The sequence below is a fragment of the Desarmillaria tabescens genome, assembly GCF_030435595.1.
Source record: "Desarmillaria tabescens strain CCBAS 213 chromosome Unknown EV420scaffold_68, whole genome shotgun sequence".
NCBI lineage: Eukaryota > Fungi > Basidiomycota > Agaricomycetes > Agaricales > Physalacriaceae > Desarmillaria > Desarmillaria tabescens.
This window is the reverse complement of record NW_026848367.1, coordinates 47,407-107,770: the sequence shown is the minus strand read 5'-3', so window position 1 is coordinate 107,770 and position 60,364 is coordinate 47,407. Positions and strand designations below refer to the sequence as shown.

The 60,364-nt window shown below is 48.7% G+C and overlaps 9 protein-coding genes, 4 non-coding genes and 1 pseudogene across 14 annotated transcripts; 8 read left to right on the top strand and 6 right to left on the bottom strand.

Annotated features, from left to right (window-relative positions):
- Window positions 1–5,779: 5,779 nt before the first annotated feature.
- EV420DRAFT_1485561 (uncharacterized protein) lies at window positions 5,780–6,641 on the top strand (the record flags this gene model as incomplete). The annotated part of the gene is made up of 4 exons (XM_060470241.1): window positions 5,780–5,993; window positions 6,071–6,333; window positions 6,363–6,509; window positions 6,546–6,641. 4 exons carry the CDS (start codon window positions 5,780–5,782, stop codon window positions 6,639–6,641), a joined length of 720 nt encoding a protein of 239 aa, XP_060324064.1.
- A 3,900-nt stretch (window positions 6,642–10,541) lies between these two features.
- Window positions 10,542–12,094, bottom strand: EV420DRAFT_1727926 (caspase domain-containing protein; the record flags this gene model as incomplete). Its single annotated transcript, XM_060479865.1, has 2 exons — window positions 11,546–12,094; window positions 10,542–11,492 (listed from the first exon to the last, which is right to left on the bottom strand). Exons 1-2 carry the CDS (start codon window positions 11,693–11,695, stop codon window positions 10,542–10,544), a joined length of 1,101 nt encoding a protein of 366 aa, XP_060324063.1. The 5' UTR covers window positions 11,696–12,094.
- A 2,435-nt stretch (window positions 12,095–14,529) lies between these two features.
- EV420DRAFT_1485558 (uncharacterized protein) lies at window positions 14,530–16,624 on the top strand (the record flags this gene model as incomplete). The annotated part of the gene is made up of 8 exons (XM_060470240.1): window positions 14,530–14,632; window positions 14,699–14,754; window positions 14,870–14,902; window positions 15,116–15,203; window positions 15,302–15,376; window positions 15,440–15,560; window positions 15,877–16,228; window positions 16,544–16,624. 8 exons carry the CDS (start codon window positions 14,530–14,532, stop codon window positions 16,622–16,624), a joined length of 909 nt encoding a protein of 302 aa, XP_060324062.1.
- Window positions 16,625–17,844: 1,220 nt separating this feature from the next.
- On the bottom strand, window positions 17,845–18,357 carry EV420DRAFT_1218182 (uncharacterized protein; the record flags this gene model as incomplete). Its single annotated transcript, XM_060466431.1, has 1 exon — window positions 17,845–18,357. A coding segment is annotated over one exon (513 nt), but the record flags the coding sequence as incomplete, so codon positions are not given.
- Window positions 18,358–25,447: 7,090 nt separating this feature from the next.
- On the bottom strand, window positions 25,448–26,911 carry EV420DRAFT_1579763 (uncharacterized protein). The gene is made up of 3 exons (XM_060474599.1): window positions 26,576–26,911; window positions 26,263–26,482; window positions 25,448–26,210 (listed from the first exon to the last, which is right to left on the bottom strand). The coding sequence occupies exons 2-3, from the start codon at window positions 26,451–26,453 to the stop codon at window positions 25,811–25,813; spliced, it is 591 nt and encodes a 196-aa protein (XP_060324060.1). The 5' UTR covers window positions 26,454–26,482; window positions 26,576–26,911; the 3' UTR covers window positions 25,448–25,810.
- On the top strand, window positions 26,808–26,907 carry EV420DRAFT_t264 (annotated as a pseudogene). The gene has a single exon. The product of its transcript is annotated as a tRNA-OTHER (tRNA).
- A 429-nt stretch (window positions 26,912–27,340) lies between the features above and the next one.
- Window positions 27,341–28,565, bottom strand: EV420DRAFT_1278611 (uncharacterized protein; the record flags this gene model as incomplete). Its single annotated transcript, XM_060468096.1, has 3 exons — window positions 27,341–27,859; window positions 27,912–28,046; window positions 28,104–28,565. 3 exons carry the CDS (start codon window positions 28,563–28,565, stop codon window positions 27,341–27,343), a joined length of 1,116 nt encoding a protein of 371 aa, XP_060324059.1.
- A 533-nt stretch (window positions 28,566–29,098) lies between these two features.
- Window positions 29,099–29,194, top strand: EV420DRAFT_t265. The gene has a single exon. It is a non-coding gene; the product is annotated as a tRNA-Gly (tRNA).
- A 1,452-nt stretch (window positions 29,195–30,646) lies between these two features.
- On the top strand, window positions 30,647–30,743 carry EV420DRAFT_t266. Its single transcript has one exon. It is a non-coding gene; the product is annotated as a tRNA-Gly (tRNA).
- A 2,565-nt stretch (window positions 30,744–33,308) lies between these two features.
- On the top strand, window positions 33,309–33,403 carry EV420DRAFT_t267. Its single transcript has one exon. It is a non-coding gene; the product is annotated as a tRNA-Gly (tRNA).
- A 110-nt stretch (window positions 33,404–33,513) lies between these two features.
- Window positions 33,514–34,838, bottom strand: EV420DRAFT_1579745 (uncharacterized protein). The gene has a single exon (XM_060474598.1). The coding sequence runs from the start codon at window positions 34,631–34,633 to the stop codon at window positions 33,680–33,682; it is 954 nt and encodes a 317-aa protein (XP_060324058.1). The 5' UTR covers window positions 34,634–34,838; the 3' UTR covers window positions 33,514–33,679.
- A 1,345-nt stretch (window positions 34,839–36,183) lies between these two features.
- Window positions 36,184–36,280, bottom strand: EV420DRAFT_t263. Its single transcript has one exon. It is a non-coding gene; the product is annotated as a tRNA-Gly (tRNA).
- Window positions 36,281–38,256: 1,976 nt separating this feature from the next.
- On the top strand, window positions 38,257–38,610 carry EV420DRAFT_1219265 (uncharacterized protein; the record flags this gene model as incomplete). Its single annotated transcript, XM_060466438.1, has 1 exon — window positions 38,257–38,610. A coding segment is annotated over one exon (354 nt), but the record flags the coding sequence as incomplete, so codon positions are not given.
- A 19,815-nt stretch (window positions 38,611–58,425) lies between these two features.
- On the top strand, window positions 58,426–59,205 carry EV420DRAFT_1622997 (uncharacterized protein; the record flags this gene model as incomplete). Its single annotated transcript, XM_060475885.1, has 3 exons — window positions 58,426–58,664; window positions 58,695–58,725; window positions 58,750–59,205. The coding sequence occupies 3 exons, from the start codon at window positions 58,426–58,428 to the stop codon at window positions 59,203–59,205; spliced, it is 726 nt and encodes a 241-aa protein (XP_060324056.1).
- Window positions 59,206–60,364: the final 1,159 nt, after the last annotated feature.

Genomic DNA, 60,364 nt, shown 5'->3' with positions numbered 1-60,364 from the left:
TGCATCCATCTCCCCCCTTGAGTTGCGCCGGTGAGTGCGACAGCAGCAAAAGGAGATTGCCATCATCTCTACAATCACAACTCTGCTGCTCGAGTATGGATCCTTGTATGGGCGGCTCAACAACACAAAATGACTATCTTCTTACCCAAGTATACCAGCCATTTATTAATAATCTGTAATGTCGACGACAAAAAGCGGAACTAATAAGAATAGATTGGCACAGATGCATAAGCGGTAAGCACCGTCCTACTTACATGCGGCAGTCATCCATGAGGCAGAAGTTCCGATTTGGTTCCTGCATGAATATCTTCCGTTGGAGAAGTGGCACATATCCCCGAAGAAGTGTAAGAAGAGCAAGTCAATGCGGTCCGGGGGGACGTTTCGCGGATCAGGAAAAGGGTGATTTACTGACTGCGTTTTATATACAGTAACGAGTTCCGCGAGTTTCTCATAAAGCCGGTTTACCAGGCTAAATTCCCAGGCACGAACTGCCAGGGTCAGGAGTTAACGGGCGCGTCTTTGCTGTTCGTCATAACATCAGTCGGCGTCTTGTTTTCTTGGTTCGTTATCGGGCTAGATTCAAGTGTTTCATACGAGTCTGTTTGGTAACCTGGGTCGTTGCCATTTGATACGAGTTAGGTTTGTTGATCTGCCGGGGGTTCGATTCCCCGCTGATGCAGCTATATATACATCGCGTGGATCGAGCATTTTTCATCGGACGATAACCAATTTTCTAACTTGTTAGATTAGGGGCTTTTAAGTGCTTCAGGGCTCCAGAGCATTCACACGAGAGGATTGCAATATAAAGCATCGTATTATTTATTCTTCCATCTCTAATATTAGTGACGGACAACGTCAGTAGAAAGGATAGCATCGTCTCGCACCGTCTTCATCAACACTGGTTGGATACATATGCAGTGTGCACCGCCGATAGGTCCCACATCAAGGCTCGCAAAGCGGGGAACGTGGCTTCAAGGAAGAAGCTGAAGCATGGTGTTCGAGATCCAGTCGGACGTGGGCGCTTGCTGGGTAGTGGTGCTGTAAAATGGAAACATCATGATCCAGCCAGGCGGAAAGGCGTATCAATGGGGCGGTGGTAGAACTTAACGGCATGGCAATTCTACAACTCCATCTTCAGTCCATACTCTTCCAAGTGCGCATACAATGATTAAAAACCTCACCTTGAATCCGCAAAATACGATTTGATCACAGGGACACTTGATTGTTGGGACTGAGGAGCTTTAGTGGGGTTAGTGGGGTCATAAGACTCGGAAGGAGTGCTGCGTTGCACCAGAATAACGTTCTCGTTCTTGCGCGCCTGCTTGTGACGATGAGAAAGCGAGTGTTGAGCGTAGAAGGCAGTGAGACTCTGAGGGTAGCGTAAGAGGGAAAAAATGCATTACCAGGATACGAAGAAGTGGTCGCCAAATAAGATCTATGTTAAGCCATGAATATAACGTCGTAAGTGCGCGCTTAAATACTCACGTACTAGTATGCTGGCCATCTCTTGGGTTCCAATCAACAAGAGAGGAGCGTGACACGAGCACCCTGCATCTGGCGCCGAGAGGAGTGGAAACAAAACAAGACTTTCCCTGGCGCAGACCACGGATCACTAAACAGAAGCGAGCTCTAAGATCGACGAGTGCGTTGGTGAGATTGGATGGTAAATTCTGCTTGTTCGACAGAAGCTTGGGTCGGAGTCGCCGATTGTGTACGAGGTTTGATGTGAACGTCTTCTACTGGTTCTTGATCAGACTGCACTGTGACCGAGATGATTCCCTGAGTAGAACGTCCAGGAGCATTTGCTTGCTTGCGTCAGATGTGAATGCAGATTCAGATGTAACGGGATCGAGTGCGCCGTGACAGATCGGATGGATGAGATTGATTCCGCGGAAGTAAAGAGTCCACTTGAAAATGGAGCTAGAGGTTAGAAAGTGGAAAGGAGGGTACAGTAGAGGACGTACGCACCTCATTCTACAGCGGAGTACGCGGCTGAACTTGGAGGACATTCTTGAGAGGCTAGCGTTCCTACGCCAGCAAGTAAGGTGGATGCCGCGTCGCTGTCCCTCTACGCGTAGATAAGAGCGCGAGTGTCACATCATTCTTGATATTATCCCCGGCCATAGATTTGGGAACGTTTGCTTATCGGGAGCTTGCGTCGGTGGGAAGAGTTCCGCAGAATCAGGGAGGGAAGCCCGAAAAGAGGAAGGTTTAAGAGTATTGGGAGCTTGCGTGAACTGAGCATGGGAGAGTTAAGCAGTCGATGATGTGAGAAAGATTCCGCGGAGACAAGGGAGGACAGAGATAGAGGTGTACGCACCTAATACCTGTCTCCTCCACGAGCATCTCTGGAATCCACGAAAAGGTTTTGGTGACGCTGCGTTCTACTCAATGGCAGACAAATCCGTCTCGAGTTGAGTCTTCAGGTGAGCGTTTAGTAATTTGGTTGGTACTTCAGGCGATGGTGCAGTGTAAAGTGCTGGACTCGGAGGTATGATACATGAGGCTACCAGCGTCGACTCGACAAATCGCGATAGGGGTTCGGGCGGGTGAGGTTCAGGATGGTGGGGAGAGGAGCCAAGGCGGAACCGCGATCCTAATGGAAAAAAAATGTGCGGTGGTTGTGCTCATGGAAAAGAGATTGGAGTGCGCAGATATTGGTTGCACGTGTGATGATATGGCCTCGAAAAGAAATATCGTCGTTTGACATAAGAAACCACGACGCCATTTGGTTGTCAGCGTAGGACCTCGAGTTCCCGAGGGAAGGGTCTTTGAATGTATCTTCATCGACAAAGAGTCAATCGAGGAAGTGCCGACTCATTGGTTGTGCAGAAAACGAAATAGCAGGCAGATGGTAGCGGCGGGTGATTCAACTAGGATTGCTTGTAGTCGCTGCAATGTACACCGTTACTTTCTCAGGCTAATCAGCGCGTCAGCTCTCACATATTAAGCAAGCAGTCCGATAGACTCACCAGCCGTAGTCCTATTTCATCTTTGTTCGAAAATTCGTGCGGAATCATAGACATGGGTTTGACGGGCGGTAACAATACGAGGAATTGATCTAAAGGTGCAGCAACGTCCTGATCGTCCTGCATAGATTGATTAATCCTAGTCTTTCAGGTGCCTTCTGTTCGCGTGTTCGAATACCGTATACGAGACACTAGAGGCGGATTCGAGCGAAGGGTCGCCGTGTGTAAAGGGCGCGTTAAGTTGAAGGGAGAGGACATGAAAAGAGATCTTCAATTAGAGGGCGTCGAGGGTGGTTGAGAACTGCAATTGGCTGACTAGCAATGTTGGGTGATGACGTAGATGAACATTACGTAGAAGTAAAAAAAGAGTTTCCAGCCGCTGGACCCTCCTTGGTTACTGACCCAAAAGGCAGCTGCTTGAAGGAGTCCTGATATGTCAAGCGTAATGACCATGTAAGCAAGGGTGAAGAACAGAATAAGGATGGTGGAAACCATGTCCCTTCAGCGCGAGGTTACTTCCGATGAATAAGGAATCACAAGCGATCAAGTGCGTGCATAATGACAGCAAATATGAGTTGAGTCGAAAAACGCAGATTCGTTGTCCTCTCCTTCCACCGAGGTGCAAGGTACAAACCCCCCGCTGAAAAAAAACTGTCACACCTCCACCTGGCTGCAAGCCTTCCGACATATAGCGACGCAAGGCGGGAATTGAGAGCGGAGAGAAATAGCGAGACATCCTCCAAATTGACGTCGTGAGCAAAGGAACCGGCAGAGTATGCAATGACTACTGCGAATGTCGCTGGCGAGCGCATACTATCCACCAGGTCACACGCAGTTCCGACTCCGAGGAGCAAAGAAATTGGGCTTGTCGTGGAGAGATGGCCGCATTGTGGAGTAAGCATTCCTCCAGGTAAGGTAACAAAAAGCCGGACCCAAACCTGAGAAACAGGTTGGTATAGGCTAACCCGTTCACGTCAGTCCAGGCTTGTTTCTAAACCAAAGAGTGAACGCACCAAGAGTCCAAACCTGCCAGACGCCACATCGTCCAGTTGGACGTCATCCCTTCTCCCCCGTCGATAGTCTATTCTTCGGCTCCCAGTCTCCGTGCCTCTATCTTGGATGAAGTGATACATCTTGCGCTCCCTCATCGCATGCAAGGGCCAGATCCAAAGCTAAGGAGTAAGTTGTTGTAGACTAATCCGTTCACATTAGCCCAGGTGTATCTCTAAATCAAAGTGTGAACGCACCAAGAATCAGAACCTGCCCGGCGCCACACTGTATAATTGGATCTTGTCCCTTCTCCACCAATAGTCGATTCTTCGCTTCTCAGTATTCGTGCATGGATAAAGTAGTATGTTCGGTGCTCTCTCATCTCGTACGGTTGGGAGAGTAGACAAAGTTAACCTGGTAAACAGGCGCGTGTCGCAGCAGCTGGTGCAGACATCCGAATTGTTAGAATTAGCGAGGTCCTTCAGTTGAACAGGTCGTAGTGTTGAAACTTGGTTCACGTCCTAGAGAACGACTGAAAATATAGGCGTAGAAAATTAGAGTTTAGAAAAATACAGGTATAAGGTCCCGATAAGGAACGCCGGGGTTCTGTGTCGCTGAAACGCAAGATTTTCCGAACAAGCAGTTGTGCCGCCATGTGGCAGCTTTCGGTCCTGGAACGGCAAAGTCCGGCCCATGGTTGTTTTGTCTTCTTCTTTTCGTGTCCTGCTGCACGTAGCTTGCGGTACACAGTACATTACTAGTGAGTACCTGTTACGTAACGAAGACGTGTGGGTACTGTGACATCACTGTACGGTACCGAAGCAAGGCCCGAGATGCCGTGTCGGCATCCTTGGCGTCGTAAGTAAATACTGGTAAATATTAACTGTCACGATTTTGCGCCCATCCCGCCTGAGCCCGCTTGGCGTGTTGCTATCTGACCAATAAACTTTGCAAGAACGCGATCGATCCCGCTTAAGAAGCCTTCCACCCGAAAAGTCCGAATACCGCTTCCTGGAATTTCTTTGCCCGTCGCTAGGTTTTTTTTTTGTTACATCGCCCGCTGCCATCGCACAAGTGTAAATTTTACTTTCTTTATCGTTTATTCCTTCAGTTTTGTAGCATCCATAAAGTGCCATGACGCCGCTAAATACCCTTTATCCCGCCCCTAAATCCGTTCGATGTTCTTCCCATAGGTATGGTATTCGGGGTGTGCATAAAACGGTGACAATTGAATTCGAACGATATTTACAAGCAAATAGAATTATTTGAAACAACGTTCGTGCCCTCAAACCTATGACAGAGAGTTAAATAATATCAGCAGAAGAAATTGTGCTCGGTCGCATTCGGTGCATGCCGAACAACGATCAAACGGTTCGTCACTGTTTGCGTCGTCTTCAACCACCACCTGGGTGCCCTCGAGCCCTGCCAAAATCGTGAGTTTCTTTATTTTCTATCCTTACATGTAATCTTATTGAATATTCAATAGCAGATGCAACCAGGACGATGGCGATCTCACCTCAGATGCCCCCACCGCTGCAATCCACACTCCACGCAATGACCACCTCATCCGTGCTCCCAACGTTACGGTTTTACTTTCCATTTCCCTCCCACGATGCCGCCGCCGCCATTGATGACGACCATAATCCCTGATCGAGATCCCTGGCATCCTCACGCCTTTGTCATCCCCACCCCCATCCAGTACCCCCACATCGACATCGACGCTAATCGCTGCCGTGCATCACTTCTGTACACCACGATGGTGTGGATAACGTCGGGGGATTTAACATCGGCTGCCATCTTGGGGCGGGAGATGCCCTGAAATGCCTGAGGAGGACGTCGTCGAGCAGGACAACGGCGACGATGACACCAGAGGCATGGGCAGTGCGAACGTGACGCAAGACTTCGGTAGAGGGCATGGCATGGCTGTGGGACACAGGAGGCGACAGGGATGCTGGGAAGGCATAGGAGAGAACGACGACGATGATGACGACCCACAGGATGACGACGACGATGACGACGGGGGTGTCAGGGGAGGTCAGATAATGAAGGAGGGGCATGTCATATGGTAAGGAAGGGTTGTGAGATAGAGGGGAGGAGGTTGGGACACACAGTGGGTAAGAAGGGTATGAGCAGGAGGGGCGGGATAATGATCGTGGTACCGACGTCCAACGACAGAAGCGATGGCAACGCCTCTTCGGGAGTCAACACTACTCCCATATGCACGACGGACGACGCCAAAACGACGATGATGCAAGCCCCGACGGACCCGCCGCTGCCACCCCAGCCCAAAACCAACATGGGCTCCTACCATCCGCTCCAGTCCTCCAATAACCCCCACCTTCATTCATCCCCCATTTTCGACATGGGGGAACACGTTCCTCAGATCCATTTTGCCTAACGAAGACGTCGTCGCCCCCCATGGCCCGCCCACCCCGCATCCTGCATCCTGCCCGTCCCATGCACCGTACGACCACTATTGGATCTCTACCCCCATTTTCGACACAGGGGAATCCAATGGTGGTCTCCGTTTCCCCCTACGATCCCGCAGTGGTGCGTAACAGCCCCACCGATGCATACCCCATCCAGCCTATCCTCCAGCCCGTCCCCAGCGCATGTCGACTCGTTGCCTGGGCTATCTGTGCCACAGGACAGCACAACGCTACACCCTACGGGCCTGCCTAATGTCGCCAACAATGCTAGCTGCTGCCGAAAGTGACCTCGCCCCAATCCCAATATTTCGTTTTTACCTGGCGTTGTGCGACCCTCTCGTACCGTCGTTCTGCTGCTATGTGCAGTGGAGCATCGCAATCGATATTCATTTATTTGTGTATTATATTTTTCTTTTGCGCCTCCAGCGCCGGTCATCTTCTGTATCTGCAGTTTCCCATGTATTTTGTAGCACTGAATCAACGAGCAATGTGTTTTTTCCCCACTTTTATTGTGATTTTTTTGGAGACAAAAAAGCAACCAATCGTCTCGAGCTTAGTGCGAGGGCACCCAAAGTTTAGCCAAGGTTAGGCTCCCCACGCGTTGGGGAGCCCGAATGCGATTGCGTCGTGTATGATCGCTAGGGAGGGTTACAAACCAAGTAGCTACGCATAATACTAGCTGATGTGTCCGCACAAGTATACAACAGAAAGAGATACAAACATACAAGGGTGGGTAGCGAGCAACTACGTCTATGAAACTGTAAGTATACGAGACAATACAAGGATAATGAGTGGCTTACCTGGTGAGACTGTGAGGATACGTGGCAGAGAGAGGATGGCCCCTCTTCTGCTCACAGTCCGCCAGGTAACAACCGATCTACGGGATCGGGTTGCGTTCCGTCTTCTTACGACCTAGGAGGTGAAGGCGGGTGAGTACGCAGTCGCCGCGGTGACTGGCGCAAGCTCACCTTACTCATACAGGATCTTCTTGCGACCTTAGGCCTTAGAGGTGAAGAGAGCACGGCTTCGCTTGCGACCTGTGTCAGGTGGAAGGTAAGGAGCAATGACGTGTGGTGCGGAAAGCAAGACTCACAAGAATTGTTCTCTCGCTTGCGACCTCGCTGACGTGAGGTGGAGAGAAGTGTATCCCACTTACGGCCTGTGAGGCGGAGATACGTGAGCTGCGGGATCTATCTCCGTAGTGCAGGGCACTCACTCGACGATTAACCTTGTATAAACCCCTTTAAACTCAAAAACAAAAACAAAAACAAAAAGCCTGTGCCTGCAGCGCGAGCCGGCCATTTTTCGAGGATGATGTAATTTATTTTTCGTAGTCCCGACAAATCTGAACAATTTTGGGATGGACAGGGCAAATATCCAAGCATGTAATCTAATACAGCCTGAATTGGGGGCCTTTGGCAGCAATTCATGCCAATTTTGAGCTGTGGATAATATCCACCAGACAGACCAAACCCCACAGCATAAGGTGGGATATTCAATGACTTCCATAGACCTGTGATGGTACACGGTTGACACCAAAGTTCTCTGGTTTATGCGGATATCGTGCTCTACTTTGAACGGCGTGACATCAGATGAAAATGAATCGGGTGCGTGGGACCCAGTACTTGAGCTTGGCGGTTTTGTGTCAACCGGATTGAGGAGCTCAGAGACGGATAGAACAGGCATGGTAGAGTGTGGAGATGATACTCAGACAGCACGATACTCAGGACAGAGTGATTACTATTATTGGGGCAAAAAACTGTAAAACAGTACAAAGTCAAGTTTGAAGCGACGAGAACAGCTCGAGATTCGTGCAGTATTTCTGGTTGTATGTAAGGAGTGATTGAGGTGGAAGGCGAAACATTTTGGGGAGAGTACAGGAGAATTCTCCAGCCTTCGACCATAAGTCGTCGAGCCTATTTAGTTTGTAGTCGGTGCTGGTAGTTAGGCCAGGAGTAACAACACGAGAAAGTACCGATGAAATGTCCAGCCTTTGCCAATAGCGAGTCGGTGAGCCAAACTGAAGAGCTTATTTCAGTTTTCACTCCAGGTGGCGTTATTAGGTCCCTGAGGAGTGACACGAACATGTAACCAAGGCTGACTCCGTGGAAAGCCAAATTAAAGTACCCTGATTAACCTATTTCACATCGGTGAACAAGTCGCTTGGCGAGATTGCTGCTAGCCGAATTTCGGATACCTGAATCTAAAAGACTGAAACATGGAAGCTTTGTATTATCCTATTCTGGTTGCATTGATATGTTCCCATATGATTACGACAATTCGAGAGAGAAGCATAGAGCAAAAAAAAACTGAAAAAAACTGATATTGCAGACTTCGACGGCGACATGTCGCAGCGAACAAACAATACACGAGTGAGGGAAAATGATCGAAGGAAAGATAAACAAAGAGAAACGACACAGCAATTTTGAAACGCAGTAGCCGTAAAGTGGCATTGTAACACCATAACACCAACGAGGATGCTTGGGCACAACTGTCTCATCATTGTCGCTGTCGGTCGTTGCTTGTGTCGAAGGGCTGAAGGATGGAAGGAATAGGGGATGGGGGACTGAGGATGGGGGCGACAGCAATGGCAATGGTGGTGGTCAAAATGAGAGAGACCGAGGGACTGACAAACCAGTGACGGCGAAATTCGCGACTTCCCTGTCCGATTTTGTAAAAGTGTAATCTTAAAAAGACAAATGCCAAAATCTAAAACATTTTGATTGCTATGCCGTACATACTTGGCAGTATACACATGTCCCGAATACGCCCTCCCGTCCCAAAATGGTACGCGCATGCCATCACCGACGCAGTCACGGCGAGGTCACGCTCACGTTGGTGTGAGCTCGTTGCCGAACCTTGCCGAGGTGAGTACGTGCCGTCCTCTGCCGAGGTCACGTAACGTACGGTACCGTACGTCTATTATTAGTACAGGCACTTACTAGTACTTTACCTACTACACCGTAGCTTGAAGACTCCAATATGCCTTCTACTGTGATGCTCTTGAAACGACACTACAATGGATTTTCGGTATATACGACGCAAATCAGGGATTGTACCAGATCAAAATGACCACCGAGACACCATCTACGTGAAAATGCAACATTGATTTCGACGCAAGTCGGCATCTGGTTTCCTGCTACCGGGTCGTACACCACCCGGTCGAGTGCTGTAGGTCCAGTCCAGGCCGCAGGATGAAGGAAGAAGGAAAAACATGGGCTTGGCACAAGCTATCCCTAACTTGTTCAATTGGTCGGACCACACGGTGGCTATCACGTCTTGTGGATTCTTATCATGAGCGCTTCACGTACTCTATGCTGCAGGAAATAGACTGTACATGTGCTATGCTCATTTATCTTGTTTTGACCAATTCATTAAGTCAAGGGCGAGGCAAACACCCTTTCAGGACGATCTAGTGCCTACTATATCTCTGCTTCCAGCTCGTTACTCAGTGAAAGACTAAACCTCGACTGAAGTATACAAATCCTTGATTTTATCCACTGAACAAGTTCATGATACATCTCTTCTTCCTTTCCTCCATACTTCTTTTATCTGATCTCCCTTATATTCAGCTATGGCCAGGCTACGAAATCCTTTCCTCGGAACTTGACAGTCGGGATTTGAACTTGTTTGAACTCTGCAACAGTCCGGGAACAAGGATCGTGTGACCAGGCCCCAAACGTGCCTTTTCTTATCACGACGGTGGATGTCTCGACGATCTGTTTTCTTATCAGTTCATGCCTATCTTTCGTATATAACCTTCATTGCCCACTCTCTTTCCATAGTTCAGCATCACGATGTGATTTATAACCCGGCGTCTTCAGCACTGTTCCATATTTGAAGTCTAGCCGTAAAGAAGTGAATGGAGTCTGACCTCACGGTATTCTCCATGTTCCATTCTTCTTCATTCCCGAAGCGCATCACGCTCTCCTCACCGCCATAGACTGGTTGTGTCTTGGACTACGGTAAATATACCACTAGTCATTTTGGTGGTTATGATCATTTTATTGACGCATGACATAGAAATTTTTTTTCCTGTGCACAGGCTTCTCAAGAGCTTGCACCGAATGCAAGGCTACACGATTGAAGGGATAGAACGATTTTATAGGTAACAATCAAAGCGAACCAGAAGCCAGTTTCCAAAAAACCTGCATCAATCTTGGTACCAAAGGTGCGTATTCTTCCGCCCTCCTGTGACAATTGGCGTCTGATGACGGAGCGGTGGAAGACTGTCGATGAGGTTCTGATACGTCGCATCTTCGCCCAATACATCGGACTTCAGAAGCTTTATGAGCGACTTCGTGAACACACCGCCCCACACCTCCGTGCCCTTCTTCTCTTTCCTTACCAGCTTCGATTTTGCAGTCTCGCCTCCCCTGCACGCCGCTAGAATCACATGGGAATCCATGTCTGGGCGCCAGCCTTCTCCCAAGATGGACCGATATCCAGAGAGGTCTCTGAGGTCTTCTTCGCCAGCAAGGAGCATGTCGATGACTGAGGCATGCTCCAACGGGGGAGCAGTCCGCACCTTTGAACTCAATGTTCGAGTGATGCTGCCTGCATGACAGCAGTCCAAAATGAACGTGATACGATGCCCTTTCGTACGAGAGATTTCGGAGAGAATAGTGTTGAGCTCTCGGTCGCTGATATCAGGAATGAGGGCTCCACTATCGTCGAGGGTGTTCCGGTCCACGGGACAAAGCACCTCAACGAATTTGCGAGTCTGTTCATCATCGTGCTCCTTGTCAGAATCAGGATCGTCGTCCCCGTCTTTGTCTGACAATGAATAGCGGGAGCCGTGTCCAGCAAAAAAGATGATGATAGGATCACCGTATTCGATGATTGAATTTGTGATGAGGCTGAGGAGAATGGATATAATGTTTGTACGGGAGGGGATAACAGATGAAACATCGGTGGGTGTGCCAACGCAGTTTGCTGGACCTAGAAGACTTTGGATGCGCTCCCTAGGCACGAGGAGGTCTTCCGCAAGGTACTGTTCTACTGCTAGGGCATCTGCTACGCAACCACGCAATGGGTAGGACGAATATCCATCGATTCCGATGAGGACAGCCCAAACCCGACTCGCGCCAAGGCGCAGCTTTGGCTACATTGTTCCTTATCAGTAATTAATGACAATGAAAGTAAGTGTATATCTACATCTGCTGTCCGCGGTGTTGTTTCCCGAGGCAAAGGATGCTGAGATCCTCTTTGTTTAGGTTCGAGGCGAATATCGTGCGATGTTGTAGCATCATCAACGCTGTTACATCGGGATTCTGCGTCTAGAAAGACTTCCACGAGATTGGCCATTTTGTACGCTTTTGTTAGATACGCTTCGAGCTCTTCAAGTTGGGAGGAACGAATGCCTTTGATGATTTGTGTCAGAGCTAGTGATATAGCGCAAGAATATTTTGTTTGTGCGCGTCTTTCTTTGTACTTTGTATTTACGAAAGTTGTCTAAACACTCAGTCTACAGCATTTAACCTACATACCGGCACCGTTTCCATGAATGGCAGCAACGCGCATCTATAACTACATCGGACTGAGTCAAGGACTCGACCCAAATAAACAAGGTTGCCTGATGCTCAGGCTGGGGGAAATGTGACCAAATTCGGAGGCGGCCATGTGGAAAGGTTGACGCTAGTATTCCTGCTGCGGTCGATACTATTCTCGCATGCGCAATGTACGTTTCACGCAGCTTTTCAACTGAACCGTTACTATGCCTCTACATGTATAATGCGGGCGGCAGAGCGACGCCCAGGAGGATCTGACATGTTCATTGGTAACATGAACCTGGGATTAGCATTCTCAGGCTATTTTTCTTGCTGGCTCAAGTCAACACCCTTTTCTTTGTTTTCTTTCCCGTTCACTTCTAATGCCCGAAGAGTTCCGCGGGGAGGAGGTTTTCCATTGTGGATCAATTGTGGATCACATTTCCGTGGCCTCTGGGAAGAGCCATGCTGAAGGGTAGGAAGTGCCGCTCTTAACATAGAATTCAGATATACCACTCTATTCTCTGGAAACTGGAACTTACTCAACCACCTTCCGCGAACTACTCAGCACCACACCTTCTTCGAAATTATGTGTGTTGGGACAAATGAGGAACATCAGCATTCGAAAATGGTACCTTTATTAGTCGAGCATTCAAGTTGATGAATTCAAATTATTTTTATTCTGTATGTATCATGAGATATACTGTAACGACGCCGGTGACAAGAAAGCCGGACTAACTGAAACAGATGGACAGCATAAATACACAAGTGCGCACTGCGAGCCTATCTATGTAGGGATACGCTGAAATGCAGGTACGGGAGCACGAGGTGAGAGCGATGAGACGGAGGTTCCAACTCGGAAGTAGCATGTATCAGGAAAGGTATACGTTGTTACAGGATAGAAATTATACAATGGATTCCAATAAGTGTTCACGAGACGTCTGGTTCGTGAAGGAAAGGGATTAGTAAGCGCCAAGCAGTCACTGAAAGAGGCAGTCAGAGGGCTTGTAAGTGCAAAAACCCATAGAAGGGAAAGCAAGCATTAGGCATAGCTATCAGGTTCGCATCAGAAAGCGTTTAGTATATCCAACAGTTGTTCAGTAAGCACAGACGCTGAGAGGTTCATCAGTGTGAGTATGTACTGATTCCTGAAGGTAGACCGCCAAAGATAGAGACAATCCGGGAAGACCGAAGCATGTGTTAGCTCGCCAGTGCAGATCGATATCAATAATGGCTGCCCCCGCGCGACGCTATAATCGAGATCGGATGAAAGAGGGAGAACCACGCTAGACATTAACGGATCTTCTCTAATATGTAGCGGTCAAACAACGCGGTTGTAGGGCCAGAGAAATCAACACCTCCATCGTTTCACCGCACAACCCCTCCTACAGAAACACAAGCAGACGGAAGCTTCAAGCGTGGCATCATCCATAGTCAACAAGTATCGCTAGCAGGAGAGATACGCCATAAGTGCGAGCCGGGACAAGCGGGGCATCAACTGCTGGCCCCGATTTTGCTATTGTGTGCTTCTACCAAACAAACCCTTGTGCCATCCCCGTCTAGCTGCAAACACCCTCGCAAACAATGGGGTGAGGACATTAGGAACGAGGAGATGCAAAGTTCCTCATCGATTGGGGTATATAAATCTGGGTCTCCTCTCAACCCAGTACAAGTTATGAAGAGGCCGAATGGTATCGCGGAAGGGAGGTGCCTCCGGCCGAGCGGTGGTGAGGACGAGCGGGTTCCAAAGCGTTGATCCTGATGTAATGCCACCATTTTTAACCGTGGATGGAGAGTGCACCCTGCTATAACAACAGTGCTGGATAAAACTATGAGTGAACTGTTCCTCAGCGGCGGGAAAAAATATCGTAAGGTGAATTCCACCGGTGTTACCCAAGAGGCGGATACGGCCTCGTCTAGGAATGGAAAGTCAAATTCTCCACTATGAAGTTTCAGCCTCCCCACAATGGACGTGGCAACCGCCTTTATAGTCGGGCCTCGGTTATTATGTCCGGGTCACACGAGAGCGATTGTAGTACAAGGCGTTCTATTCTGCAAGCAGTGTACACAACGTATGCGGATAACCGAGAACAGATCGACGTCGACAACGTGGAATCCAGGATAACCGCTCCCAACGTACATCCAACTCGCTGCCGTCAAACGTACATCCCACGCGGCATACATCGCGCAACGCCTGCCACAAGTACGGTCTCTAGACCTGGGCATGGGTGGAATCGTTCTACTGGTATAGTGCCCTCGTTCTTGAATGGAGATCTGCAAGATTGATTCTGCGAAAGCAAAATGCCTAGGAGCGCTTGCTTGTTGGGAGCTTGCGTCAGATGTGAATGTGGAGGAGGCATATGTCATGGCGACTTAAGCTGGTAGGATGACCAGGATAATTGAACTGTGGTAAAGTCTGAAGGCAGGATTGGGCCGGGCATAAGCTGCAGTAAGGCTCGATGAAGCTCGTGAGGCAGGGCCGATAGAGGTGAATCGCAGTGAGCGAAGAGGACAAGCTGGAAAACAGAACAAGCTTAGAAGAGTTTAGAGTTTAGAAAACCCGGAGAGTGTACGTGCCTTAACCTGTCTCATCCTTTTCCATGCCATACAAGTGCCGCTGTATCTCATAGTTATTGAAGTACGCCCTCTACCATGAATATTGAATGGGCGGTGTCCTCCGGAGTAAGATGTGGGACTGAACTGAGCTGGGTCCTTAGCCACGTAAGGATCGACGCCACCAAAAAGGTTCGCGGAAGTAAGTCGCAGCTTGCAGAAACTCAAACTGTCGAGTGTCGAGTGTATTGTCCTGGACGCGACGTAGCAATATCGATATGGAATCGGAGTCAGACAGTATCCTCCTTGGTCATCCCCGCTTCAGTGTGTTAGGGCTAAAATATATCTCTGACGTATGATGTCAGTGTAACAAAGGTCGCGCGTGCATGACGATGTCAACAAATGACTCTGGATCATCTTGAAGATTGTTCGCTTTCAGTGGGTTCTCGAGTATCATAGTCGATACATGTCTGTAAGTTCCCTATGTAAATGGAATAAATTCGTAATCAAGGACGAGAAGCTCATGACTCACCCATCGACTGACCTGACGAGACAGGACCACCAACGAAGTCCCAATCATTGAGCATTCCCTCTCTTCGTTCGGGAGGATAACAATGCTACCACCGCTGCCATCGCGACGAAAAAGACGGTACTTTTTGTATGCTCCGTTATGAAATTCGTTCAGAACCCTAATAAACTCCAACTCTGGTCTATGCAAGGGTTTGTCACACCAGCTATCCTTCGGGGAAACCAAGAATACGAGCGGCAGGATCGTACGCCAGATGATGGGATGTACACCTGCTGAGAACGGAACGCGGCTGTGCTGCAGGTGACCTAACAAAAATTTCTCATCCATGCTCTCCTGTATCAGGGACTGGTTTTGAGAAGCGGATGCGTGACAGTGTCAAGGAGATGCTCATAGGGCCGCGCGGACGAATCCTCCTCTGTACTTGAGGCTACAGAAACGGTAGTGTTGATGACCACCGATTCTCGACAAGTCGCGATAAAGATTCGAACAGATGGGATTCAGAACTACGGAGGAAAGAGAGTAAAACCAAGGCGCAACCTGCGGCCCCAACGAAGGGGGGATGTGAGGTGGTTATGCTCACCAGCACAGAAAAGAGGTTAGAGTACGTAGATATTGACTGCGCATTCAATGATATGACCTCGAATATAGATGGCATCGGGAACGGTCTTTGAAAGGACCTTCATCGACGAACAGCCAATCGAGGTGTCGGTTCATTGGTTGTGTAGAGATTGAGATTACAGGCAGATAGTGGCGGCAGGTGATTCAACTAGGATTGCTTGTCACGGCACTGCAGTATGCATCGCTACATCCTCGAACTAATCAGCATGTTAGCTTTCACATATTAAGCAAGCAGTCTCATAGACTCACCAGCTGTAGTCCCATTTCATCTTTGTTTGCAAACTCGTACGGAACCGTAGACATGGCTCGGAAATGGCTATCCCTATCCGACAACACCGAGGTGTAGGGTACAACCCTCCTGCTGGAAAACCCATCGCGCCACCTCCACCTAGCTGCAAACCTTCCGACCAACACCGACGCAAAGCAGGAATTGAGAGTGAAAAGTATGACGAGACATCCCTCCAAGTCGACATTCTGAGCCAAGGACCTGACCGAGTGTGCTACGAAAAATGTGAATGCCAAAGTGGCACCCACTGGCGAGGACACACGTTATCCATCTGGTCACACGTAGCTCCGACTCCGAGGAACGAAAGAATTGGGCTCTTCGTAGAGAGAAATTCACATTCTGGAGTGAGCATCATTGCAGGGAAGGTGAGTGTGGGCCAAAGGGACGGACCCAAAGAGGAACAAGTTGGTGTGCTAACCCGTTCGCATTAGCCCAGGTTTCAAACCGGCAGAAAAAATCACGGGCCGGATTTCGCCGTCCCCAAAGGTTGATGACTACCACGACTGCTTGTTCTGACAATCTCACATTTGCTGTCCTTCTCTGCATCCTAGTTATTCCCTGACACGCGAACAATTTCAATACTACCAACCTGTTATTTTCGACTGAAGGGCCTCGCCGATTCCAACAAATTAGGATGTCTGACCAGCCTCTATGAATAATGAGACACGCCTGTTTACCAGGTCAACTTGTCTGCTCTCCCAACTGTATGGGATGAGAGAGCGCCAAAGGTACCACTTCGTCGATTGATGCACGAACATTGAGAAGCGAGGAATAGACTATCGGTAGGAGAGGTATGTTCACCTTTCGATTTTAAAGATAAACTCCTATCGGATATGTTAAATATTTGACGCCCTTGAAGCGACACTAGAATGGATTTCAGCGCATACGATTGCGTCGGATCAGAATGGCCAGCCATCCAGACGTCATATCTACCGTGAAAATGCAGAATCAATATCCAACATAAGTCGGCGTAAAGCTTTATGTTATCAGACCTGGTACGGTCAGCTTTGCTCATCCCGAGGTCATTCAGTAAGTCGTTTCCTATCTTGATCTACACTCTAATCAGATGTATCAGCAACTTGTTCTCTTGTAAGTTTATTCCCGTTTTCACGTTCTATAACTTACCTTGCTAATTCCCGCTCCCTAACCTAGCGATTCTTTATTTAGTAAATAAAGAATCGCTAGGTTTTTTAGAAAGTAAAAATATACTATATGAGTTATATCACAACCGTGGCGTGATCACAGCCCTCTCAATTTACGTCGTTGTGGCAGTTCTCAGTTGAATGCACAGTTTTGTTCAGCTCAGAGATCAAATAGACGGCCTATGCAATACGTACGATCTCTCAGACCCATCATTGTCGAAGCCTGACATCGCGTTCATCTACACCCAGTAGGCCTCTCCGGAGCTTGCACTGAAGGTAAGGATATATATATTATTATCATTACGATTGAATGATTCTACAGTGATTAGGCGATACTGCGACAACATGACAAAACGATTCCACCATGATTAAAGCGAACCAGTTACTTCCAAAAATTTACAAACAATAGCTTCACGTCAATCCTGATACCAAAGTCGCGTATCCTTGCGTCCCCCTGCGACATTAGGCGTCTGGAAGTGGTGCCGGAGAGAGGGTCGCGGCAGGGCGTTAATGAGGTCAACATACGTCGCTCCTTCTTCCAACACGCCAGACTTCAGGACCTTTAAGAGCGAGCTCGTGAATACACCGCTCCATACCTCCATGCCTTTCTCCTTCTTTACCCGCATCGCTTTCGCAACCTCGTCTCCCCTACATGCCGCTAGCATAACATGGGAATCCATGTCTGGGGTCCAATCCTCTGCGGAGATCGATCGATAACCAGGGAGGTCCCTAAGGGTCTCTTCGGCAGCGAGGAACATATCTTCGATCGAGGCACGCTCCAGCGGGGGAACAGTCCGCTCCGCTGAGCTCAATGCTCGAGTAACACTGCCTGCATGACAACAGTCCAGGATAAACGTGATTCGATGACCTTTGGTACGGGATATCTGGGAGAGCAAAGTATTGATCTCCCGGTCGGTGATATCGTGGACGAATGCACCGCTACTGTCGAGGGCGTTCCGATCCATGGGACAAAGCACCTCAACGAATTTGCGGCAGTGCTCATCATCGGGGTCGTCGTCAAAAAAGTCAGGATCATCGTCATTGTCTGACAATGGATAGCGAGAACCATGTCCAGCGAAAAAGATGATGATGGGATCGCCGTGCTTGATGTCTGGGTTGGTGATGAGACTGCGAAGGACGGATAGAATATTTTTGCGAGAAGGGATGGAAGAAGGGTCGGCTGCTGTGCCGTGACCCTGGTCCGTTGGACCAAGAAGACTTTGAATTCGCTCTCTAGGCACGAGGAGGTCTTCGACAAGGTACTGCTTTATTGCTAAGGCATCTGCTACACAGCCGCGCAATGGGTTGGATGAATACCCGTCGATCCCAACGAGAAAAGCCCAAAATCGACTAGGGTCAAGGCGCGGCTGTGGCTACATTATTCCCCATCAGTAGTAATCACAGCCAGCGAAAGTAAGTGTAGACCCACAACTTCCGACTGTGCCGTTGTTGCCCGCAAAGGATACTGATGAACTCTTTGTTCAGATTCGAGGTGAATATGGGAAGTCCCGTTGGACCCCGCTCTCGACATTGATATAGGATCGGCGCCACGATTACATGGGGCTTTCCATTCGGCCTTCGGTAGAACTTGTGCGGGATCGGCCATATCGTACTCTTTCGCCAGATGTATCCCGAGCTCTTCGACGGAACCCGTGTCTTTGACGATCCGTCCCAGCGCCAAAGATATGGAATGCCTAAGCAAGGGTATTAAGTATAGATATGCACAAATACGTGCCTTTGTGAAAGCACAGTAAAGTGTGGTCGAATACAACCGTTTCCACTATATCGCGCCGAAAAGACCGACGGTAATGAACAAAGAAATCTGCTCTGTGCTTTACTTATAGTCTCGCAAGGATGTAAAAAGTACGGCACATTGTGACATTGATTGTGTATACAAGGACGCTTCAATGATCCATTCGGCCAACAGGTCTCTAGGCGGTAGGATGCACCGAGACATCCGTATCATTTCAAGCAAGTAATTACAAAGTTATTGTGAGTGACGTGCCTAGGAGAACGGTGTTCTAGCGAAGAGTAATGAAGGCGATTCAGAATTGGACCGTCGGCTATGGGTAAATTGTATATGCATCCCTGACTGTACACGGATGCAATGCAGATCCCTAAATCTTGAATATGTTCGATCCAGACTGAATCAATTCCAGGGCGTGTACGGTACCGCAGCACGATCATGCGTCGCGGTAAGACGGTGTCCGATTTATTTCCTTCTTGGGCATGAAACGAGAATAAATACCCCAGGTAACAAAATCAATATTCAACGGGAAGGAAGCAGGGAGGGGTTACGAATACGTGTAACTGAAACAATCCTGACATCTAACTTTAGGCTCCGAAAGAGAAGAATAGCTCGCGTAGTAGTCTCGTAAGCCATACCTCAACGATCTGTATGAAGATTTAAGTTGTTTGCATTACTTCGTCTGAGGAATGGGCGTCTGATCTCACTGTATCCCTTTATTCTGAGATTTCCAGACTTTCACAGGCCCCGAAGCTCCAAAAGCTTTTTTTTTAAAAGGTTGTCAGTTGTATTATCAATTGGTTTTCCGTCGTCCGAAAGTAAAAATAAGAGGCTACAGCATACACAAGAGCTGTCCAAGTTTTTTGTACCTTATACTTCTCACACCGGTTTCCTAAACTCTGGAACTTTTCTGGGATCTATGCACACGTGCCTCCAAAGCTGCATTGGATTGAGTCAGGGAAGACCCGATTCTGAGCAAGGTTGATTGATGCTGTTGGAAATATTCCTTCAGAAAAAAAAAGACAGCCTTTTTTTCAACAACGGTTGCTACTATATCACCGCCTGCAATGTAAGGCGACAATAATTTACCACGTAGTGCCTGAGAATCGAGATTCTATTGACTCGTAACATCCTGAGTCGCGGAAAAGGGTCTTTCTGACCGTTTGCCGAGTCGCAATCACCCCTTCCGTTTCCTTTCCCCGACTGATTCACTCAGGATGGTGCGTGTGGCAGAAGCCCTTTGTATTGGGATCACCACCTAGACGTGCCTTGTACTACCATCTCAGGATGCGCTTGGCTATCGAAAGGGAAATATAGATACTTCCGCGTACGATAACCCAAACAATGATATCCTGACAAAGTAAGCAGCTTATTATGTGACGGCAGCGGCGTAGAATGGCCTACTGTGAGAACAAGTATGCACGAAAACAATTGCCTCGCATTGAAGAGACCGACAGCCGTCTGGCAGGAGTGCGATCAAAGACATCTTCGAGCTCATGGCCGAGGACTCCCTGGTTACCGATCGGTCTTGACATGTATACAGTACTGTGTGGGTCCTGGCAATGCCGTCTAAGGAAGAAGCGCGGCGAGGTGGTGGCTTCACGAGTTTGCTCATCGACACTCTGAAGCCTGTTACATGGAGAAAAGAAGCGGCATAACGTGGACCTTGTTGACACCTTCCGTCCTGACTCTATTCTAGCACATCAGCCATTCTAAGAGGATACGCCCACCTTTAGCGAACAGGGGCAGTCGTACAAGCTGTAAGGGTCGGCTCCTCCTAATTTGGAAACCTACTGCTCATCCATCTTCCCCCTTGAGTTGTGCGGTGAGTGCGACAGTAGCAAAAGCAGATTGTCATCATCTCTACAATCACAACTCTGCTATTCGAGTATGGATCCTTGCATGGGCCGCGGCGGCTCAACACCACAAGATGACTAGCTTCATACCTAAGTATATCGGCCATTTATCAATAATGTGATGGTCGACTGTAATGTCGACGACAAAAAGCAGAACTAACGAGAACAGATTGGCACAGATGCATAAACGGTAAGCACCATCCTACTTACCTGCGGCAGTCATCTATGAGGCAGAAGTTCCGATTTGGGACCTGCATGAATGTCCTCCGTTGGATAAGTGGCACATATCCCCGAAGAAGTGTAAGGAAAGCAAGTCAATGTGGTCCGGGGGGACCTTCCGCGGATCAGGAAAAGGGTGTTTTGCTGACTGCGTAGAGGTAACAACAAGACGAGGAATATGTAACGGCGAAGCCGCGAAGGGGGCTAGTTTGAATCTGTCGGTGTAGGAAATGGGACGGGTATTTCCACCGCTGTGTCTACAGATCAGGGCAGCCAGGGTGCGGTAGTAAGTTCGGTTCTTAACGGTTGGACTGGTAAACAGATGCATGCAGTGCGGTGGATCAGTGTTTCAAATTGTTGCATTCGGTGAAAACCATCTGTAGAGATGAACGGGTCGGTAGCATTGGGACTTGTTCGCGTGTCAGAAAACAACTGGACTGTGGAGAGGAGGATGATCGTTCGACATTCAATCGAGTGGTCCTGTCCACGTGGTGGTTATCCGAAATCTTTCAATTCCCGGGCACGAACCGCCAGGGTCGGGAGTCAACGGGCGCGCCTTTGCTGTTCATCATAACATCAGTCGGCGTCTCGTTTTCTTGGTCCGTTATCCGGCTAGATTCAGGTGTTTCATACGAGTCGGTTTATTGACGTGCAGACGCTCTAAAGCTATGTAGAGAGGGCTGAGATATGTTTGAATGCACATCCCATTAGCGCCTCGTGCTCCAGCGCGCGGATTGTGATCGTCAATCACCCTGAGAGGGTATCAGAATATCGACAGGTTATTCATTCTCTGGAACTCGCTCTACACTCTTTAAGCTGTACTATGCACCGCATTTTCGTCAACATGTTGTGTACGGTGGCGTATGTTCATTGCCACAGTCACAATGTTGTTGCTGAGTATTGACGACCTGCTTAAGAATACAAGATGATTAATTACTCATTTCCTTCTATCTTAGTGAGAAGTATGAATATCACAACAGGAAAGCTGAAAACGGACCGATAGCATTACCATAAGCGCAGCCAATAGAAAGTGTTGGAAATGAAACTGGTACTGCATGCCCCGAAGTATTCTTCTGTGCCACCACCACAGCATCTTTGAAGAGGGTATACGGATCACCATTGGTTACCCGCAGTCGCTTCCACACAGCGTCTTTTGTCCCTGCATGGATTCCTCCCATTGGGGAAGGGGTGGGTATATATCCTCAAAAAGATCCGAGGAAGACACGGACCAATGCGAGTATTTTGTGTGTCAGAATGGGAATCTTCTTTGGCACCATAGAGGCAACAAAAAGACAAGGATATATAGCCATGAAATGGGTCCAGCCTATTCAATCCAAGAGGCAGCGTGACGTAGGTCTGCGAAGTTACAAATACAACATTCCTCCAAGTCGACATCCCAACCCAAGGAGATACATCCAGTTATGGTGTGAAAAATGTCACCTAGTATCGGCACGACATGTGATAGCGTCGGTGGTGCGGGGTGCTAAATATTCGCAGACAATGTTTTAGTTCAAGAATAATTCAAGAATGCCTCGGCGTTTGCATTGGCCTGAAGATATCCCCAAACTGAAGCATGAATGCACCGAGCTTGCCCAGAATTGTCGGCGAAGCACCCTCGGTAGTAGTAACCCGGGTCGTTGCCATTTGATACAAGTTAGGTTTGTCGACCTGCCGGGGGTTCGATTCCCTGCTGATGCGCTGAGCTATATATACATCGCGTAGTTCGAGCATTTTTCATCGGACGATAACCAATTTTCTAACTTGTTGGATTGGGGGCTTTTAAGTGCTTCAGGGCTCCAGAGCATTCACACGAGAGGATTGCAATACAAAGCATAGTATTATTTATTCTTCTATCCCTGATATTAGTGACGGACAACATCGGTAGAAAGGATAGCATCGTCTCGCACCGTCTTCATCAACACTGGCTGGATACATATGCAATGTGCACCGCCGATAGGTCTAACATCAAGGCTCGCAAAACGGGGAACGTGGCTTCAAGGAAGAAGCTGAAGCATGGCGTTTGAGATCCAGACGGGCGTGGGCGCTTGCTGGGTAGTGGTGCTGTAAAATGGAAACATCATGATCCAGCCAGGCGGAAAGGCGTATCAATGGGGCGGTGGTAGAACTTGACGGCAATTTTACAACTCCATCTTCAGTCAATACTCTCAGGCTTCCAAGTGCGCATACAATGATTAAAAACCTCACCTTGAATCCGCAAAATACGATTTGATCACAGGGACACTTGATTGTTGGGACTCAGGAGCTTGTAGTGGGGTTAGTGGGGTCATAGGACTCGGAAGGAGTACTGCGTTGCAGAATAACGTTCTCGTTCTTGTGCACCTGCTTGTGTCGGATGAGAAAGCGGGCGTTGAGCATAGAAGGCAGTGAGACTCTGAGGGTAGCGTAGGAGGGAAAAAATGCACTACCAGGATACGAAGGAGTGGTCATCAAATAAGATCTATGTTAAGCCATGAATATAACGTCGTAAGTGCGCGCTTAAATACTCACGTACTAGTATGCTGGCCACCTCTTGGGTTCCAATCAACGAGAGAGGAGCGTGACATGAGCACCGTGCATCTGGCGCCGAGAGGAGTGGAAACAAAACAAGACTTTCCCTGACGCAGACCACGGATCACTAAACAGAAGCGAGCTCTAAGATCGACGAGTGCGTTGGTGAGATTGGATGGTAAATTCTGCTTGTTCGACAGAAGCTTGGGTCGGAGTCGCCGATTGTGTACGAGGTTTGATGTGAACGTCTTCTACTGGTTCTTGATCAGACTGCACTGTGACCGAGATGATTCCCTGAGTAAAACGTCCAGGAGCATTTGCTTGCTTGCGTCAGATGTGAATACAGATTCAGATGTAACGGGATCGAGTGCGCCGTGACAGCCTGAGATCGGATGGACGAGATTGATATCGCGGAAACAAATAATCCACTTGTGAATATAGAGCCAGAGGTTAGAACTGTGGAAATGAGGATACAGTAGAGGATAGACGCACCTGATCTTACAGCGGAGTGCGCGGCTGAACTTGGAGGACATTCTTGAGAGGCTAGCCATCCTACGCCAGCAAGCAAGGCGGATACCGCGTCGCTGTCCCTCTACGCGTAGATAAGAGCGCGAGTGTCACGTCGTTCTTGATATTATCCCCAGCCATAGATTTGGGGATGTTTGCTTATCGGGGGCTTCCGTCAGTGGGAAGAGTTCCGCAGAATCACCTGCATGTCAATGTGTAGTGGCGATGATTGATGCCATGGTCCATGGAAGGGAAAAGTCTAGCTTGAGGGTGTTTGCTTGCATCGAATGAGAACGCGGAGTAGGCATGCGAATGGGGGGGTGGGCTATCATTAATGGGGTACGATCGACGAGTGCATCGGGTGAGATCGAATGGTGAGGTCTGTTTGCTTGGCGGGAGCTTACGCATACGTCGGCATGGGCATTTGAGTTGTGGTCCACGGGCCTAAGGAGGAGAAAGGGAAGGGCTGAACAATGTTAGATTCAGAAGAGCAGCGGAGGGAGATTGAGTGTGGCCTCGACACTGCCTCTCAGATCTCAGGGATCTCGACTTTCTCTGAGTCGCGGCCCTTATTCTCGGATAGGTCTTTCGGAGACTCGAGCCGGATCCCGACGCAGCGGAATAGGTTCCGCGGAAGTAAATCCCAACATGGAGAACTATGCATATGAGCTGAAATGCATTGTCCTGAGTGCGGCGTATCAATGTCGCAGTCAGATACTGTACTGAGGAGGTAAAGTATCAATAGTCCTAGACAAGCGGAAGTGTACCAAGAGCGAGCCCAAAATTGATTCCGCAGAATCAGAATCTTTTTGCGTGGTAAGAGGAGAATAGCACGTTCAAGGCATTGATACTCCCATCCTGGCCTTGGGTTGAGGTGTGCTGTCGTGCACACACCCTCTTGGAGGGACCGACACTGCGAAAAGGCATGGTTGGCCGACGTTTCTTGCTCCAAGTCCGATATCGATCCGGGTAATGCGTTGGGTGAGGATGAGCTGATGTCAAAGCTAAAGGACTAGTGAGCGTCGAAAATGACGGGCGCAGGTGTAGGGTTGGTGCGGTGTGACCGGTGGAAGAATTCGCGTCAAAGCTGAGCGCTGATGGGTCGTGGAAGGAGAGTGCAGAGGATGGTGTTTTCGTATTTCTTGGCATCCAGTTAGGTTCTGCAGACGAACATCTATAGGCTGGTGGTACGTCAAGCCGCCGGGGGTTCGATTCCCCATGATGTACATACCTGAGTAGTTAATAGTTTTTTTTTGGCCAAATGATAAAATTTTTTTTACCAAACTCACTGGAAATGATTGTGGTTATATCCTTATATCCAAGTGGTAAACTTGTAACTTTGGGGGTAAAAGCGGTGTGAGGGTGGAAGAATCATTTCGTGTTAAAACTAGTTGGTGGAGGAAAGAGACAGACAAACGTGCGAATATGTTGGGTAGTGGTAACCTGGATCGTTGCCATCTCTGAGGTCCAAGTTCCACCGAGGGTTCGATTCTCCTTTGACGTACCTACCATTCGGAGGGTGTTTTCCTGTCAAATTTTTCTTCTAATCTTGGAGTACTGAGTGTTCACTGTTCCGACTCCCCCGATTGAAGCACAGTTTCGCTTTGAACAATGAACGTTTGAACGTCGGGCCTCGGGGGCCGGCGCATTTTGTCCGAGGGAATAAAGCATGTTTGTTTTACAAATTACTAGCTCTATACAGCGACTGGTGTGTAACGAGAGTGGGAAACCAAGCAATGGTGTGATATCGACACTGGCTATCAGCAAGGGATAGTCTCTCCTGACATGTCCGTACCAACCCGCCGCCGTGGCCTGGGCATGGGAAGAAGCGCCATGGCTCGTGGCTTCTATGTTGCCGTTCTTGAGTGGTGATGCGTAGTAGTAGTACGCACCCAGATCAGATGGGCACCAAGGAAGGAAAACTCGTCGGATGAGAATACCCCACGGGGCAGGCACAAAGACAGATTCCTAGATACGGGCGTGGTATGAAGCGTGGAGTCTACGTCGTCCCGCACCAGAATCGCGCCCTCGTTCTCGATACCTCACTTGGAACCTAGGCCCGATATTCTGGTTGTTGCCAGCCAGGGGAGCTGGGCTGTATGTCGATATCCAGTGGCGATGATTGAGGAAATGAGCTACTTGTTGGGAGCTTGCCTCGGATGACAATGCGGAGTAGGTAATGCTAGCGCTAGTGAACGTTTGAACGGGGGCTTGAGTTGTGGTTGGTGGATAAAAATCAACGGTTCGTCGGGCGGGATCGGATGACGCGGTCTGCTTGCTTGGCGCGTACGTCGGAGCTGGGCATGGGGTTGTGAGCCAGAGAAGGGAGGTTGTAGGGAGGGACACCGCAACGAGGGAAGGGGAGGAACTGGACAATGCCATTGTTAGAAGAGCAGCAAGGGAGATAGAGTGTGGCGCACCACGACGCCGACTCTTGTCCCTCTAGGCCTTTCCATGACCTGCTGTGTTGTTGCGGTCTTTTACCCTGACTCTCGAATACGCGATGTCTTGAGCTCACCACGTAAGGGATGGACATCGAGAAAAGGTTCCGCGGAAGTAAATTCCAACTTGGAGAACTATGCATGTGAGCTGAATGTATTGTCCTGGACATGGCGTAGGATGTGAAATCGCAGTCAAACACTGCATTGAGGAGGCAAAGTATCAAGAGACAACATGCGTCATGGTGGAATCAGAATCGTTTTTGTGTCAGGACTGGATCTGGAGTGTACGCACATTCAAATTAATATTCCTTGCTCCAAGTTGTCGTACTCACAGAGGGTTGGGGGATGTCGATGAGTTGCTTCAAGACCAGGTTTGGTGGATGTACCCAAGAGGGTTTACCGGTAAAGGACGCGCGCTAGGCGGAAGAATCGTTTTGGTCGGTCATGATGCAGTGAGGACGGTGAACATGACGACGTTGGGGAAAGGAAGAAAGGACAGAGGAGGGAGAAGAAGGGTAGTATAGGCATCAATGGAGTAGTGGCAACTTGGGTCATTGCCATCTTGCACTAGGTAGTATACGTAGGTCCTACTGACCCGCCAGGGGTTCGATTCCCATTGATGCATGAGAGTGAAGAACATTTTTAGACGTTACTTTTTATAAAGTACTCTAAAAGCTTTTACCAACTTTCGTCAAGCTCACTGGACAATTGGAATTACACGAGAGAGGAATGCGATTCTTCTATCCAAGTAAATGCGATGTCGAAGTGTTTGGTTTAGGGTGTAACGGAACGCACCGTTACATACCGGTATGTATCCCATGATATGAGAGCTGCTAATAATCGATATTCTAATGTAAGATCAGCAGGTGTTCCGTTGAACGCAACCATATCAGCCTTTCTGGCCGCGTCACCGAATTATTCGCTACTAGTATAGACGTAATTAGGGTTCCTGTACCATATTCTCGTCGGTATAGCACTCTCAAGTTGAACATCTAGCTTCTTGATTAACAACAAGTCACATCTTCAAACTGAGAGCACTATAGTATCTCCTCACTACTTAATGGATGCCTTGAAGCCAAGGAAGGACCTTCTCCTGCACACTTTCATCAGCAGAGGATGGCTGGGGGACGGAATCACCAGCCATGTTGTCACGGTAGGCACCTATCTCCCGCAACATGAGAAGGACATCGAACACATCAACCTCATCTCCCAGCATACGATCGTGTCTGTTCTCTCTCTCCCTCTCAGCCTTCCTTTTGCGCCGCTCAGCCTTTTCCTGATCCCTGCCACTACTCTTGGGATAGAAAGTGTCCATCCACATCGATCTGACCTGCGTCAAAAATTCCTTCATAGGCCATGTCGTGATGAGCGCTGAAGCATATACTGCAGCGAACAGACAGTGAGGTGGCCATTGGGTACCGCGAGGAGGTGTACGGACAGCTTGACCAGCTGAAATCCAGGCACGGAGATTAGCCGTTCTAGTTGTAGGTTCAGCGAAATCTTGTACGGTCCACCGAGGTTCATCTGGCGCGGCCCCCGGAACTACGTCTGTTGTTTTCATGATGAAGTTAGGAGTCTGTTTTGTAGTGAGCTATAAGTTACGGGGCTTAATGTGAACTAGTCCATACCAGAAGTATGGCAACACTATGGCCAAACGCAACATGTAACATCCGGTTAACCAGCAAGCCGTTTCGCGGATCGTCGATGTCAGTGATGATATCCCCGGGCCCATCGCCTCGTCGCTGTGTGAACCTTTCAATGTACTAAGCACTTGGATTAATAAAGGGAAAAAGAAATACATTCCAAGGTGAGAGACATACCTCACTTCCCTTGCTCTGCCTAATTAGATGCACAGCCTCACAATAAGGAGGTGGGTTGTTAGTGACAATGCAAGTTCCATCGCGCTCGATAATTGATGTCCTGAAAGTAGACGACTGGTCTTCAGAAAGAGTGGTGACAGATCCCTCTTCAAAGTCGGGGTCGATGGGAAATATTGGACCGCCGGGATGGAAGTAGAGGCCACAAGTAAGGGTAGATTCGAAAGGGGCATCGTAGTCAAACCCTACTCGACCCAAGTCTGTAGGAGAAAAAGACAGGCTGCCTTCAACACCCATGATGCAGTAGCCGGCATAGCACAACCATCTGTACGGTTTTGATGATAACTCGGTCAGTCTGTCAATGGGGATTTCGAGACAAGGCAACCAAAATTTAGAAGCTGGGGCATTATCGGGGTTGCGAAGATGAACATGAAGGCGTACGGATCGCTGCTCTGGAGTCGCCATGGGACTTGAATATTGCAGAGGTTCCATATGAAATGGAAAGAGACCGTGTCATATAAGCTAGTCTAAGACACCGATTTCATGTTTTAGTTTACCGATCCATACGCTGGGTTTCCATGCCCAGTTAACTGCCATGCCGCTGCATGCCGAGGAGTTAACTGCCAACTAGTGAGGTGTAGGGTCGGTGCGGCGTCAAATCTGGTTGGTCATGGAAGGTGACTAGAGCAGAGGACGGTGGGTTTCACATTTCCCAGCATCCAGTAGTACTTAAGTCAAACTTAAAGATCCTGCAGACGGACATCTATAGACTGGCGGTACGTCGACCCGCCGAGGGTTTGATTCCCCATGATGTACATTTCCTGAGCAGCTAACAGTTTTTTTTGGCCGAATGATAAAGTATACGTACTTTTTACCAAGCTCACTGGAAGTGATTGCAGTTATATTCTTCTATCAAGTAAAAGCGATGTGAAGGTGGAAGAATCATTTCGCGTCAAAGCTAGTTGGTGGAGAAAAGAGACGGACAAAGCGTGAGAATACAGATTATGGGGTAGTGGTAACCTGGGTCGTTGCCATCTCTTGCATTGTACGCAATTCCTATCGACCCGCCGGGGGTTCGATTCCCCCTTGATGCACTGTGCCAGAAGCATGCGCCTTTCAATTTTTTAAATTTTGGAGTATTCAGTGTTCGACTCATTGTTGAAGCTCAGTTCCGCTTTGAATGTCGGACCTCGGAGCGTTATGTTCGAGGGAACAAGGCAGGTTTATTTTACTAGCTATGTGTGTAAAGAGGGTGGGATACCGAATAATCTGAGTGTGATGTCGACAAGGGATAGTCTCTCCCGACATGCACGCCTAACCCACCGCGCGATGTATCCGACTCCCGGGCCAGGACTGGGGTAGTAGATGGAAGGAAAAGAGGAGCGCTTGTTTGTTGGGATTCCGAGTCGAGAGCTTGTGTCGGAGTATCATAACACCCCACGGGGCGGTCACAAAGCTGTTCCCCTAGATACGAGCGTGGTATGTCGCGGCTGTTGAACGTTAACTCGCACCAAGGCCCTCGTTCTTTTGATACTTTGCTTGAGTGGAGCTGTTAAATAATATCTAGTGGCTGCCGCGGAAGGGAAATGTCTAGCACGGCGGAGAGCTGCTTGTTGGGGGCTTTGGTTAGATGAGAATAGGCGGTGCGTGGGGACTTGCCAGTGCGCTGTGGTTGAGTAGAATCGACGACTGCGTCGGGTGAGATCAGATGGTGACGTCTGCGAGTACGTCGGAGCTGGGCGCGGGGTTTTGAGCCGAGGCTAACGAGGAGAGAGGCTGTGAGGAGGGACACCACAGTGAGGGAAGGGAAGGAACTGGACAATGCCAATGTTAGAAGAGCAGCAGAGGGAGATAGAGTGTGGCGCACCTCTGCCTCTCAGATTCCACAGCCTGAGAGATCTCGTCTTTCTAGGCTTTTCCATTTCCATGAGCTGCTGTATTGTCTCGAACAGACGATGTCCTTCGGAGACTCGAGCCGGGTCCCTCACCACGTAAGGATCGACGAAGCGAAAAGTGTTCAATGGAAGCAAATCCCAGCTTGCTGTCAGGAGGTGACTGCATTGTATTGTCCTGGTAGTGGTGCAGCGATTGTCGATATAAAATCCGAATTAAATAAACATTGCATCGAGGACGCAAAGTAGACAAGCGGAAGTGTACCACGAGCAAGTGGAATTGTCCAAGATTGAACATTGATTCTGTGGAAGCAAACCGCAACGAGGTAGGACATGGCGGAAGTTAGAACCGCGCAAAGGAGGATAGACAGTGTACGCACCCTTCAAGTTAAATTTCCTGCTGCTTGTCGTACTCATACCCTCTTGGAGGGACCGACACTGCGAAAAGGCATGGTCGGTGGATGTCTTGAGTCCGGTATCGTGTTATCCAGTTGTTGGACGAGGATATGGGGAGCCAAGGTGTCCATGTCAGTGCTAGGTGAATAGGGCGAGAGGCGGAAGAATCATTTTTGGTTGGCTATGATGCAGCAAGAATGGTGGACTTGACGGAAGGGAAGGAGAAGGGACAGACTCACGGGAGAACATAGGGTATGAGCATCAATGGGGTAGTGGTAACCTGGGTCGTTGCCATCTCAATCGATTACATATGTACTGTGTCGACCCGCCGGGGGTTCGATTCCCCCTTGATGCACTATGCTAGGGCGCTATTATTGTCTCAATTTTTAAAAAATTCTGATTCCAGGTTCTTCAATTGGGACCAGGGACCGAAAGTTTGGACTCTGGAATCACTCCAAAAAATTGGAAGAAAAATCCATTTCAGTGACAAGTGTGTTCGCAAGAGGTCGATAATTTCTGTAGCGTTCCGGCGTGGCCATCCAAAGCTTGACGTGTTCGTCTCATTGTCAGGGCCTACAAACTGACAAATACGAAGCGGACTATGATAATGCCATAGCCAGTCGGAGGGGATTCATGGAGACAATTGTGGGTAAGGTGAAGCATGTTACGAACCTTGGTGAGGAGAATACCGGGACCAACCAGGCAAGGAAATCATGGAGACGACAGGAGGCAGTCACGATCTTGGCGAGGATACCACTGTGCAAACCGATGTCAGAGGTAAACATAGCGCATATATACAGTACGCACCCTTGTCTTTTTTCATTTTAACCCTTTTGTTTGCTTTTATTGGTATGGCAAGTAACGAAACAGTTCCAGCTATACCCAGGGTTGTAATCTCCACACACCGCGGCATTCAACTCGGACAGATCATCCGTTGAGTATTCCTGTTTACATAACTCTTTCCGTCCCGAAACTTTCCCTAGTGTATCCTGTTCGAGTCATACATAGCCATTATCACTATACTGATGCAGCTATGCAGTTGTGGTATGATGGAATAATAATGGTATTGACGTCGAGATTGATCATGAGCTTGCATGAAAGGGAGCATGGGAGATTTGAACTGCATGAGAACTTAGGTTCCGTGAAGACAAATCACAGGGAGGGAGGACAAGGTTAGTAATTTTTACTGACGCTGCGTTCTACTCGTCAGCGAACAAAACGAGGTGCATCTTACTCGAGCAACTGAATAGCAGTACTGGTCGAGGATAGAGCGATAGGTATGGTAGCTCGCGGCGGCCGGCGGAGCGTGCCATCACACATTAGCCAGTACTCGTGAGAAGTTGATAGGTCCAGGACATGATATCGTCAACCTGGATTAAGATTCTGACATGGTGATTCCGTATTCTGAATCCATTCTGATTCTGTGAAATGTGGGGTCGTTGCCATTCTGTTCCTATCGACCCACCGGGGGTTCGATTCCCCTTTGATGCACTGCCGAAGAGGATGGTCGTCTTTCAATTTTTTTTTTGAATTTTGGAGTGTTCAGTGTTAACTTGATTCCTAAGCTCTTAACTCAGTTTCGCTTTGAATATCGGGCCTCGGGGCGTTATGTCCGAAGGAACAAAGCAGGTTTTATTTTTCCAACAATATAGCCATGCGAAGAGGATGAAATACCGAGCAACGGTGCGATATCGACGACCAGAACTGGTAAGGGATAGTCTCTCCTGACTTGTCCGTTCAACTCGTCGCTGTCCAACTCCCAGGCAAGGAAGAAGGGCCGTCTAAGTCGCGCTTGTTGTCGGGATTGTTCACAGGCCGGGACGGACACCCAAATCAGAAGGGCAGGATTGACATCCCGAGGCGCACTCGCTCGAGACTCGGGAGCTCGTGCCGTAGGTGTACCCCACGGGGCAGCCACAAAGACGATCCCCTAATCCGAGTCTATGTCGCGTTGGCACCAAGGTCCTCGTTCTTTGATACTTTGCTTGTGGGTGGAGCTATCTAGTGTCGATGATTGATGCCGCGGAAGGGAAATGTCTAGCACGGAGAGCTGCTTGTTGGGGGGTTTTGGTTGGATGAGAATGGGGGCTTGCCAGTGCACTGTGGTTGAGTAGAATCGACGACTGCGTCGGGTGAGATCGGGATTCGGAATCCGGTTGGTGAGGTCTGCCTGCTTGGCGCGTACGTCGGAGCTGGGCGTGGGCGCGGGCTAACGAGGAGGAAGCCGTGGGGAAGGACACCGCAATGAAGGAAGGGGAGGAACTGGACAATGCCATTGTTAGAAGAGCAAGCAAGGGAGATTGAGTGTAGCGCACCTAGATCTCAAGGATCTCGTCTTTCTAGGCTTTTCCATTTCCATGAGCTGCTGTATTGTCTCGAACAGATGATGTCCTTCGGAGACTCGAGCCGGGTCCCCACCACGTAAGGGATCGACGTCGTGCAAAAGGTTCCGCGGAAGTAAATCCCAACTTGGAGAACTATGCATGTGAGCTGAATGTATTGTCCTGGATGTGGCGTAGGATGTGAAATCGCAGTCAAACACTCCATTGAGGAGGCAAAGTATCAATAGACAACGCGCGTCGTGGCGGAATCAGAATCGTTTTTGCGTCAGGACCCAGGACTGCGGTCCAAGGATCCGGAGTGTACGCACGTTCAAATTAATATTCCTTGCTCCTTGTCGTACTCACACCCTCTTGGTAGAGGGTTGGGGGAGGTCTCGAGTTGCTTCAAGTCCATTTTTAGGACCAGGTTCGGGGATGGGGGGTACCGGTAAAGATGCCAGTGCGCATGTGAGCCATCGCGCGAGGCGGAAGAATCATTTTGGTTGGTCATGATGCAATGAAGACTGTGAACCTGGCGTCCGAAAGGTCCTTCGTGGGGAAAGAGAAAGGACAGGGGAGTGGGAAGTTCCACGTTATGGGCATCAATGGGGTAGTGGTAACCTGGGTCGTTGCCATCTTTATCGTGTAAGTAGCTCCTGTCGACCCGCCGGGGGTTCGATTCCCCCTTGATGCATAAATCGGAAGGGCTTTTTTGGTTGCGGTTTTTTCAACTTTTGAATGATAAAATACTTCAAACTTTTACTAATCGTGACTCGTCAAGCTCACTGGAAATCACACGAGAGGGATGTAGTACAAGTGTTGTCATATTCTTCTATCCATATATCATAAGTAGTAATAAGTAAATGCGAGTGGTTGTACAACATATGCGATGGATGGCGTGTGGAGAGCGAATGGAAAACTACAAAACGACAAAGGAAAAAAAATCATCGAGAGCATGGAGGCATAGAAATCACTGATTATAACCGGGGATCAACTCGCCCTTCCTAAGATGAAGCCGGCCATCCGTCCATCCCGCCGCTGTCAAATAGACACCCCACGCAACATGGATCACTTCCCACAAGCCCTCATCATCAACACCCAAAGCGACGATATTCTTCCACAAGCCATGGACAGTCGACAACCCGCCAAGGAGCTTATGCTGCGTATAATCTTTCGCGAGGGACTCTGCGAGCGCGAGGAGCTGGGCGTGGACCTCGGACCCGGAGAGTTTCGGAGAGTCAGATAGGTGTGCGGTGGTGGGGAAAGGGTTGGAAGGGAGTGAGCTGGGTGGGAGGAGGGACGCGAGGAGGAGGTCTTGTCGGTGAGTGTAGAGGTACTGGCTGAGGAGCGCGTAGGACTGGGGGTCTGGCAGGCAGAGAGGGTGAACGGGGATCTCGGGACCTGCGGGGGAGGACTGGATGGTACCAGGCAAGCGTGGGCAGTGCACAGCGAGGACTTCGTGGTGCGCGGGGTGGAGGGTCACTTTAGTGGAGTTGGGAGCGAAGACACCGAGAAAGTAGGAGGGGCCTTCTGCGGGCGCGTTGGCAGGCAGGGAGACGGGGTAGGTTGGGGGGATAGGAGTGTCTTTGGGTGGGGTGCTCGGTGCGAGGAGGGAGAGCGTGTAGAACAGGCGCACGCCATAATCCGAGACGAGCTTGTCCCGCGCAAAGAGGGTGGGCGCTTCAGGAAGAGCGACTTGCGCCGGCTTCCCGAGCCTAGACGCGAGCTGGACGGTGATGAGGGCCTCTTTGGATGCGCGGTAGGTTTTAACATCGAAGACTACTTGCCCCGGTTTGGCCACAGCGCGTTTTCGCTTGTGGAGGGGGGCTGGTAGGGACTTGGCCGCTGCTACGTGTTTGCCTGTAGACGAGGCACGGCGGACGGGGATGTTTTCAGCGTTGGAGGCGTTGCGTTTGCCAATCATCGTGTACTAGCGGGAGGCGGGGGAAATTTCTGGGAGTGTACCCTCCTCCCCCTGGGCATTATATACCCCGTCTGCTCACACCAATCGCGTCCAACAGCCAATCCAATTTTTTACCATACATGGCGATAATCATGTTGTTTGTCCTTGTAGGTCACCCACCAATTTACATACCGAGTAATTTTCAAGCAGCAATTGCTACGTCAGGTGATTGTCCTATTGTTGGCCAATTCGACCGCAATTCCGAGATCTCGCTTCCATTTTCCGGTCTCTATATGTACGCTGGCTTGTCTATTGATACTTTGCGTCCTCAATGCAGTGTCTAGTTCGGATTTCACATCATTGCTACGCCACGTTCAGGACAATACTTTCTGCTCTTTGACAGCTCATAGTTCCCCAGGCTGGATTTGCTTCCGCGGAACCTTTTCTCGATGTCGATCCTTACGTGGTGTGGGACCGGGCTCGTTCAAGAGTTAGGGTATAGATCCGAGACAGCAGCAGTTCATGGAAATGGAAAAGCCTAGAAGGGCTCGAGATCTCAGGCTGTGGAATCTGAGAGGCAGACGTGCGCCACACTCAATCTCCCTTGCCTGCTGTTCTGAATCTGACATTGTCCAAGTCCTCCCGACCCTCGCTGCGGTGTCCCTCCGCAGAACGTTTCTCATTGGAAAACCCCATGCCCAGGTCCGACGTACGCGTAAGCTCCTGCCGACACCCGATCTTGCCCGATACACCCTTCGATTCTACTCAAGCCCCCATGCGCTGCCTATCCCCCATTCTCATCCAACCCAAGCTCCCAACGAGCAAGCCAGCGAACGCTCCCCGTGATGGGCATTTTCCTTCCATGGCACCAATCTTGGCCACTGGACATCGACACGTCAGTAAGTGCAGGTCAGCTACACCAAGTAAAGCATCAAGCTCCTTTCAAGAGCGAAAGCCCGACTTTGGTGCAAGTCCAACAGCCTCGACACAGACTCCGAGCCCGCGCTTTTTACCGCACCCGTATCTAGGGGGATCGTCTTTGTGGCTGCCCCATGGGGTGTGTCTACGCATTCTCATCTTACGCGTCCTAAGGGCATCTTCCTTCCACGATCTCCATCTAATCTTGGTGCATACACTTATGCAACACTGGCACTCAATCGGAGTCAAGAACGACAATAACCGCGACCGCGACCTAGAAGCCACGAGCATGGCGCTTCTTCCAATGCTCACGCTATGACTGCGGCGAGTTGGACGTGCATGTCAGGAGAGGTTATCCAATATTATTGACTCTCTCAGGTTATTCGGTATCCCACCCTCGTTACACACCACCACTTGCTGTATAGCTAGAAAAATAAACCAATGCTTTGCTCAATGTTCACTTGGAGATAACGCCCCCGGTCCGAAGCCCGACATATCATTAAAGCACAGGAATCGGAAGTGGCACTGGTGACTGAAATGGATTTTTCTTCTAATTTTTTTGGAGTGATTCCAGGGTCCAATTGTCAATTGATGAATTGGGACTCGGAGTCAGAGTTAAAAAAACTGCAAGACAAACAATATCCGCAACGTAGTGCATCAAGGGGGAATCAAACCCCCGGCAGGTTGAAGAGATGCGTACAGTTTAGTCAAATATGGCAATGACCCAGGTTACCACTACCCCATTGATGCCTATACCATGCATCATTCCGTGAGCTTGTCCTTTTTTCATTCTCCCATGAAGGACCTTTGGACACCATCCTTGCTGCATCCCTGATTCTTTCCAAAGAATGAGGAAATGACAGAGGGTTATAGCAGGGGCTAACTGGTTGTGAGTAGCGCCAAACTGTCTGGACAGAGGCTATACTCAGGGTCAGCTTAAGTAATTTTTAGTGATTGGCAAGCACACGGCATGCAACGGCTCGATTGCCATTTGGCTGCCGTTGTGGCTGAGACCTCCTCTCATTCCGATAACTCCCTATTGGTTCACGTATATCTCGACATACTTGGAAAACCATCAATGTCATGCTTAAAAGGGTGTGCTGCTGGCAATTGTTTGCTTTTTCTCTTCCCATCATCATCATTCTTGTTGAATGATTTTGCACGTTGCACACACTTATTGCTTTCGTTGTTGCTTTTATATGCTCTGCATCATCTTCTGTCTGTTCTACAGCTCCACTCTGTGGTCTATTAGAAACCACCTCAGTGCTATCGCTCCATGTTGACCTTATTGTTGTTTTATTATGGTTTCATTTGTATTTAACAAATCTCCTTGTGATAGCATGTATTCTGGATATAATCATAGCATACAATCTTTGTATGAACCTGAAAATTTAAATCAGCATGTTCATTTTGCAACGGCTGGCAGTGTTTGCCGATGGTTATATCTAGTGTTCAGTGAGTGTGTGCCTGTTCATGGCCGGACGTTCACAGTCAGGTACAATGAACGTTGTGATGTGTTCATTGTGGAAAGTCTTGCTTTGGATCAATGTATTCAGCTGCCTAGGTGTGAGGTGGAAGCCTCTACATTTTATCCTTGGATGTATGACAAGAGAATACTTGCCAGAGAGCAGACCAATCCATCATGGATATACACCAAGGAACATCATTTGTCAGACTCTTTAGATTGCTGTACTGTTGAAGAGATGGTTGGTGTTGTTGCTGTAGCACAGGCAGATTGGAAATGCAGTTCAGTGATTAAGGCAGTGATCGCCTCCTTTATGGCATATGCCTCGGAACTGTCTGTCATGTCTGATTCTGCCTTGCTTGACCTTCATTCTACCATGTCTGCCACCCCCGCCAGAAGCAGCCAGCATTGATTTCTCATGTTTGAGATCTTTCGGATACGATTTGGAGACAGTGTATTCTCTGGTATTGTTTGATGGCATCCAGATCTGCAGCAGTATGCACCAGGAGTTTCTGAACCTAATCCCCTCTTCTCTGATCTTGAGTTAAATTTCTTGTCACTTGTGAAGAAAAAGGGTATTCGATTGCCACAGATAACCAATGACACATTAAAATCTGTCAATAACTTGCTTCATTTCACCCGGCGTCTATGGTGACAGAAGATTTCAAGAGACGATTACATAGATTTCCTGGTGGACAGCCTTCAGAGAAGGTGGGATGATGGTATCACTTTGCCTGGATATGTTATAGCTGATATGCTTAATCATTATGTAGCCTCTGTCGATCTTTGATTGCAAACTGCTCTGTTCAATCTTCTGGAGATGGAATATGGTGTTCAGCTGTGTTGCATCTTGCTTCCTCTGATGCATACTTGCAGCCGTCATGAACATCGTCAAAACATAACTGCTGAGTCATGCAATGTTGATGCTGAATCTTTAGCAGCTCACTTTTGCCATATAAAAGATAACTGGCCCTTGCCAGTGCCCCAGGACATCAAGGACAGTTGTGTTCACATGTTTAGAGAGAAGACGTGTTGGCCCAACACCTTTCCATGTGCAGTGTGCTCTAGGGACCTCCATAAAGGTGAATCTTTAAAGGCTATGCGCTATCCATTTGCTGAGGTGGATGAAACTTTCAGGGAGAAGTTACATTTGGATTTGTTAGCTGTTGATGGTACTGAGTGTCGACCTGAAGGTGTCAACCATCCTGTGTTGTGCAATTGTATGCTGGAACCGTCTGGTTGCATTGATGAGTTGTTCAATATATGTATGTATTGTGAGAACATGTTGAAAGATGGGCATCTACCCAAATATGCAATCAGAAATCAGCTGTTCCGAGGTGCTTTGCCTGCATACTTCAAGGATATAACATGGGTGGAAGAGATGGTCTGTTCTGTATACAGATGTACCATGCATGTTTCTCAACTTTATGGCTCTGCTGATCTGGCTCAATCTCGAGTGTTTTACAGAAATACATGTGCTCATGATGTTAATTTGGTTTCCACCATAAGCGTGTTGCCAAGGACACCATCTGATATAAAGGACATGCTGAGTGTGATTTTCGTGGGACAACATCAGTCCGTAAGGTCCTGCTTAAAGACGATGTTTTATATTTGAAAGAAAAAAGTATGGAACTTGTTATGATACCTATGCAAGCATAATCAACTGTACCAGAAAATTGAACTGAGTATGGAGCAGATGGAACTCTACGGACAGTGAAGAGGCTGGCTGTGGGCACCTGTGGAATAGTGAGCAGGCTAAAAGGCGAACCTCAAAAACCCACACACACACTCACACAACTACACAAACTACAATCACCCTCGTAAGTTCTAGGGGGAGCAATTATTTCTAATGTGATCCGACTATACTTCAATATCTTGAAGAGTTTCCCTTATCCTCAGTGCTCTTAGCGAAGCTAAGCTTTCTCTAATGAATTCCTAAGTCTAGGAACTTTTTACAGGAAGGTCGTTCACTGGCGCGATGCAACCTTCAAGGCAGATTTGAGTTATAATACACAAGGGACACTGATCCCGACAGAAACAGAGGCAATACATGCTGAAACTTTAGTGAGCTCGCTAAAAGAACACCACAGGCAAGCACTGACTTAGCCCGCTTGCTACACAACTGTATGTAGGGGTTCTCCAACTAACTCCAGCAGGTTATCTCGACTCAAGAACACTTCAGAAGCGCTCGGAAACAGATTCAGAAACGGAACTTTGAACAGAACTGACACGGAACAGACTGAAACAGAACAGAACAGAACAGAACTCAGATTTCCACTTCAACACATTCTCTGAACAGACTTATCACACTTAACAGCACAGAAACAGTGTCACTGATTCATATTCACTCTGACTAAGTTCTCAAAAGTCTTATCAAAAGGGTATCTCGTATTTCTCTGAGTGAGCTCACTAATTCTATGCACAGCTCGAAGTCACAAACTGATCCTTTGTTACAGTACCACCTTCAACGCATGCACGGGAACTCAGGGGCTCAAAACTTGGCTTCTACCTACTGTAACCAGCCTACTTATACTACAGGGGAATTAGAATTACAAATGTCATGCAGTACCCAGACTCCTACATGCGTAGCATGTTGCCACTGCCGCCTTACTGAGCATCTGAGTCAGACTTCCCAGTTTTAGTCTCATTTCTATAGTGAGCTCGCTAAACGTGTGCCAAGAGGTGCTCTCCTGACACCTGTGGGCTTGTTCTCTAGTGACCAGCAGGTCTAGGCACCCGGAACTATCAGTCCTAGCATATGTCATTCAAGACTTCTTTCTTGGATTCACAGAGGCTTCTCATAGACATGGCAACAAGTGAGTCTTCTAACAATGGGACTCAGAACAATGGGATGCGGGCTTGTGGACTTCGGCCGAAGCCCATTGCCCAAGTTTGTGCCGGTGATAGCTGTCATCTCGCTTAAGGATTTCCCTGGATTTTCAGGTACAACATGTCACAGTTAGTGAGTGTGCTAACTGTTCTCAGTGTCACTGCAATCTTCAAAGTTTTATCTAGCTCCCATGAGCATGCTTGTAAGTTAGAGCCTAAGGCATTGGGTATAGGGTTTGGCCTCCTTGTCATGCATGCCCATCAGGTACAGTGCCATGACTAAGTCCTGTTTAGAATTGTTATGGTTTATTTGTTTCTTTTCTTTTTCTCCGTTTTACTCAGCCTGATTATTCATATGCGATCACTACGGACCACTTCCCACAGTACTATTATTAGTGTATCAAAGTGTATTTAAGTAGAGCCTTAGCTGGTCTGAACCCCAGCTTCGGCTAAGGTTTAATCTACCCAACTCAAAGCTCCTCACTCCATGACTACCTAAGTCCTCGATCGACTTTCTATGTCGCCTTTGACTTGCTAGAGCATCATCCACCGAAGTGCGAGTGGTGATCCTAGTTCGATCTAAGTCGATATTAGTTGGTTGTTGACATTTAGCCAAAGCTCGACCTACGTTGCTCACCGTTTCAATTACACGAAGTGTTGCCCAACATTTACCCTACCATAATAAACGCCGCAGTGACCATTTGGGTCCTGCCTCTCGTATTGCGAGACCTGTTGATCTTGGCAATCATGGTAGTTGCAACCGTCATTCTTATCCTTAGAACCTATATCTCGGCCCCGCTCTTTGCGGCCTTGCTCATAGTGTTCTACATTGGATACCTTCGAATCTAAACACGCACCCCTTCACTTCCCTCCTTCAGCTCATTTCACTGTTGACAGTCATACTGCTTACATTGACAAGCACCGCTGAACCCGCTTGAAACAATAACCTGCTAATGACTGGTTCCAACTATGAAACCAACCTTAGCTTGATTATCGCTATACTCATTGCACTTACCATTCTTGTTGTTCGATCGCTCGTATGCCACTTGCTGAACTGCTACCAACTATAGCGGTGGCTTTTGGACTACTTGCAGGAGCACTCCTAGTACTCGCCATCAGAGCAGTCTATAGGTGCTGTACCCACGCCCGAAGGGCGAGACTCCCCTTTCACTATATTCCACATCTCCCAATTCCCTACCCAACCATTCCTTATCCACACATTCCAGTGCAACCAACGACTCACGATGGACGACCCATCACACCCAGAGGAGAATCCTCAGGTTCCGGGGAGTCTTCCCCAACCCCAAGAGCAGCCTCCGTTGACATCACAGACATACGAGGCATCGACATACTCGGAGACGTCCATGTTTCGCCCCCAGGAATCATTGACCTCTCTCCCATTGGACGAGAAGAAGGAGGGTCTGTGGACAAAGGCCAAGAAAGCGATAATGACACCGAGTACGAAGGGGACGAGCTCACAGACCTTGAAAGAGTCAGGCTCGAAGACCTCCTCCGTGACCTCTATCCATCGGAGGAAGATGCAACCGATCCCAGAGTCAGGTGGGTTGACGTCAACCCCACCCCAAGAAAGTACCACCACAGAGATGACTTTGAGGAGGACGACGGAACACTTGGCCTTGGGGCCTCCGCCACGACTACCGCCTGTCCAACTGGAACCGACCCCTATGGTGGAAGAATTGCACCGGGCAGCGGAAGAGAGCAGTCAGGGATCCCTGTGGCATGGCACCCCGCAACAAGTTGGGTCTTCACAGGGGAAGAAGCTCCTGTGGCCGGAGTTTCCGCTCAAACCCCAGGGCCCGAGGACACCCCCGTCCAGAGGACCATTGCCCTCCCTGCCGAAACCGAAGAGTGAATCTGGGACACCATTGAAGCGTACTCCCCAGATGCTCACCCCAATTTATACTGAGACGCCGTTACCGTACACACACGCAACACTATCACCCCCAATGATTATGCCACCGAATACTCGGGTGACATGGAGGAGGGACAGCAGGTCCTTGATTGGTTTGGAGGAGGTCCCTCCACCGACAAATTCCCTGACGTCCCCTCTTTTACCCCGTCAGTCACACTGCAAGCCTTCGCGGTCCCCCAGCCCATCAATCAAAGACCGTGGACTGATCAATATACCACCGAATATCAGTTCAACTTCAACCTTAGAGCTGCCTGGCTCACCCCAGAAGGAATGGCCCTTGTGGAGTGAGGAAGAATGGCGAGCGCACACACTCAGAACACAGAACGTTGCGCCGTCCGTGACCTCAGCTTTAGACTCCCCCTTGAACCCGATCCAACCGATGCAGAGGCCTCTGCCCGATACCGCACAGCCCGGCTCCGACTTCAGGAGGGGTCCCGAAGGGCCGGAACTGATCTCAAGCACCTCGATGAGGCCCTTGAGGACTTCCACTTCAAGACACTTGATGAGGACTGCTCAGATCTCGCCGAGTATAACCGGGAGTGAGCACGGCAGGTTAGGCAGCGAAGACAGCAGGTTGGAAACGAACCGTGAACCCTCCGTGCCAGCAGGCAGTGGAGTGCCAACGAAGTCACCCACTGGAATGCCAAGCAGGCCGCCCCTCAGCGAGATCATGAAGGAAGTGATGAGGGACGTGAAGAGGATACTCACTGAGCGGATCACAGTGGTACCCCCCCTCCTGGACTTGCTTTCCTGGGACAACATGTACGAAATCATCGCAGAAGATATGGTGTATGACCCACAGTGGCTTCTCTCTGAGGTGGGAGAGGATTACTTGGATGCCCGACTATCAGGTGACACGTATTTGATGAAAAATATCTTGGAAGTAGACGCATGGCATCGGGCAGCCATCATCTGGAACATCTGTCACCCCAAATACCCGAAAGACGGATGCGCTGCATATAAACGACCAGCACCGATGCCCCATCCCCTCAGTATATACGGTGCCACAGGAGGAGGCACAGATCAAGGCTTTGAAGAAGACGAAGGGGTGGGACCCTCTAAACTTGACAAGGGAAAGGAATCGACAGTGCCAAAGAGGCCACCCATGGGACTGCCTCCCCCTGTAGGGCCACTGTGCAGTGGTTACCCTGGGGGATATCCCCCCCCAGGCGAGAACCCGAGACTCCAGTTGCTACCTCGACCACCGAACCCACCTATTCCCCTGGTGCCGCCATCCCCACCACATCCTATTCCTCCATGGCAATTGGCCCCAGGCATGGTAAACAACCCCTGGAATGATGTAAAACCGAAATTAATCACACAACCCGAGTACTTTACCAGGGTATCATCGGACATAAACCGTTTTCTTCACCACTGTGAGATGTACTTCCAGGTATTCCCCATGTACTACATGATGAACGACCAGGGGCAGAACCCCTATCGGATTACGTTCGCCCAGGGGTACCTACGAGGGAAGGCCCAGGAGTGGTGGGGTGACCAGTATTATCGTTACAGGGACCCACATGGGCACTGGAGGTTCCCGACATGGGAGGAATTCTCCCATGATCTGACCGTCCAGTTCCGTGAGGTAGCTGAGTTAGCCATATGGAAGCAGGAGTGGAAGAAGATCTGCCAATCGGACTTCAAATCAGCCATAGAGTTTTTTGTGAAGTTCGAAAGGCTAGCCCACAAGTGCGAGGAGTTCAGAGACGAGAAACAGATGTTTGAAGCAATCGAAGTGGCCATTCGGCCCTCGGTCCACAATATGGTTATGCATGGGGATAATGAATGCCCCACAACCTATGTGGAATGGAAGTGGCACGTCGAAAGGATCGATGCCAACTATCGATACAGTGTCACCCAAGGACTGGGCAATAAGTCCTCCTCGAACCAAGGAGGTTCGGGTCGAGGCAATCAATCATCACAGAAGAACAGTGGCCAGGGTTCGAGTGGTGATAAGAAGGATGCCACCGGCACCACTTATGGTGGAGCAGGCCAACCAATGGAGATTGACAAGCTGCGAAGCAATAAGCGGTGCTTCAAATGCGGAAATACCGGGTGGAACTGGGACCACAAATGTCCTACGGACAAATTGAAGTGGCTCCCTGTTAAACTCCCACCATGCAAGAAGATCCCTACTCAATGACTGTGCCAGCTACTCACTGAAGCCGAAAAGGAGGAGCTTGGAAAGGACACAAAGGTCAAGGAGGTCAAGGAGGAGAAGTCGTCAAAAGATGAGCCGGCGTCAAAATAAGCGATTCGACGGCATCGGCAAAGGACTTAATCTCACCTGGTGCACGCTCATGTAATACTAGTCAGACTTATACTACATATGTAGGTACTCCATATGATCAATATACCAACTTTTTCGCCACGTTACCAATTGAAGAAATTAAGGAAGAAGAATCGCAAATCGCCTATGGCGTAGGAGGGGATTTCCGCCGCTCTACGCAGTCTGCGTTCAGCAATGAACCCCTAGGGGCTGGTCCACCTCTGACACCCCTGCTTGACCAAATGGGGAAAGTTCTGGAGAACCCAGCAAGCGCCTCAGGTCAAGACAAGATGGATGCCAGACATGGTGGTCGTCACCTCGGCAGGGAGAATCGGCCGACGACCCAGACTGGTGGGCCTCCCACTTCGGTTGTTCCTCCAGTCAGTGGCAGAAAAGCAGTTGAGGCCAGGAACCAAAGGGACCACCTACACTTAGTAGTGGCCTCACCTGCAAATGGTGCTGACCCCCTTGGGGAGCCAATATGTGTGCGACTGCCTAGGGTTACTGAGAGTACCGCCAGCATTAGGAATGAGGATAAGTATGGATTAAATGAGGAGGTTACAATGCCGAGCACAAGCACCCTTGGCCAGGGCTGAACAAAGGGCAGCGAGCCCTCCTCCTCCAACTCGATGGAAGGTGACCAAGTGCTGCTGAGGGGTCCTTCTCGGCCTGGTGACCAAATGCCACCTCGAGGCAAGAAACCTCGTGTTTCATTGGAAGAAGTCGAAGATGAAGAAGCGCACTTACGGTCCAACATTCCGATCACCATGCCTAAAGGGAAGTCTCCTGTGACCCCTGAACCCGAGCTGGCGCCTGAAGCAAAGAGGGCTATTTTGGACATGTACTATGAGCCGTTTGGGACGCATTGGACCCGCCGAGCATTGCGACTTGCCAAGAGCGAATCGGCTGCGTTTGCCACCCTGAAATGGTGGGTACACCCACGCCGACAGGGGGAAGTGACGGTCGAGTTGTGGGACTCTCTTAAAGAGCAACCAGAATTGGCAAGCGAGGCCAGAGACAGGTGGGAGTGGATGGAAGACCTAAAGAAACCCCCCATGTATATACGTGGAAGGAAAGGACGAAATGTATCGATTAACCTCCAGCTTGAAACCCTCGACACCCGAGAGGTGTTTGCCCTTAAAGCGTTAGTGGACAGCGGAGCCATGGGGAGTTCCATCGACCGAGCCTGGATCCAGGAACATGGCATCAGCCTCAAAAGAGCAGCCCACCCTGTTCCGGTCTATAATGCCGACGGCACGAGAAATAAGGGAGGAGACATCACTGAGTATGCTGAGGTACACCTACAAATAGGGGACCATGTGGAAAGAATAGAGTTGGCCATAGTAGACCTGGGTACCATGCCCCTATTCCTGGGACATGATTGGCTACAAAGGCACAACCCGCTTATTGACTAGGACACCGGTGCCATCACTCTTGCCCGTTGCGCTTGCCGCAAAATCCCCTTCTCCTTACCGGACACTGACCCTACCTCTCATTGGGACGAGTATGAGGAAGGAGATACCATTCTGGTAATAGATTTCGAGAAAGCCTTTCATGTGTGGGCTATGGGGACTAAAGCCAACGAATTAGCCACCCAAGCCAACACTAAGAAAACAGCCAAGTCTTTCAAAGATATCATGCCAGAGGAGTACCGGGAGTTCAAAGATGTCTTTGACAAAGAAAACTTTGATGAGCTGCCCCCACAGAAGCCTTGGGACCATGCCATCGAACTAATCCCTAATGCTAATGCCAATCTCGACTGTAAGGTCTACCCTCTCAATCCTAACAAGCAAGAGGAGTTGGATAAGTTCCTTGACGAGAATTTATCCACCGGTCATATTCAACCCTCAAAGTCGCCCATGGTGTCCCCCTTCTTTTTCATAAAAAAGAAAGACGGGAAGCTGTGCCTGGTTCAGGACTACTGCAAGCTCAATGAAATGACCATCAAGAACCGGTATCCACTGCCGTTGATTGGGGAGTTAATGGATTGACTAAAGAAAGCCAAATACTTTACCAAACTGGATGTACGATGGGGCTATAACAACGTCAGGATAAAACAAGGGGATGAATGGAAGGCTGCCTTTCGAACTAATCGCGGCCTCTATAAACCCTTGGTAATGTTCTTTGGTCTCACCAATTCGCTGGCCACCTTCCAATGGATGATGAATGACATTTTCAAGGATCTCATAGCGGCCGGGGAAGTATCGGTCTACTTAGACGATATACTCATTGCCTCCCAAACCAAGGAGGATCATCGACGCATCGTACGCAAGGTATTGAAAATACTCTGGGATAACAAACTCTTCCTCAAAGCCGAAAAGTGCGAGTTCGAGGTGGAGGAGACCAAGTACTTGGGGGTAATCATCAGTGAGGGGAAGCTCCGCATGGACCCCATGAAAATAGCGGGCCTACTGGAATGGCTGGTTCCTCTCAAGAAACAGGAACTACAGTCCTTCCTCGGCTTCTGTAACTTCTACCGCCGGTTCATACGTGATTACAGCAAGCATGTTAAACCACTGATGTCACTCACTGGGAAGGTTGAGTGGAAATGGGGAGAGGCCCAACAAAAGGCGTTCAAAAAGTTAAAAGAGTTATTCCGGGAAGACGTAGTTTTGGCCATACTGTTGGACGAGGGGAGATTTAGGGTCAAGGCCGACTCCAGCGAAGGGGCAGTAGGGGCCGTCCTCTCCCAGCTCCAGGACGACAAGTGGCATCCAGTCGCCTTCCTTTCGAAGGCCCTATCAATGACAGAACATAACTACGAGATATATGATAAGGAACTTCTCGCTATCATGATCGCCCTTGAAGAGTGGCATCAATACCTTATGGGCACTCAGGAAGACTTTGAGATTTGGACGGATCACTCCAATCTCCAGTATTTCCGTAAACCTCAAAAACTCAATTGATGACAGGCGTGGTGGGTGACTGAGTTGGCAGAGCATCAATTCACATTGCACCACAAGCCGGGGGCACAGAACCGAAAGGCGGATTTACTATCACGGTGGGTGGACCATGACCAAGGAAGGGAGGATAACCAGGACGTAGTTGTTCTAAAGGCTGAACATTTCTGGGCCTTGACGATGCCCACACAAGAGGAGTTGCACGAGAAAATCAAGCTAGCTACTCATGATCCCTGTAAATGGGATCGCAGTATCTCCGATTCCCTCAACCACGAAAAGGGAGTCTCTCAAGATCAAGGACTACTCCGGTATGACAGTCGCATTTATGTGCCCATGAATCGAAAATTACGAGGAGAGATCATTGCTTTATGACACAACCACGTAACAGCAGGACATCTGGGCATAGAGAAGACCAAAGAGCTCATACTCCGAGACTACTGGTGGCCTCGGATGCGAAGGGAAGTGGAAGCTTACGTCAAAGGGTGTGAGGTCTGTCAACGAACCAAAGCAGATCACTGACCAAGGAAGGTGCCCCTACACCCGAATGAAGTACCGGTGAAACCGTGGACACATATCTCTGTCGACATGATCACCAAACTCCCTAACTTGAAGGGGTTTGACTCTATCCTGGTCGTAGTCAATCGGTTTTCTAAAACAATCATTCCAATCGCATGCACCGAGGAGCTCATGTCTCTTGGGTTCGCCAAAATCCTTCGGGATCATGTTTACGTGCCATACGGAGTGATGCCGGAGAAAGTTATTTCAGATAGGGGAGCCATTTTCGTATCCAAATTCATGCGAGAATTCTACGCTCTTATCCAGGTCGAAGGGAACCCTTCTACCACATACCATCCCCAGACGGATGGTCAAACCGAGAGAGTTAACCAAGAGATTGAGAAATACCTCAAAATGTTTGTGAACTACCGACAAGACAATTGGAGCGAGTGGCTACCACTGGCTGCCTTCACCCATAACAACTGCAAGCATTCAGCAACAGGTTTCTCCCCCTATAAGATGGTCTTCGGAAGGGATGGGCAGGTCATCAAGACAGCCCAGCATCCAGACGTCATTCCAGCAGCTTCGAAGCTGGTGCAGGGCATCAAAGAGGTACAAGAAAAGGCAAAGGAATCCCTGGAATGGGCGGCAGAGCTGATGAAGAAGTCCTACAACAAGCACAAGGACCCAGCGGTGGAATACCGAGTGGGCGATAAGGTATGGCTGGACTCCACCAACCTGAACCTCCCTCATCCCACCAAGAAGCTTGGAGACCGATGCGTAGGACCCTTCACCATCACCGCCAAAAAGGGAGCCTCTGCCTATGAACTCCAGCTCCCAACAGGCTGGAAGATTCATAACTGATTCAATGAATCTCTCCTAACGCCCTACCAAGCCTCTGATTTCCCCAATCAACCACGACCTGAAAGGCCACCACTGGAACTCATTGACGATGAAGAAGAGTATGAAATCGAAGAGATAGTCAAACAATGGGACAAGATGGTGGGACGAGGACGAAACCACCATATTGAAACTGAATATCTGGTGAAGTGGAAAGGGTACCCAATAGAGGAAAACTCATGGGTGAAACGCGCCAATATGGCCAATGCGGAGGCTCTAGTTAACGAATATGAGGCGCATATCCAGAGGATCCAATCAGAGATCAATAAGAGGGGAAAGCCAATGGGAACCGATAGCCATATACCCCCAAACATGTTGACAAAATACCATGAACCAGACACCCCCTGCGTCACGGATGTGGAAACCGTACATTCATCACAGTGCTCAAATCAGAAACACTCTGATGCCCATTCACTTAATCGTTCAGTGTCGAACAATTCCGAGAACATTAATAACGTTGAAGTTCCCCCAGAACCACATGTCAAACATGAACTCAATGAATGGCTTGACATGCTAACAACGGCGAAGGGAGGGGACTCATGTTTGTGCATGCCAAGGCTACAGGAGGAAAATGACGTTAGTCGACTCCATTTCAGGAAACAAAATACTGCACCATCACAAGCAGAAGAAGATGATGAAATTAACCTCCAAAGCCTTGGGTGCATTGAGGAAAATTGGTCCACAGATGAAGACGATGATATACCATCCTTCTACTCCGAATCAAGACATTCTTCTTCAGACAGTGACGATTGGGATTCAGAGGAATCATTCGGGATGAATGAGCCTTAAAGAGGGGGTAATGTTACGGTTTATTCGTTTCTTTTCTTTTTCTCCATTTTACTCAGCCTGATTATTCATATGTGATCACTACGGACCACTTCCCACAGTACTATTATTAGTGTATCAAAGTGTATTTAAGTAGAGCCTTAGCTGGTCTGAACCCCAGCTTCGGCTAAGGTTTAATCTACCCAACTCAAAGCTCCTCGCTCCGTGACTATCTAAGTCCTCAATCAACTTTCTACGTCACCTTTGACTTGCTAGAGCATCATCCACCAAAGTGCGAGTGGTGATCCTAGTTCGATCTAAGTCGATATTAGTTGGTTGTTGACAAGAATCTATTACGATTTCACACCTTATCTTATCTTATCAACTCTCTCATAATACCTATGTACTAATTCTCCGACTCTGATCGCACCACACCATGCGGGTACTGGGTGCTTAATGCACTGTTGCAGACTCTTGTAGTATATTTAGCATGACCCAAACTGTATTTAAGAAGCTCGACTGCAGGTCTTAAACCTCAGTCTTGAACTAAAGTTTATTCACCTGATAACTCAGTCTGAACTCACTCTCGATTCGCTAAGCGGTAGCTCCCTGCATGCAAACCTGTGGACAACATAAAGCACCTGACCGAAGTGTGAGTCACGCTTAGTTGTTTGATCTTGTTTGTGTAATCAGTCACTAACAATTAGTTCAAGACTTTCTTACTCTTCATCGACGTTGTACGTTGACGAAGATGAACAAATGAACCCTATCGAACAAGCCATCACCGACCTCTTAGGACTACAAGGCTTTATTGCCTTAGTCTATCTTTCATTCCTTTATGGATACGAATACCGACGAACGCAGGAGCCAGTCTCCCAAGAAGCTATCCCCGTCGAAACCCCCAACAAGGAGGTTAGACGACCGGAAACACCCCCTCCAGACTATCAAAACAGCGGGCGAGACGAGCTCGTCTTCCATTTCATCTTCATCTCCGACGATGAATCAGACACCGACTCCGAGATGGAAGGATGGCCTGCACAAAGAGGCCCAATTGTTGAAGACGAAGAAGAGTGAAGAATCTACGAAAGGGGGGTGGACCAGCATGTTCTCTCTCCCATTACCGAAGAGGAAGACGAAGGGGAAAGCGAAGGAAGTGACCCCTGGAACGCCCCTTCCCCCACCTCCACAGAAAACTCAGCCGCCAACCCTGGGTATGATTCAGACGGGCAGCGCCTCTATCAAAGAGGGCTTAGATACCGTTTGGGAGAAAGAAGAATGATTGAGGATGGAGCTGGAAGCAGTACAGATGAGGAGGGCAGCAATACAGAGGAGGATGACGATGATGGTAACCTCCCCGGTCCCAGCAACAATTGGTCCCCTCCAAGGCTGGACTCCAGAGGAGAGACATGGGGGATCTACTACGCCAGGGACGACTCCTCCGATGACGAGGGAAGTTATCTCAACCTCATCACCTGACCAAACACCCCAATCATCATCAACGATAGGCAAGGGGAAGCCACTACTGAGCTCGACTGGTGTGGACCCACATACGATGCAGACGCCGGCTGCGATATATGCAGACAAGTACAGGACTACGCTGACGCCTGGCTCATGTATGAAGGAATCGAACCCCCTTCCTCCGTTGTCCCCTACGCAATTTACCCCCTTGCCCCAGAACACCCATTCGCAGCCCCCATCCCCTTCATTGCACCCTGGGTATGGGATCAACCCAGAAGACCCGACTTCGAACAAGTCATTCTCAGGGTCAACGAGTGGGCAAGAATTATCAGAAACTGGAACCGAATCGTCACAGGAAGCACGGAGCCTTTCGAGCGAGTCCGACCAGTCGGACTCAGAAGGAGGAGAAATTTACGAGAACCCTGGAATCGAGCAGATCTCAATTTACAGCAGCAGCACCGGGCAGGAGAGTATGGAGACGAGGACGTTATCCCAGAATTCGTGGAAGGATCTAGCTCGGGAGCCTACTGAGGCCGAGCTCGAAAATATGACTTATCTGGAAATGCTTCACTGGACGGAGAAGAAGTTACCCTGAGAAATCTCATGGAACGGATCGCCACAAGGCAGATATTATCAGAACAACAGAGGTAATTCCACCGGGGGACAGGTGTTGTATTGGGAAACGATCTTCCATACCAACATTCTGTGGAACCAGGTACACCCTGATGATTATACTGACCCAGGAGAACGGTACCAGGTACCAGAACCATCCGAAACGTCAAGTGAAACGGTGGATCTCCACCATCTTAGCATTCTACAATGAATGGGGTACGTAGATCCCAGCCGCCTTTTCACAGCGGCAGGCACCCCAGGAAGCGGAGCAGCAGCCACAGCAATTCCTGCAGCATCTAGGGTACTGGCACCCACTGGACCAGTATCCCCGCACCATAACCCCATGCTGCGGTCACTCCCAAGACCGGCAGCAATACCAATCCCGGCAGACCCCATACAGCCACCAGCAACGCCTCCACCCTTTCTCGTGGGAATGGCAAGTACAAACCCATGGGCCATGGTAAAACCGCAATTAGCGGAACCACCTGAGAAGTTCAAAGGGGCCTCAAATGACATAGACCGCTTCCTCAATCAATGTGAGGATTACTTCGCAGTGTTCCCACAGCAGTTCACCATGAACACCCATGGACAAAGCCCCAGCAGAGTCGTATTCTGCACGTTCCGATTCGTGGAAAAAGCCTTACACTGGTGGAATCACATGCGAGATGAGTTCTACGATCAAACCTGCGGTCACCTGTGATACCCGTCATGGCCTGTCTTTAGACAGCTAATCGAAGAACAATTCCGGACCGATGCAGAAGTAGAACTCAAATTACAGGAGTTCAAACGCCTTCACCAAAATACGTACAAATCGGCCAAAGATTTCTTCCGGGACTTCGAACGTTTGGCAAAAGAAGCCAGAAAATGCCACAACAAGGAATATATGATTGAAATCCTCAAACCAGCAATCCAGAAAAACGTGAAAACCGCGATCCATGCCATGGGGACTGCCCTGCCACGAACATATGCGGAATGGAAGTTCCGAGTCAAACAAATGGACTACAACTATAGGGTGGGACTAGCCGAAGACGCAGGAAAGGTGTCAGGAAATCAAGGGCAGCAGAACAAGGGCAAGACGGGGAACTCGGGAAGCTCCCAAGGTGACAAGAAGATGAGCACTGGCACCACGTATGGGGGCCAGGGACAACCAATGGAAATAGACAGGCTATGGAAGGAAGGTCGATGCTTCCACTGTGGTCACAAGGGACATCAGAAACAAGACCACAAGTGCCTGAAAGATGAAAGCACTTGGCTCATCAAGCATCAGCCCAAATTCTCCCAAGCCGAGGTCAGGGCAATGTATCAGCAAGTATTAAAAGATGAAGAACAGGAGGCCTCAACGTCGAAAGTCGAGGAGGTAAAAGACGAGCCGGCGGCATAAGCGACAAACGCATGTCGGCTAAGGACTTAATTTCACCCAGTGATGTGCTCTCTAAACCCGTTGAATGGACTGACACTATTTTTGTAGTAACTACTTCGAATACATCACAATCTGCACGCTCCACTGACACCGAAATTAAGAAGTCGCAAAACCCTGATGGCATAGAAGGGGATTACCACCGCTCTTTGAGCACTGAACCCTTAGGAACTTCGGTTCCGACAGACAGGCTGGGGCCTAACCGGCGCAGGGTGGCTCTTGGTTCCTACAGGTCCTTGAGTCCAGGTGAGGCTAGGGGCGAAGCCAAGGGCATGAGTAGCAGCCCAGCGGACCCAATGCCGAACTGTTATAAAGCAGAAGGGAGAACCCCAGTCTCGCTCCAACAAGGTGTACAGGGGATTCCCACTGCGACTACCAGTCGCAATGAGCCCCATCTATCTTGGAAGCGCGATCCATGTGCAACTTCAGAAACGGACAAGCGATCCATTGCTGCTGGCGGTGGGGGACCAAGAACGAGTAGACTTCCCTGTGATGGGGGAGCATCCCTTGGAAAAGCAGAGGTTCATGCCGCAGAGGTCGGGGTGGCCTGTAGCGTAAAAGAGCTAACAGATGAAGGTTTGACAGTAACCGACCCCCCCTCTCGCAATACGCAACAATCAAGATCCTTGGCCACCAGTGCTGGTAACCCAGTGCAAGCCGTCGTTACGGCGCAAGGCGGCGGGACAATCCGGATCAACATCGCTCTGTGGCGGGTAGGTACCGGCACAGAAAACGGAGGAAGAGCGGCTGAGCTAGTAGTGGGCGGGGATACCTCCCAGCGGGAGTGGAACGAGGCAGGACCCTGCCCGAAGGCGGAACGTATGCACCTGCCCTATGCGGCCAACTACCTGGACACGACAGAGCCGCAAGAGGGAATGCGAATCCCTATCAAGAAAACCGCCACCCCGCAAAGAACAGTCCAGACGACCAGGGACCCAACTCCTCTTTCCTACACGGTGCACCTACCCCCTCTCTCACTAACACATAATGGCACCGGGGGCTCGTGTTCTCTGGTGGGCGGGTTGGTGGGCCCATTATGTGTTCCGATATCTACGAATAAAAACCTTGTTACCCTTGAAGAAGTGCCCAATGATGAAGACGACTACAGCTATCAACAAAGCCTTAAAGTCAAGCCACGAGGGGAAGACCCGGTGGAACATGCCGAGGAGTACCCTGAAGACTACGAGGTAACTGAGTTAGAAAGCGAGTACTATGACGATAAGTGGGATAAGGGGTGGCTCAAACCCCATAGCGTGGAGTGGGTAAGGTGAAAGATGAGACAGGAAAAGTCAATGGAAGGAAAACTCGCCACCCTTCGCATGTGGGTACACCCAAGGCGACTGATAGAAGTAGACGAGGACTTAGTCCTAGACCTCATAGGATCGGTCCGGGAAAGCTACAAACAGTGGGAGCAGTGCCTGCAAAATATGGAGGACTTGCACATTCCTCCGCAATACATCCGAGGAGGCAAGGGAAGAAGCGTTAACATCCGTGTACAACTCGAGACCCTGGACACCAGTCAAGTACGAGCAGTCGACGCCTTGGTAGACAGCAGATGCACCAGGAGTTGCATAAACCGGGCGTTCATACAAGAACACCAAATGAATACGGTAAAACTACCAAAGGCACAAGCAGTATACAATGCGGATGGGAGCAGAAACAAAGGAGGAGACATTACTGAAATTGTGGAGCTATGCATGACCATCGGAGACCATCATGAGAAAATCAATCTCGCAGTCGTAGACCTAGGAAACGTATCATTATTCCTGGGACATGATTGGCTCAAGCAACACAATCCAATTATCGACTGGAAAATGGGGGCTGTATCCCTGGTACGATGCTCATGCCGAAAAATACCCTTTCTACTACCTGATGAAGATCCCAAACAACACTGGGGAATGGAAGTAGAAGAAGGGGACACTATCCTCATCATAGACTTCAAAGAAGCCTTTCACGTGCGAGCAATGGGAAGCAAGGCAAATGAGCTAGCTGCCAAAGCCAACCAAGCAAAAGAAGCAAAAACGTTTGAAGAAATAGTACCGGAACCCTACCAGGAATTTCGTGACGTATTTGCCAAAGAAAACTTTGACGAGCTACCACCCCGAAAACCATGGGACCATGCCATTGAACTCATCCCAAACACAACTGCAAGCCTAGACTGTAAGGTCTATCCCCTTAACCCCATGGAGCAGGAAGAACTGGACAAGTTTCTTGACGAAAACCTAGAATCGGGAAGGATCCGACCTTCCAAATCCCCTATGGCGTCCCCCTTCTTCTTTGTCAAAAAGAAGGATGGAAAGCTTCAGCCCATACAAGATTACTGAAAGCTAAATGAGATGACCATAAAAAACCGATATCCCCTCCCTCTCATCAGAGAACTGATGGATCAGCTCAAGGACGCCAAATACTTCACCAAGTTGGACGTAAGGTGGGGGTACAACAACGTACGCATTAAAGGAGGAGATGAGTGGAAGGCAGCATTCTGAATGAACCGGGGACTGTTTGAGCCAATGGTGATGTTCTTTGGACTCACCAACTCACCGGCAACGTTCCAATGGATGATGAACAACTTATTCAAGGAGCAGATAGCCCAAGGAGAGGTCACCGTATACCTGGACGACATTCTAATCTGCACAAAGGACCAGGATAGACATTGAACCGTTGTACAAGAAGTCCTGACAATCCTCTGTGCCAACAATCTATTCCTAAAAGCGGAGAAGTGCGAATTTGAGGTTTTAGAAACTGAATACCTCGGAGTAATCATTAGCCAAGGAGCTATTCGCATGGACCCTGTAAAGGTCAAAGGAATCATGGAGTGGCCCCAACCTACCAAAAAATGAGAACTACAATCGTTTCTAGGGTTCACCAACTTCTATCAAAGGTTCATCCGGGACTACAGCAAGCACGTGCGACCCCTCACACAACTCATGGGAAAAGTAGACTGGACATGGGGGATATCACAAGAGAACGCTTTCTGAGAAATAAAAAGGAAGCTAGCAGAGGAAGTCGTATTGGCAATACCCAATTGAACAGGAAAATATCGAGTAGAGGCGGACGCAAGCGAAGGAGCCATAGGAGCGGTCCTATCACAAGAACAGGAAGGAAAGTGGAGGCCAGTAGCATTCTTGTCGAAAGCCCTGATGGTCACAGAACGGAATTACGAAATTTACGACAAAGAGCTTCTAGCAATCATGTTGGCGTTGGAAGACTGGAGACACTATCTCATGGGAGCTCACCAAGATTTCGAGATCTGGACAGATCATCAAAATCTACAATACTTCCGAAAGCCGCAGAAACTCAACCGTCGCCAAGCTCGGTGGGTGATGGAACTCGCAGAATACCATTTCACGTTACACCACAAACCAGGGACAGCAAACAAGAAAGCAGATTTATTGTCCTGAAGGGCAGACCATGATCAGGGGGCAGGCAATAACGAAGAGCTAGTGGTCTTAAAGCCAGAAATGTTCTGCGCTCTCATCATGCTGGGAGAAGAGGAGATACACAAGAAAATCCGAACAGCATTACGAGATGTAACCAAGTGGGATAAGGGAATAGAGGCATCCCTCCACCACCCGTGAGGCATAACTCAAAAGGAAGGGTTGATGCACTATGATGGACGACTATATGTACCCCAAGACACCAAACTCCGAGGGGAACTAATAGCCATCCATCACGATCATATCACTGCGGGACACCCAGGTATCGAAAAGACCAAGGAACTGGTGCAACGAGAATACTGGTGGCCAAAACTCAAGCAAGACGTGGAAAGGTACGTTAAAGGCTGCCAAGCCTGTCAGCGAGCCAAGACAAACACCCAGAGGAGAAGAGCACCTTTACACCCCCACTCGATACCCTCGTGACCATGGGAACATATCACTGTAGACATGATAGGTGAACTACCAGACTCCCACGGGTATAACACTATCCTTGTCATCATCGATCGCTTCTCCAAAGAAGTCATACTGATTCCCTGTTCCACAGAGTTAACCTCTGCAGGGTGGGCCAAGATACTTCGCGATCATGTTTGGGCAAAACACGGAATGCCCCAAAAGGTTATCTCAGACCGAGGACCCCAGTTTGTATCCAAATTTATGAAGGAACTGTATGAAATGCTGCACATCCAAGGAAACCCGTCCACGGCGTATCACCCCCAAACCAATGGACAGACCGAACGAGCGAACCAGGAGATTGAAAAATATCTTCGAATCTTCATAAACCACAGGCAGAACGACTGGAGCGACTGGTTACCCCTCGCTGCATTCCAACATAACAATTGCAAACACTCCGCTACCGGATACTCCCCATTTGAGATAAATCATGGTCAAAAACCTCATCTCGCACCGTTCACCATCAAGGAAGGAACAAACCCGGCTGCCAGAGATTTTGTTGCTGACATACAAAAAATACATGAGCAAACAGCAGCAGCTCTGGAGAAAGCAGCAGAGGCGATGAAATGACAATATGACAAGCACCAACAACTGGCAGAGGAATATCAAACAGGAGACAAAGTCTGGTTAGACTCTACCAATCTTCATCTCCCTTGCCCAATGAAAAAGCTCAGAGACAAACATGTAGGACCCTTCGAAATATTGTCCAAAAAGGGCGCCTCCGCTTACGAGCTAAAACTACCGGCCAGTTGGAAGATTCACAATCGGTTCAATGAACGTTTGTTAACCCCATATCATCCACCAGAGTTCCCAATCCAAGTACAGCCCACGGCGCCTCTGCCAGACTTGATAGATGGACAGGAACAGTATGAAGTTGAGGAAATAGTAGACCGAAGGGAGCGCACAATGGGATGAGGTCATAAGCGACACACCAAGATCGAATACCTCATCAAATGGAAAGGATATCCATGAGAAGAAAATTCCTGGGTAGATGAGCAAGAATTGGACAATGCAAGAGAGGCCATCGAAGACTTCGAACAAATCTTGTTCATCACCCGACCCCCAGCAGAGTGGTGGGAAAACGAGGATGAATCGGATTCTTGGACAGAAACCGAATCAGTAACCGAATCCGAGATAGACCATCCATTGGTACAGGCAATTCAAGAGTACCTGATAAAACCAAACACACCCTCTCTTCTAGGAGCCTATCTTCCCAAGTCAAGATATCCCGCAGTCAGGATGACTGCCTTAACAGGGGGGTAATATTACGATTTTGCACCTTATCTTATCTTATCAACTCTCTCATAATACCTATGTACTAATTCTCCGACTCTGATCGCACCACACCATGCAGGTACTGGGTGCTTAACGCACCGTTGCAGACTCTTGTAGTATATTTAGCACAACCCAAACTGTATTTAAGAAGCTCGACTGCAGGTCTTAAACCTCAGTCTTGAACTAAAGTTTATTCACCCGATAACTCAGTCTGAACTCACTCTCGATTCGCTAAGCGGTAGCTCCCTGCATGCAAACCTGCAGACAACATAAAGCGCCTGACCGAAGTGCGAGTCACGCTTAGTTGTTTGATCTTGTTTGTGTAATCAGTCGCTAACAGAATCCCGTTGCTTCTTATGCCATAAGTTATATTCCATATCATTGCACCACATAGCATTAGTGTTGACACGTAGTTTTAGTCCGCTCGCTCACTATATCTCAGTATGCATGTAAAACACTTTAGATTGCAAAATTACACACGTAAATAGGCTGCAGTTGCAACAATGGTTTGATGATATTGATAATATCATACCTGGTCTTGAAGATTATGCATTCCAGTTTGAGTATAAATCTCAAGCAGACATCTTCGAGGAGGAAACTGCTGGTCTTGAGCCCCACTATGTTTCCAATGCGATGAAGGACATTGACTTGGATGATGACGATGAAAGTGCCTGTTTGCTTGACTGTATGGGGGTATCAGACATTGAGTCTGTGAAGATCCATGGAGGAACATTTGTCGCCTTGGCCCTCAACAACTTGGTTAAATCTGGTAAGAAGCCAGATGTGGTGATCTTTCATGGCAATCAACCTGTCAACAAATACAATAATCCAGACTTGATGATGGGCATGTTTCCTACTCTTTTTCCATTTGGGATCGGAGGTTTCAAAGATGCTGAATGGCCAACAGCCTTGTCTTTTCATTCTCAGTGCAATTACTACTTGGATATCGTATGCAGAGATTTTAGATATCACAATGCGTTCATCTTTGTTGCTATGAATATGATCCAACAGAGACAGGCTCATCTCTTCACTCATTTTGCCATAAAATCAGACAGATTCGATCATGTGGCAGATGATATAGCATCCATTAAACCAGATACCATAAGGGTGGTCACCCAGCATCTGGAACATGAGGAACATATACAAGACCTTTCGTCAGAGCAGCAAAAATTGTTTACTCTCTTGGGAGAGGTGAAAGCCATAGCAGGCAAGATAACTGGCTCCAAGGCATCGAAGATTTTTTATCAGAACAAGATAAGAGTGTATGTGGGGCATTTTGAACTATTTCATCTCTTTTCTATGGCAAATCCAGCTCCCACACATAGTCCTATTTTTCAGTTTATGTGGGGTGACAAGACTGTTGACTTGGATGCGCGTTATCCTCGAATTGCAGAATATGCCCAGCAAGGGCTCCAGCTTGCCCAGGATCCAGTAACCGGTATGGACTTCTTTGATTTTGTGGTTTGATGTTTGTTCTAATATATGTTTTGATGGGATTTTGACAAGGAGATGTCCACAGAGGCCAGAGGTATCCTTGGTCATTTGGAAGCATTCTATGGTACAGACGAACTGACAGGTTGTGGGGCATATCATGGACATTTCTTGCCGGTATTGAAGAGAGGTATGAATCCTACAGAGCTTCACAAGAAATTGGAGGAGTCTGTGGAGTTTCAAGATTGGTTTTTTGCTTTTATTGATGACCTCATTGTGCATGATCTACCAGAAGGTATTCCTTTCAATCCGGATGGTAGTCTGAGGACAGAAATGCCTCCCATCATGCCTAGTGATGATGTGACTACTGAGGAATGGGATCATTTTTGATCTGTAGTAGAGCAGGAGGTCAAGTACATGAGAGAGCATCTTCAGCATCATTTGCATAAAGCTGTATGTTACAAATATGACCATAGTACATGTCGTTTTCAGTTTCCTCATGACTGTGTATCCAACTCGTTCTATGATCCTGAATTAAAGGTGGTCATTCTTGCATGCCGTGATGTTTGGGTCAATTATTACAATTGATTGATACTCATATTTGGTCGTTTCAACCATGACTTGAGGTTTGTTTTATTGGGGAAATCATGCAAGGCTGCCATGTTTTATATCACAGATTATATAATGAAAATGAGTGTTAAGACATATGAGCTGTTGACTTTATTAGTGGACACTGTCCTTTGTGCTCACACTACTGGATCAACTAGTGATGTAAAGTTGCAAGCATGGACCATTGTTCACAAATGCTTGTCACAATATTCAAAGCAGCAACAGATCCATGCACAGCAAGCAGCCAGAGTTATTAGAGGCAAAGAAGAGGTATCTTGATCACACAAGATGGTGCCTATGTTATCAGGCATTCTAATGGAACATGCATGATGATACTGTCAGGACGGTGACATTGATGGGGATGAGGAAGTGGAGGACACGTTCCTTACACTCCACATGGATGAACATGGAAATTTGTTGAAGAGGTCTCAGATACAAGATTACCTTCATCGTAATCCCGACTTATTAGATGTCTCATTTTATGATTTTGTAGTGAGATTCAGAGTAGATCGTAAGGTCGATCACTCCACCAAAGATTCTTGCAGGGAATATGAACAGGGACACAGGTCAACTTGTTTGCCTTGTT

What these genes read in the sequence shown, in the direction of transcription:
- EV420DRAFT_1579763 (XM_060474599.1), bottom strand. Translation starts at nt 26,453, where the DNA reads ATGTCCAGGACAATACATTCAGCTCACATGCATAGTTCTCCAAGTTGG. An exon ending in GGACAAGAGTCGGCGTCGTG is followed by an intron (nt 26,211 to 26,262) that starts GTGCGCCACACT and finishes GGCATTGTCCAG; the next exon opens with TTCCTCCCCTTCCCTCGTTG.
- EV420DRAFT_1579745 (XM_060474598.1), bottom strand. Translation starts at nt 34,633, where the DNA reads ATGATTGGCAAACGCAACGCCTCCAACGCTGAAAACATCCCCGTCCGC.